The following is a 72,089-nucleotide window of genomic DNA, read 5'->3' as shown; positions in this document are numbered from 1 at the left end:
CGGTTTGGATGTACCGTGCCCTATTCAGTGTCCCCTCGACGATCACCAGTGGTGTACGGCCAGTGTAGGAGATCGCTCCCCACACCATGATGCCGGGTGTTGGCCCTGTGTGCCTCGGTCGTATGCAGTCCTGATTGCGGCGCTCACCTGCACGGCGCCAAACACGCATACGACCATCATTGGCACCAAGGCAGAAGCGACTCTCATCGCTGAAGACGACACGTCTCCATTCGTCCCTCCATTCACGCCTGTCGCGACACCACTGGAGGCGGGCTGCACGATGTTGGGGCGTGAGCGGAAGACGGCCTAACGGTGTGCGGGACCGTAGCCCAGCTTCATGGAGACGGTTGCGAATGGTCCTCGCCGATACCCCAGGAGCAACAGTGTCCCTAATTTGCTGGGAAGTGGCGGTGCGGTCCCCTACGGCACTGCGTAGGATCCTACGGTCTTGGCGTGCATCCGTGCGTCGCTGCGGTCCGGTCCCAGGTCGACGGGCACGTGCACCTTCCGCCGACCACTGGCGACAACATCGATGTGCTGTGGAGACCTCACGCCCCACGTGTTGAGCAATTCGGCGGTACGTCCACCCGGCATCCCGCATGCCCACTATACGCCCTCGCTCAAAGTCCGTCAACTGCACATACGGTTCACGTCCACGCTGTCGCGGCATGCTACCAGTGTTAAAGACTGCGATGGAGCTCCGTATGCCACGGCAAACTGGCTGACACTGACGGCGGCGGTGCACAAATGCTGCGCAGCTAGCGCCATTCGACGGCCAACACAGCGGTTCCTGGTGTGTCCGCTGTGCCGTGCGTGTGATCATTGCTTGTACAGCCCTCTCGCAGTGTCCGGAGCAAGTATGGTGGGTCTGACACACCGGTGTCAATGTGTTCTTTTTTCCATTTCCAGGAGTGTAGTTTATTACAATATTTCGGACTATTAATGGCATTAAAACCATAAGTCACTGAAACTGCCTTACCATAAAAGGCAAAAGATATATGAAAGTGTACTGTACATAAGTATGAATAAACATTACACCATAATAACTGAAGTTACAGTTTTATGAGATTCAATGACATTATACTGCATACAGGAACCTTTTAATAAGAAAAGGCCATAAGTAAAGGTTAACAGTGTCTGAAATATGTGGCGCTTAGCTAAGAAACAACGCCTGTGAATGATAATAAGGACAATTGCCTCATACAGGTTAGCGGTTAGATATACAGTAAGTGATCAGCAATTAATACATAAGAAAACCAGTAAGCTGTATGTCATAGCCAGCTATTGACGTAGATAGAAGACATATAAAGTAATGGAATGGCTCTGAGCACTATGGGACTTAACATCTATGGTCATCAGTCCCCTAGAACTTAGAACTACTTAAACCTAACTAACCTAAGGACATCACGCAACACCCAGTCATCACGAGGCAGAGAAAATCCCTGACCCCGCCGGGAATCGAACCCGGGAACCCGATATAAAGTAATGGATTTATCGGACAATAGGTGCGTGCAACGCTACAAAACGTTATGAAGACAGTATAGCCAGTGGAACAGCCTTAAACTTATAGAAAATAACAACGATTACGTTAAATGCGTGGGTAAACATAAGGATAAGAGAGCAATGGCATCGGACGACATAGAAAGTTCCGCATCATCATGGTAGACGAAGTAAAGCCTGAAATCATTCGAAGAAGTTCTTATTTTTCAACTGCAATCGATCATTAAGCAAGTTGTCTTTATCGTAAAGGAGGTGTTTGAAAATTTGCATTTCTTTGAGTGTATCTAGCCTGCATCCTTTAGCTTCTTGGTTCAAGAGCTCTGTGTTCTTAAGTGGGTTACGGGCATGGGCCATTTGGATTAGATGTTCTGCAAATGTCGAGCCACGGGTGCCATCTCCACTTTTTGTCGGTAAATGCTCTTTGTATCTAATGTCACTGAAACTCATGTAACTGTAACTTCAGTTATTATGGTTTAACGTTTATTCATACTTATGTACAGTACACTTTTATATCTCTTTTGCCTTTTATGGTAGGGCAATTTCAGTGACTTATGGTTTTAATGAAATTAATACTCCGAACTATTGCAATAAACTATCCCACGGCCCACCTGTCTGGCCTGTTGGTGTCACCTATCGGTGAAACATTAGTAGAAGTGACGCAGTCTTATGACTATGTACTGTAGCACCAACACTTTAAGTCTGACAAGGCCAATATCTGGCATGTTTTAATTTTATATTGTGACATTCTGAAGAAGGCTACATTCTTATAGCCGAAATCTAGCTAAAGTTTATTTGCTTATGAAACTGGAGGCTGAAATGTAGTATAATTTCTATTTGTATTAGGGAATGTTGTGGGAGTTTTTATCAAACACCAGTTTGACAAGTCAGCACTGAACGATCTTGATTTTTATTCGTGTTAGGGACTAAGTATTTCTGCATGCCAGTTTGAACACCCATTAAAAAACCTGCTGTAACAAATTTTTGCCATAATTATTCCACCGCCGTATACAAATTTCCTGAGCAAAACACTCGCATCACAAACTTTATTACCAGGACAAATAAGTGAAAGAGCGACAAAGATAAAACTATCATTTAATGTGTATTCTCTTTTGGGGATAGTACTTAAATTACGAAAAGTTTAATGGAAGAGTTAAATCTTTTTGCACATGTAAAACAAACACATGGAAACCGAATTGATAATTTTTCTATTTTCATTAAGTAAATTAATTGTGGGGTCAGGTATCGCAACTCTCCTTTTGAATTCCTTCCACTTGCTATTTCTTCAGAAACATCTATAACTGAAATCTTCGATAGGATTACCGTCTGGTTAGATAAAGTACAAAATATGTTTATGGGAATCTGTCTCCATTTTTACAATAAAGGCGAGATGTAGGACCCTACGGGGAAGAGACAATTGTCAATGCAGACAGTAGCCGGATTACTGGACCGGCCAGACTGTGGAGGTCCTTATCACAGTGTCAGCCTTGTGGTTAACGTGACTGCTGACAAGCTGCACCAGCTTGTCTGACAAACTGCCAGAAAGTCAACACTCTATACAAAAACCCGCAAGTCACACAACTGTCAAAACTGTCGTGCCAGATCAATCACTTAGAAGCCCTTACACGTCCTCAGTACAGTTCCGATCCATCCCCAAGCCATTTTCGGGTTTCTGGAGCTCTGAAGAAAGACATTCGCCCCCCTTTGATTTGTTTTAGACGAAGGGGTGCACGCTTCGGTATAATCATGGTTCCGTGTGCAACCGCAAAATTTTTTCATGAAGGCACTGATTGTCTTGTCTCTTAGTGAGACAAAAGTATTAACAGTTACGGCGATTACTTTTGTATTAACAAACAGTTTGTAAGTAGGCTGTTTAGTTTTTTATATTGGTAACACCACGTAGCGCTCTGTATGAAAATCACTGGCTGTGCTGCGTGCAGTCTGTGGCTGGTTTGCATTGTTGTTGGCCAATCTAGTGTTGGGCAGCTGGATGTGAACAGCGCATAGCGTTGCGCAGTTGGAGGTGAGCCGCCAGCAGTGGTGGATGTGAGGAGTGAGATGACGGAGTTTTGAAATTTGTAATACTGGATATCATGAACTGCTATATACATTATGACTTTTGAACACTATTGAGGTAAATACATTATTTGTTCTCTATTAAAATCTTTCATTTGCTAACTATGCCTATCAGTAGTTAGTGCCTTCCGTAGTTTGAATCTTTTATTTAGCTGGCAGTAGTGGCGCTCGCTGTGTTGCAGTAGTTCGAGTAACGAAGATTTTTGGTGAGGTAAGTGATTTGTGAAACGTATAGGTTAACGTTAGTCAGGGCCATTCTTTTGTAGGGATTTTTGAAAGTCAGATTGCGTTGCGCTAAAAATATTGTGTGTCAGTTTAAGCACAGTCATGTATAATTTTTCTAAGGGGACGTTTCAAGTTTACTTATTTTTTCCCATCTGTCTCGTATTCATTTGGTTGTCCCTTATGCGATGTGGCGCGCTCAAAATGTTCACAACTAATCTAATAATCACATATTTTATGATTGTTTCTATTTGTTATAGGCATTCACTTCTACACATGTAAGAAGCACTGTCATTCATTGTACCAAATGGAGTCTTTCTGCTTTTCCCTACCATCGTCCATCGACGATACTTCCGTGTAAACAAGAGCATCGCCAGGGAAAAACCTTTCAGTGCTGCTCATCATTTCTGATTAACCATTTACGTCAATTTATGCTGAAAACGTTAGAGGTCCTGTTACATTTCCTTGGTGCACATCCGATGCTCGTTTAGTTTGTGTGCAACATTCACCATCCCGTAAACCTTGATGGGTTGTATTAGTCAGTTATTCATCGAATCAGTCACATATTTGCAAAGATACCCTGTCTCAGCGTACCCCGTTCTCACACGGGGCGTTTTTGTCATCGCGAAGTACGCCAGACGTGATGCCCGTCGTGTTTGCGGCACGCTCTGGAATGACCTGCTACATCTCAGGGAACACAACGTGCTCCTCATCGTGGTTTGCGACCTAGTGCTCTTCAGCTGCGATCTGCGGCGCAAATCACAGTTTCTTTACAAAAACGGACGCACGTAAAACAGCTGCGTTAACTCTGTAAGCAATGTTCGAAAGAAGAGCGCAGAAAATCTTGAAGAAGAATCTGGACTTGCCGATGCCTTGAACAGTGAGTAATGCTGTACAACGATCTACATACGTACCAGTAGACGTTACTCGTTTATTCAACTGAATCTTTATCACATTTCCGGCTTTAAATTGAGTATGGTTAAAATATAGTTTCTAATGTCAGTTTGCAGTCTGAAGTAACGTAGATCATCACAAAGGTCTCAACATCGAGATCCGTTTAATAATTTCATCTGAATGGAACTGTTCAGCATCATTAAGAAAGATACTAACCAAGAAGATAAAAACATAACCCAGTCCATAAAACTGAGAGATAGGTATATATACATTACAGAAAGTTTCGTAAGAGCAGAAACTTCCAATGTGAAACTTGTGTCTACTTTCTGAAGTAGATGGGCAGTTACGTTAAGATTTCAGGCCACTGGGGGAAATTCTAGTCGTTGGCTTTCGAAACAAGAATTGCAGCAAATACATTATTTATAATAAATAACATTGACTTTTTCAAGTAATAATTCTATTAAATTAGTAAGAAAGACCCATAATCTTTTAGAAAACAAAAGGAGATAAAGATTTGAAATGATGTGGATGCGAACCTCGTACTTTTCTAATCACAGGACACGACGCTATCAACAAATCTATGGCTTGAACACGGCAGCCAGGCCTCCGTATATGATATACACCAGAGATGTCAATTATGCGAAATACACGTATTTGGAATGCAAATGCAAAAAGCAAAATACCTATTTTCATTTTACATTTGAAATGTTTTATTTGAAATACGTAAGGTATAGATATTTTTGTATTTGCACAATGCAAAATCCTCTCCTGAATTTTTTAATTTCATACTTCGTATTTTTCATTGATTTAATGTGCAATTTGTTTAAACAAAAATACTTCTACGACGGATACAGATATGGCGCAATATGCGCCAAAGGTATACATTTCAAGTGAATTTTACCATGATCTAAATTATTAGAAAAGGCAGTAAGACTTGAATACACATTGTATGTTTACCATTATTTAATGTAAAATATACTGAAATCATTTGATAACGCCAGAGGAATTGAATGAAGGAGGGAGGAAGGTCACACACATTACATTTGGTAGCTTCAAGAGACATGTATAAAGCCAGATGTCAAAGTAATTCATACAAAAAAGTTTATGATTCAGCCATTTTAAAATGTGAAGCACTTTGCAATCTATGTTCTGGGTCTCCTAACGCTTGTGACACCCGTGAAGGATCAGCTGGAAAACCTCCTACTTATCGATATCCAACACGACGGAATGCATTCTATAATTCTATTCAAGAGCTACTCACAGTCAAGGATACTCTAAATCAAACTTTGTTGTTGTTGTTGTGGTCTTCAGTCCTGAGACTGGTATGATGCAGCTCTCCATGCTACTCTATCCTGTGCAAGCTTCTTCATCTCCCAGTATCTACTGCAACCTACATCCTTCTGAATCTGCTTAGTGTATTCATCTCTTGGTCTCCCTCTACGATTTTTACCCTCCACACTGCCCTCCAATGCTAAATTTGTGATCCCTTGATGCCTCAAAACATGTCCTACCAACCGATCCCTTCTTCTAGTCAAGTTGTGCCACAAACTTCTCTTCTCCCCAATCCTATTCAATACCTCCTCATTAGTTACGTGATCTACCCACCTTATCTTCAGCATTCTTCTGTAGCACCACATTTCGAAAGCTTCTATTCTCTTCTTGTCCAAACTAGTTATCGTCCATGTTTCACTTCCATACATGGCTACACTCCATACAAATACTTTCAGAAACGACTTCCTGACACTTAAATCTATACTCGATGTTAACAAATTCCTCTTCTTGAGAAACGCTTTCCTTGCCATTGCCAGTCTACATTTTATATCCTCTCTACTTCGACCATCATCGGTTATTTTACTCCCTAAATAGCAAAACTCCTTTACTACTTTAAGTGTCTCATTTCCTAATCTAATTCCCTCAGCATCACCCGACTTAATTTGACTACATTCCATTATCCTCGTTTTGCTTTTGTTGATGTTCATCTTATATCCTCCTTTCAAGGCACTGTCCATTCCGTTCAACTGCTCTTCCAAGTCCTTTGCTGTCTCTGACAGAATTACAATGTCATCGGCGAACCTCAAAGTTTTTACTTCTTCTCCATGAATTTTAATACCTACTCCGAATTTTTCTTTTGTTTCCTTTACTGCTTGCTCAATATACAGATTGAATAACATCGGGGAGAGGCTACAACCCTGTCTTACTCCTTTCCCAACCACTGCTTCCCTTTCATGCCCCTCGACTCTTATAACTGCCATCTGGTTTCTGTACAAACTGTAAATAGCCTTTCGTTCCCTGTATTTTACCCCTGCCACCTTCAGAATTTGAAACAGAGTATTCCAGTTAACATTGTCAAAAGCTTTCTCTAAGTCTACAAATGCTAGAAACGTAGGTTTGCCTTTTCTTAACCTTTCTTCTAAGATAAGTCGTAAGGTCAGTATTGCCTCACGTGTTCCAACATTTCTACGGAATCCAAACTGATCTTCCCCGAGGTCGGCTTCTACCAGTTTTTCCATTCGTCTGTAAAGAATTCGCGTTAGTATTTTGCAGCTGTGACTTATTAAACTGATAGTTCGGTAATTTTCACATCTGTCAACACCTGCTTTCTTTGGGATTGGAATTATTATATTCTTCTTGAAGTCTGAGGGTATTTCGCCTGTCTCATACATCGTGCTCACCAGATGGTAGAGTTTTGTCATGACTGGCTCTCCCGAGGCCATCAGTAGTTCAAATGGAATGTTGTCTACTCCCGGGGCCTTGTTTCGGCTCAGGTCTTTCAGTGCTCTGTCAAACTCTTCACGCAGTATCTTATCTCCCATTTCGTCTTCATCTACATCCTCTTCCATTTCCATAATATTGTCCTCAAGTACATCGCCCTTGTATAAACCCTCTATATACTCCTTCCACCTTTCTGCCTTCCCTTCTTTGCTTAGAACTGGGTTGCCATCTGAGCTCTTGATATTCATACAAGTGGTTCTCTTCTCTCCAAAGGTCTCTTTAATTTTCCTGTAGGCAGTATCTATCTTACCCCTAGTGAGACAAGCCTCTACATCCTTACATTTGTCCTCTAGCCATCCCTGCTTAGCCATTTTGCACTTCCTGTCGATATCATTTTTGAGACGTCTGTATTCCTTTTTGCCTGCTTCATTTACTGCATTTTTGTATTTTCTCCTTTCATCAATTAAATTCAATATTTCTTCTGTTACCCAAGGATTTCTGTTAGCCCTCGTCTTTTTACCTACTTGATCCTCTGCTGCCTTCACTACTTCATCCCTCAGTGCTACCCATTCTTCTTCTACTGTATTTCTTTCCCCCATTCCTGTCAATTGTTCCCTTATGCTCTCCCTGAAACTCTCTACAACCTCTGGTTCTTTCAGTTTATCCAGGTCCCATCTCCTTAAATTCCCACCTTTTTGCAGTTTCTTCAGTTTCAATCTGCAGTTCATAACCAATAGATTGTGGTCAGAATCCACATCTGCCCCAGGAAATGTCTTACAATTTAAAACCTGGTTCCTAAATCTCTGTCTTACCATTATATAATCTATCTGATACCTACTAGTATCTCCAGGATTCTTCCAGGTATACAACCTTCTTTTATGATTCTTGAACCAAGTGTTGGCTATGATTAAGTTATGCTCTGTGCAAAATTCTACAAGGCGGCTTCCTCTTTCATTCCTTCCCCCCAATCCATATTCACCTACTATGTTTCCTTCTCTCCCTTTTCCTACTGACGAATTCCAGTCACCCCTGACTATTAAATTTTCGTCTCCTTTCACTACCTGAATAATTTCTTTTATCTCGTCATACATTTCATCTATTTCTTCATCATCTGCAGAGGTAGTTGGCATATAAACTTGTACTACTGTAGTAGGCATGGGCTTTGTGTCTATCTTGGCCACAATAATGCGTTCACTATGCTGTTTGTAGTAGCTAACCCGCACTCCTATTTTTTTATTCATTATCAAACCTACTCCTGCATTACCCCTATTTGATTTTGTATTTATAACCCTGTAATCACCCGACCAAAAGTCTTGTTCCTCCTGCCACCGAACTTCACTAATTCCCACTATATCTAACTTTAACCTATCCATTTCCCTTTTTAAATTTTCTAACCTACCTGCCCGATTAAGGGATCTGACATTCCACGCTCCGATCCGTAGAACGCCAGTTTTCTTTCTCCTGATAATGACGTCCTCCTGAGTAGTCCCCGCCCGGAGATCCGAATGGGGGACTATTTTACCTCCGGAATATTTTACCCAAGAGGACGCCATCATCATTTAATCATACAGTAGAGCTGCATGTCCTCGGGAAAAATTACGGCTGTAGTTTCCCCTTGCTTTCAGCCGTTCGCAGTACCAGCACAGCAAGGCCGTTTTGGTTAATGTTACAAGGCCAGATCAGTCAATCATCCAGACTGTTGCCCCTGCAACTACTGAAAAGGCTGCTGCCCCTCTTCAGGAACCACATGTTTGTCTGGCCTCTCAACAGATACCCCTCCGTTGTGGTTGCACCTACGGTACGGCCATCTGTATCGCTGAGGCACGCAAGCCTCCCCACCAGCGGCAAGGTCCATGGTTCATGGGGGGGAAAAAAAAAATCAAACTTTACGGAAACTGAAATTTACAGTTTTTAAAGAAATTGAAAGACAATATCTTAATGAATACATAAGCTGTCCAAAACCTATTGCTGACGGCATCAGAAGCTTAGAAAAGGAAAAAAAATGGCTCTGAGCACTATGGGACTTAACATCTGAGGTCATCAGTCCCCTAGAACTTAGAACTACTTAAACCTAACTAACCTAAGGACATCACACACATCCATGCCCGAGGCAGGATTCGAACCTGCGACCGTAGCAGTCGCGCGGGTCCGGACTGCAGCGCCTAAACCGCGTGGCCACCGCGGTCGGCAGAAAAGGAAAAAGATACCTACTATGGATGTCTTCCTTTTGGACTAATGAGAATGCAAAGAATACTAAGCAACATACAAAAGGATAAACGCATGTACTGTGGTGTGCTGATTGAAATTATTAGTCTTAATAGGTGTTTTAAGAGCTTCTATAAATTAAAGGAACCAAAAGCACACATCGTATCCTTTTTGTAGACTGAAATGGGTACCGAAGGTTAGTATTGGATACGTTAAAGACCTGTTTATTTCAGAAGTTGGAAGATGAAACGAAAAGAAAGAGATGGAAAGAACTTGCAACATTCTGATAAAAAGGAGGTTGAATTTTACTATATGTTTGTTGAGAACTTTGATTCTTCTGTAGCCAGTGATAGTCCCAACTCTACAATAGATTTGGAAATTCTGCAATATTTAAAATATTATGACAATAGTTTAGATTCCTTGCGCAGATATCCAACGGTAAAAAATTTTTCCTTGACTATAATAACTGTTTACCATGTTCTGCTCCTGTTAAACGACTATTTTTCTTTGGTGCAATAATAATGAGGGCACATAGGTGGAACATGAAAGATGAAGTATTTGAAAAATTATATGTGATAAAATCAATGAAACAAAACGAATGTAAAATGTACACCAATTCGAGGTATTTTATTTGAATAAAGGTATTTTGAATTCAAATATTTTGAATAAACTATTTTGCACATCTCTGGTATACACTGCCTAAAAACTGTATCTACAAATCTCGTCACTTGACATTTAAGAATTACCAATTGTAACAGAATGTCGCACTTCTGATGTAACATCATTGTGCAGCAGCACTGGAATTGAATACTTTCATAGCATAAGTTAAAACACTAAAAACATCAAATACACGAAACCATCTACCAATATGTAGTTTCCTGTCATTTTATTATAACAAATCGTAGCAAAAGTGACGCGCTATCGAGAGATCTTCAATGTGCTGATGCTTTGAAACATTTTATATTCAAACCACGTTCTCTAAGATAAAGAAAACACGCAAAATAATTTAACTCAATAAAATATGGCGGCTCTTGAGCTCTGCTTGTGACGTAAAACGATGTCGCATCTCACTGGCTATGTTCCTTTCCACGAGGCAAAAATCTGACATGTCAGATTTTTTATTTCACGCTACGCAGTGTAGTGGAACGTGAAATTCAATCTTGTTACTTCACTAGCTTCTCGTCCATGTGTGCTTTCGCGTCTCGTAAGAGGACGGCTTTGGCGCCTTCGGATTACGAAGAAAAACATAGGATACAGCCATCAGAACAGAACTGGATACAGGGTGGTCACAAACAGGCTGAGAAGTGTGTAAGGGTGTTGCACGATAGGTCGTGCTGAAAAATAATTGTTAAGAAAAAAAATCGATACGTTGCACCGCTTCCTAGTTAATAACATTGAAGTTAGTCAATAACGCCGCAGCGAGCGCGAATTCAAGCAGCCTCCAGGAGACGATATCACCAAAGTTGTTCTTCGTCTAGTTTCCTAAAACCGAACAAGTGAGCGGTACGAAAAACGGACGTGGGGCGGTAGTAATAATTGAGCCCAAGCCAAAAGCTGAGCAGTATCGCACGCTATCATCTACGCTATGAGAACAACTGACACTAATTGTAGGCTATCTATCGACCGCTTGTACACTATGTGATCAAAAGTATCCGGACACCTGGCTGAAAATGACTTACAAGTTCGCGGAGCCCTCCACCGGAAATGCTGGAATTCAATATGGTGTTGGCCCATCCTTAGCCTTGACGACAGCTTCCACTCTCGCAGGCATATATGCTATCAGTTGCAGGAAGGTTTCTTGGGGAATGTAAGCCAATTCTTCATGGAGTGCTGCACTTTGGAAAGGTATCGATGTCAGTCGGTGAGGCCTGGCATGATGTCGGCGTTCCGGTTAGGAGTCTGAGTAGGCCAGTCCATGACAAGGATGTTATTGTCGTGTAAGCACTCCGCCACACGCCGTGCATTATGAACAGGTGCTTGACTGTGTTGAAAGATGCAATGGCCATCCCCGAATAGCTCTTCAGCATTGGCAAGCAAGAACGTGCTTATAACATCAATGTAAGCCTGTGCTGTGATAGCGCCGCGCAAAACAACAAGGGGTGCAAGCCCCGTCCATGAAAAACAAGACCACACCATAACACCACCGCCTCCGAATTTTACTGTTGGCACTACACACAGTGACGGATGACGTTCACCGGGCATTCGCCATACCCGCACCCTGCCACTGGATCGCCACATTGTGTACCGTGATTCGTCACTCCACACAACGTTTTTCCACTGTTCAATCGTCCAATGTTTAGGCTCCTTACCTCAAACGAGGCGTCGTTTGTCATTTACCGGCGTGGTGTGTGGCTTTGAGTAGCCGCTCGACCATGAAATCCAAGTTATCTCACTTCCCGCTTAACTGTTATAGTACTTGCAGTGGATCCTGATGCAGTTTGGAATTCCTGTGTGATGGTCTGGATAGATGTCTGTCTATTACACATTACGACCCTCCTCAACTGTCGGCGGTCTCTGTTAGCCAACAGACGAGGTCGGCCTGTATGCTTTTGTGCTGCACGTGTCCCTTCACGTTTCCACTTCACTATCACATGACAAACAGTGGACCTAGGGATGTTTAGGAGTGTGGAAATCTCGCGTACAGACGTATGACACAAGTGACACCCAATCACCTGACCACGTTCGAAGTCCGTGAGTTCCGCAAGGCCCTTTCTGCTCTCTCACGATGTCTAATGACTACTGAGGTCGCTGATATGGAGTACCTGGCAGTAATCGGCAACATAATGCACCTAATGTTTTTGTGGGTGGCCGGATACTTTTGATCACATAGTTTATTCGCGCGCGCAACGGCCTGATTGGCTAACTTCAGTGCTAATTAACTCGGAAATGGCACAACGTACCAACGTACCCTGCAACATCCTTACAAGCCATTGAAACTCTTTCTGACCACCCCGTATATCGCTATCGTATATCTCCTTACTAATCCTTACACCTATTCCGCGCTCTTACGTCATTGGCATTGTGCGTAAAAAAAGCCGGACAGGCTGGACTTGTATATATTTGGCCGGACACGACCGTAAAAAGCCGAACACGTCAGACTGAAGCCGGACACCTGCCAACACTATGCCAGAGTGACTTTCGATAAGTATGAGATGGGAAAGGAGCTAATTCCCCAGTGTATTCTATGTAAAATTTACCTTAAATAACGTCAAGGGCTGGTGCCTTGCTCGCTTTCATGAGTCTTAATGGTTTGTCAGTAGTAAAGGTATTTACGATCCTCTGCTATCTGTACAATTTTTAACCTAAAAGTTTGGAAAACTTTCCACATTCCTGAAATTACAAGGATATTTTTATTTTCCTGTAGACTAAGACTGATTTCCACTGGTGTGTGCCGAAATGATGAAGACTTACATTCGTCCGCGCTGGCTGAAATTCGTGTGATCTGTGAGACGCCCCCCGTGAGTCAGACGGTAATCCGCGCCAGTAGTTTTTTGTGCTGCCTCTCCAGACGGCCATTGATAGCCGGACCGGTCCGTGACCTGGGGCCCCCTGTTCTGCTGTCTGTTGCCTTCCGGTGGACGAGTCACTGCGGTGGAACGTACAGTCTAGCATTCCTACACGGGATGAAATCGGTATATATGTGGAATTTTAACTTCTGGAGTACTCCCAGGGAGAGTACTATGGCCGTTACACACACATATTACCTGTAGCTAACACTGGAATGTCTGTGAGTGTGTTCGCGGATTATAACGCTATATATGAAAACGTTGCTACTCTATAAAATTGTAACAAACAATATACACTCCTGGAAATTGAAATAAGAACACCGTGAATTCATTGTCCCAGGAAGGGGAAACTTTATTGACACATTCCTGGGGTCAGATACATCACATGAGCACACTGACAGAACCACAGGCACATAGACACAGGCAACAGAGCATGCACAATGTCGGCACTAGTACAGTGTATATCCACCTTTCGCAGCAATGCAGGCTGCTATTCTCCCATGGAGACGATCGTAGAGATGCTGGATGTAGTCCTGTGGAACGGCTTGCCATGCCATTTCCACCTGGCGCCTCAGTTGGACCAGCGTTCGTGCTGGACGTGCAGACCGCGTGAGACGACGCTTCATCCAGTCCCAAACATGCTCAATGGGAGACAGATCCGGAGATCTTGCTGGCCAGGGTAGTTGACTTACACCTTCTAGAGCACGTTGGGTGGCACGGGATACATGCGGACGTGCATTGTCCTGTTGGAACAGCAAGTTCCCTTGCCGGTCTAGGAATGGTAGAACGATGGGTTCGATGACGGTTTGGATGTACCGTGCACTATTCAGTGTCCCCTCGACGATCACCAGTGGTGTACGGCCAGTGTAGGAGATCGCTCCCCACACCATGATGCCGGTTGTTGGCCCTGTGTGCCTCGGTCGTATGCAGTCCTGATTGTGGCGCTCACCTGCACGGCGCCAAACACGCATACGACCATCATTGGCACCAAGGCAGAAGCGACTCTCATCGCTGAAGACGACACGTCTCCATTCGTCCCTCCATTCACGCCTGTCGCGACACCACTGGAGGCGGGCTGCACGATGTTGGGGCGTGAGCGGAAGACGGCCTAACGGTGTGCGGGACCGTAGCCCAGCTTCATGGAGACGGTTGCGAATGGTCCTCGCCGATACCCCAGGAGCAACAGTGTCCCTAATTTGCTGGGAAGTGGCGGTGCGGTCCCCTACGGCACTGCGTAGGATCCAACGGTCTTGGCGTGCATCCGTGCGTCGCTGCGGTCCGGTCCCACGTCGACGGGCACGTGCACCTTCCGCCGACCACTGGCGACAACATCGATGTACTGTGGAGACCTCACGCCCCACGTGTTGAGCAATTCGGCGGTACGTCCACCCGGCCTCCCGCATGCCCACTATACGCCCTCGCTCAAAGTCCGTCAACTGCACATACGGTTCACGTCCACGCTGTCGCGGCATGCTACCAGTGTTAAAGACTGCGATGGAGCTCCGTATGCCACGGCAAATTGGCTGACACTGACGGCGGCGGTGCACAAATGCTGCGCAGCTAGCGCCATTCGACGGCCAACACCGCGGTTCCTGGTGTGTCCGCTGTGCCGTGCGTGTGATCATTGCTTGTACAGCCCTCTCGCAGTGTCCGGAGCAAGTATGGTGGGTCTGACACACCGGTGTCAATGTGTTCTTTTTTCCATTTCCAGGAGTGTATAAAGAAGGCCTGCAGAAGATCGACACTTGGTTTACGAATAGGCAGTTGACCCTCGAATAAGTGTAATATACGGTGTACAAGTAAACGCAAAGATTCGTCACACGTTTTAGCGATCAATGATTGGAAACGTCACTCACTCTCGGATACCTAACACTATATGTCTACAGCGACCGAAAGCGGAACGGAACGGCCAAAGGAAACGAGTTATACGGAAACACATGGATTCCTGAAACTCATTAGAAGAGTCTTGTAGAGCGCTTGTGGAGCAGAAGTCTGGCTGTAACACCGCACCGCTTTACTCGCCACGGTCCTATTGGTGGCGGTGAAGCAATATGACCTTGTGTTTCTCTGACCTGACACCACCAGCTACAGCGGGATCTACAGTAAAAACGGATTAAGAAACAAAGTGCAACTGTGCGTTTTTCACACTTTGAAAATTACTGCAAGAGGTTAAAAATGCGATGTGACAGAAAAGAATTCCTTGGACTAACTGGCGATCGAAATATACATGGTTGGTTCAAATGGCTCTGAGCACTATGGGACTCAACTGCTGTGGCCATAAGTCCCCTAGAACTTAGAACTACTTCAACCTAACTAACCTAAGGACAGCACACAACACCCAGCCATCACGAGGCAGAGAAAATCCCTGACCCCGCCGGGAATCGAACCTGGGAACCCGGGCGTGGGAAGCGAGAACGCTACCTCACGACCACGAGATGCGGGCGAAATATACATGTGTTATAGTTCTTGTGTTCTTAGCTCCAAATATTAGCGTGATGCCGCTCTGCACGGTAGTGTTCTGTGTGGAAGCCTCCTCTTCTCTGCTTAACTATTACACTCCTAATCACGTCGTGAGTTAGGGATAAATGGCCATGCAGGGTGTTCCGAAATTATTCTTTCAAATAAATACAGGAGATAGAGAACATGAAAAGAAACATATTTAGTTATAGTACGTATGAGCCCTGACGGTAGTTTCTGGTGATAGGGATTATTTAAACAGGAAGTAATATAACATGCTAATTACAGCAATGGGATTCACAAGAACTGCTCGAATGCGCGAACATTGGCCTGTATGCACACAGTACATCGTCGATCAAGTGACTGTCGCGTCCGTTCGAAGATTCGCGGCATGTTCGCAATGGTACCAAAAGCGACAGACATTCTAGCGACGAGTCTTCTGCTGTTTCCACAACGGTTCCACACGCCAACTGATTCATATGAACCCAGAGGAAGATACAAGACCACATGGCCGATCCATCAATTTCCGAAGGTGGATTTGAGACGATTCCTCACTGCAGTGGCGCCCCATGGTGCTGGAAGTACATCGTTTGTCTACTATTCACAGGTATATCCTCCATCAGTTCTGGCAACACATATTCCATGAAGATGCGATATCTCAGTCCGTCGAGGCGGAATGAAAGAATTTATGGTCCAATCAAGACACTAACACCGAATTTCTTTTGATCAGCACGAGGTCGAGTTGCTCTTGGAGTCACATGTGCCCAAACATGAGAAATGTGGATATTGACACAGCCTTCACGAGTATACAAAGTCTCGTCGGTGTACAGGGCCTAGGCAAGAAATACGAGGTGCAGGGTAGCCTGTTGTAAAGGTTATGTCTGACCCCCAAGGATAAGTGTAATACATCGTGTAGATGGAGTGTCTTCAACATGACGCAGAAACTTGTCTTCCATTTCGGGAATACATACGGTTCGATTCGGACCTGCATCATGCATACATGCACGGGAAGTGCCTGTTTCATGTAATTGGTGTTCTGGAACCCGTCGTTTGGGGCCGGACGGAGTGGCCGAGCGGTTAAAGGCGCTACAGTCTGGAACCACACGACCGCTACGGTCGCAGGTTCGAATCCTGCCTCGGGCATGGATGTGTGTGATGTCCTTAGGTTAGTTAGGTTTAAGTAGTTCTAAGTTCTAGGGGACTTATGACCACAGCAGTTGAGTCCCATAGTGCTCAGAGCCATTTGGACCATTTCAACCCGTCGTTTGGGAAAGTGCTCTCGACACTCTGCAGCTATTCCGTTTCCTTATACCAGATGCGTGTTAGCCACTTAAGCATATGTAAACCACTACGTGATAACTGTTGTCACACGGCGGTAATGACTGCGACTGAATCGATGTGTTTACAAGGAAGTCGCCGTTGTTGTCACAAGGCGGTGATGCTTGCGAATGAATGGGTGTTCAAATAGTTCAAATGGCTCTGAGCACTATGGGATTTAACTTCTGAGGTCATCAGTTCCCTAGAACTAACCTAAGAACATCACACACATCCATGCCCGAGGCAGGATTCGAACCTGCGACCGTAGCGGTCGCGCGGTTCCACACTGTAGTGCCTAGAACCGCTCGGCCACTCGCGCCGGCAATGAATGGGTGTGTTTCCAAGCAAATGCGAGAGCCGACCATCCGTACACATTCCCAGTCAGCCACGCAGACACCTTACGTCAGCACCACTAACAAATCTTTCCGCGACATTACAAGTTGACTTCAGAGATCACATGCTCATTATCGAAATAAATTTATTGTAATGTTCTATAGTTCCTGTATTAAATTGAACGAATCGTTTCGGAACACCCTGTATACCTCAGTTGGCAGCCCACTCTTTCGTTCAGTATATCATGTTAGGCTTACTTGATGCGAAATCCATGAACTTAACAGTATTTTAAGATGTGTCGGGCGAGTGCTTTATGAGCTGTCTCCAATTCCTCCCTCAATCTTAACAAGAAACATAATAATACTTGGGCTCGTTACATGATAAAATTTCCTGTAGATTCATACCTGTTAAAGGAGGTGTGCCATGCGTCGTTCTCGCATTTGGGTGCAACACTGCATTGGTCTATGCAGTGAGTTTTGAATGCTTTCAAACACCCCCGGATTATCTCGTATATCTTGTGAAGACTAGACATTTCACTGGTTCAGTTCTTCAACGTTATCAACGGGACTGCTACACACTTCATTTCTGAGATGACGCCAGACAGAAGAATTCAGAGTATTGAGGTCACACAACAGTGGAGGCCAAGGTACAGTCCCTGGTCCACTTATCCATGTTGGACCACACTGGAGCGTCAGATGTCTCACAACAGCAGCAAAATGTGCCGGTGCCCGATCATCCATGTACAATACTTTCAAAGTATGGATAGTGGTTAAAACTAAGCTCAGTTAAAGTATTTGAATCGAAAAAAGTTCACGTTTCAAATACACCGGTGGCAGTTTACTCTGTGACCTATGATGCAGTGAAAGGCGTCCATGTTGACACGCTTGCCGCTAATTTCGCGCAGTGTTTCGGTCATCTATCCACTGTATCTTCACTCTGTAACATAGAGGAGAGCGATCGGGATGACTGCTGACGCCAAAGACACCGGCATATACTCATATATTTGTCTGTCACGGGGAAGATCTCTGGGAAGTGCTAGATTCCTTGTAGCAGCCGTGCGCGAGATATAGCCAACGATCGTTCACGGATTTGTTCCTTTCTCCGAGGATCATGTTTCACAATTAGAATAGTTCATAAAGATTAGCAACGGCAATCAGCTGGTGAGGCAGGTGTATGACGTGCAATAGTTCCTTCTTTCGTTAACGAATACCTTACATAAATACTAGTGTGTGTCACATGACGTTGTTTTAAATCGGATTGTGCAGCTCCTCGAATAAATTTATTTTATACATGAATAGTTGAGTTTCCACGATGCTTTCTCTAGATATCCCTTCGCTACGCATCCGTCCGGTCATTTAGCTTATCTTCGTGTGTGTGTGTGTGTGTGTGTGTGTGTGTGTGTGAGAGAGAGAGAGAGAGAGAGAGAGAGAGAGAGAGAGAGAGAGAGAGAGAGAGAGAGAGAGTGAATAGTCACACAAATCCGAAGGCTGTAAATTTAACAGGGATTATAATTACAAATAACCTAAATTGGAACGATCACATAGATAATATTGTGGGCAGAGCAAACCAAAGACTGCGATTCATTGGCAGAACACTTAGAAGGTGCAACAGGTCTACTAAAGAGATAGCTTACACCACGCTTGTCCGCTCTATTCTGAAGTATTACTGTGTGGTGTGGGATCCACATCAGGTAGGACAGACGGATGACATCGAAAAAGTACAAAGAAGGGCAGCTCGTTTTGTATTACCGCGAAATAGGGTAGATAGTGTCACAGACATGATACGTGAATTGAAGTTGCAATCATTAAAACATAGGCGTTTTTGGTTGCGACGGGATATTCTCATGAAATTTCAATCACCAGTTTTCTCCTCCGATTGCGAAAACATTCTGTTGACACCCACCTAAATAGGGAGAAATGATCATCACGATAAAATAAGAGAAACCAGGGCTCGGACAGAAAAATTTAAGTGCTCGTTTTTCCCGCGTGCCGTTCCAGAGTGGAACTGTAGAGACACAGCTTGAAGGTGGTTCATTGAACCGTCTGCCAGGCTCTTTATTGTGAATAGCAGAGTAATCACGTAGATGTAGATGTACACATGTAACTACTCTTCCTGGTGTCGGTAGTGCTCCAGCAATGAAGATGGGAAGTGAATGTATTTCAGAATAATAGTCACAGTCAAAAGAGCATTTGCCCACACAGAAAAAAAAGTTGTTTTAGAATCGTTTTCACAAAACATTCAGTCAAGTAATAGGTAACATTTCTGCACACGAAGAGATCAGAGTGGAGTAGTTCCATTCAGCAGTCGCTATCAGCATTGCAGTTCTAACAGAAGAAACATACCTGTGCTTGCTTAGAGTCCAGCACTACCGAAAAGACCTTCGGCATCACAGAGCAAAGATACAGAGTGTTCGGAAATTCCCATTACAATATTACGAACTTCTAGGACTTGTAGAGGGGAGAGAGTACATAAAATTTTGAGTAGGAACTTATGCCCGGAAAGGTAACGTTTTCGCTCTACGATGGTTTTATTTCAGATGTGTAACGCGCCCACGTCTGCTGATGGAAAGAGTTTCTTATCGTGGTAAGCAGTATGGTAGACAGGATGACGTGTGCAATTCCTGTAACAACGTTGGTGGTCGTCACAGCGAGCTGCTGTTGTAATGTTCTGTACGTACAGTATGCCGGGTTGTTTTTGTTTTGGAATAATGTTAACACGTAATGTTTAAGTGTTAATACAAACAAATGTGTCTAAATGATAAACGGATGTTTCGCTATGTTTCCTTACGAATTGTTAGCTAATTATTGTACTGTGTCACGCCTAATTCAGTTCCTGAAGCAGAAGTGGCGGAGTTAAACATCTGAATTGAAACCGTCGGGGTTCCTCCTCAAAATGTTATGTACTCACTCCCCTGTACAAGTGCTAGAAATTTGTAACGGGAATTTCCAAACACCCTGTATATGCTCGAGTCTTCGACGCCATTATCTGTACTGAATACTATCCTCCGTGCTACAGAGTTACGATTGTGTGGTCAGGCAATGGAAGATGGGCGCAAACAACGCGGTTTCCTGTAGATAATCGGTCTGCGGTGAGTGGGGGGAGGGGGGCACAGCTCCCACGGTGGGGCAGCGACAGTATTCCGGCGGCTGTCAACCCGGAAGAGGTTTCCGGAAGCGCGAGGTGTAGCCGTTGGGCCGGGCCGGGCCGCGGACAGATGGCCGTGCTTTATGAGTGGACCGGTCCGCGCCGCCAAAAAACCGGCCGTCCGCTTTGTGCGCTGTCTGGCCACATGGCCGGCAGACCGGCTTTCTCGAACGGGGCAGCTGCTTCACAGGTGCTGCTCCCGCCGCGCGGCGCATTGTGTAAGAACCGTACAGCCGACACCAATCTGGCGGCGCAACCCGAGGTGTCGAGCGCTCGCCAAACGCCATCCTCACAGGCCACTTCTCTTCCTCTTCTTCCTTTCTGTGTGTCAAGCTGAAATTCCTCATCTCGGTTGAGCAGGTTTTCTGCTAATCGTACTTCCGCAACTTAATCTCAATGTCATGAGGGCAATGGCCAGTATTTTGATATTACGTAATCCGGAAATACGAAGTTCAGCCGCTGCAGATTCATTGGGTTATAGAAGGCGGATGTGTCTCTGGTGTTCGACCCACCGTTCTTTCTACAATGTTTACTTTTTCTCCTATGTAATTTCTACCACAATCACAGCTACACTACTGGCCATTAAAATTGCTAAACCACGAAGATGACGTGCTACAGACGCAAAATTTAACCGACAGGAAGAAGGTGCTGTAATATGCATATAATTAGCTTTTCAGAGCATTCACACACGGTTGGCGCCGGTGGCGACACCTACAACGTGCTGACATCAGGAAAGTTTCCAACCGATTTCTCATACACAAACAGCAGTTGACCGGCGTTGCCTGGTAAAACGTTGTTGTGATGCCTCGTGTAAGGAGGAGAAATACGTAGCATCACGTTTCCGACTTTGATAAAGGTCGGATTGTAGCATATCGCGACTGCGGCTTATCGTATCGCGACATTGCTGCTGGCGTTGGTCGAGATCCAATGACTGTTAGCAGAATATCGAATCGGTGGGTTCAGGAAGGTAATACGGAACGCCGTGCTGGATCCCAACGGCCTCGTATCACTAGCACTCGAGATGACCGGCATCATATCCGCATTTCTGTAAAGGATCGTGCAGCCACGTCTCGATCCCTGTGTCAACAGATGGAGACGTTTGCAAGACAACAACCATCTGCACGAACAGTTCGACGACGTTTGCATCAGCATGGACTATCAGCTCGGAGACCACGGCTGCGATTACCCTTGACGCTGCATAACAAACAGGAGCGCCTGCGATGGTGTACTCGACGACGAACCCGGGTGCACGAATGGCAAAACGTCATTTTTTGGTATGAATCCAGGTTCTGTTTACAGCATGATGATGGTCACATCCGTGTTTGGCGACATCGTGGTGATCGCACATTGGAAGCGTGTATTTGTCTCCGCCATACTGGCGTAGCACGCGGTTTAATGGTATGGGGTGTCATTGGTTACACGTCTCGGTCACCTCTTCTTCGCATTGACGGCACTTTGAACAGTGGACGCTACATTTCAGATGTGTTACGACCCGTGGCTCTACCCTTCATTCGATCCCTGCGAAACCCTACATTTCAGCAGGATAAGGCACGACCGCATGTTGCAGGTCCTGTACGGGCCTTTCTGGACACAGAAAATGTTCGACTGCTGCCCTGGTCAGCACATTCTCCAGATCTCTCACCAATTGAAAACGTCTGGTCAATGGTGGGCGAGCAACTGGCTTGTCACAATACGCCAGTCAGTACTCATGTTGAACTGTGGTATCGTGTTGAAGCTGCATGGGCAGCTGTACTTACCTGTACACGCCATCCTAGCTCTGTTTGACTCAATGCCGAGGCGTATCAAGGCCTTTATAACGGTCAGAGGTGGTTGTTCTGGGTACTGATTTCTCAGGATCTATGAACCCAAATTGCGTGAAAATGTAATCACACGTCAGTTCTAGTGTAATATATTTGTCCAATGAATACCCGTTTATCATCTGCATTCCTTCTTGGTGTAGCAATTTTAATGGCTAGTAGCGTAATTTCCTCAATAACCGCCTTTCGTTAAAACAGATAATCGAACACCAGTGCCACAGCAAAAGATGACGTAACATTCACATGGTGCAAGGAATAACATCTTCCCTTCAATGTGGATAAAAGTCGGTAGTCACGCTACGTCAGTGAAGGTTCAAATGGCTCTGAGCACTATGGGACTTAACATCTTAGGTCATCAGTCCCCTAGAACTTAGAACTACTTAAACCTAACTAACCTAAGGACATCACACACATCCATGCCCGAGGCAGGAGTCGAACCTGCGACCGTAGCAGTCCAGTGGTTCCGGACTGCAGCGCCTAGAAGCGCACGGCCACCTACGTCAGTGAAGCCTTCTGTCTGCATTCACACAGTTTGCAAGACACTTCGTCAACAGAACTTCACAACGTAAGCTTTATTCAACCATATTCTGCAGCGCTGTTCTTGTTCATACTGTTCTCTCGAAAATAAAAAGCATAGATTTCACTTTCATTCTGCACCAAGCAGCTAATCGTTTATACTTGACTGCCAACCCTCGCAATCTGCCACTGTTGTAGCAGCACATCCCGCAACCTTACCCTTACATGCTCTCCACATCCTATCCCAATGATACCACGTCACTAGGCTGACCGCCAAACCACCCAGAGATCTATCCATCCTTTCAAATTTAACACAATTTTCCTTTTCCTCTTCGCATCAGTGCTTTCTTCTCCTCCCTCCCTTTCCAAAAGCAAAGTTTGGGGTTCTCCTACATGTAGAGGCCCAGGGTGGGTGGTCTCTCCAGCGAGGTGAGGCGGTTGGTTATCGTGAGGTTGTTGTCTGCTAGCGGCTCAAGAAATCATCATTAACAGTCACGCATTGTATCAGAAAATAAGCCACAGCACTTACAGCGTCATTCCATAGAAGAAAAGCCCCCTCTCTCTGGTGTTGCAGCAGGCGGCCAATAGCTGGGCTGGAATGCTGACGAGGACGGCCACAGTAGCACGTGCACCGTCCCGACACGAATCTGCAGCTCAGGGCAGGGCGCTGTTGCAGACGCGAAAGCCCGTCGTGATTCTTCAAAAGGAAGACTGTCCCCAATAGTGGTGGTTAACCTTGCGACCACGGCATACAGCACCAGCTTTCCTGCACAAGTACAGGCGGACGGGCGGCTGCACTTCCCGATCACGAATGGCTGCCCTCACAGACAGGAGTCTAGCTGCGGCCAAAGTGAGTTCAAAAGTGGCCCACCAGCTGGAAACGCCAAGTCCACAAGAGCTCACACAGAACCAAAATTCGGCTCGTAAGTAGTGGAGGCCAAGGCTTGTGGTGTCAACTTGTAAAACCATGTTGCCCCCTCACCTGCTGTGGACCTCCCCTCATGGTAGGTGCTACCACAATGTGATCCCTTTGGCTGAAAATGGGTATTTACGCAGATCCGGCACCTACTTGTTGTGCAAAGGTAGCGTTTCCGACCATGTACACCACAACAAGGCAGCGGCCTGAACGCATGGCAACTGGCATGCCATACTACTTCTCTCCTCTGGTAGATCCAATCCCTGGATCTTAGCTCAGGGTTATTCTGCAAAGGCTCAGCATACATTTCCATACGATAATAGTGCGCAACGCATTTTTGTTAAGTCCAGTCAGTTTCAACCATAGGTTTCGTTGACTGTGTTAAGCCTACAACATTATCCCAAAGGCTTTTTCTTGCAAATGATATGAAATTTCCGTAAATGATTATTTATCAACTAATAGGGTAATGCTATCCAACTCTTCTCTTCCTTTGGATATTTCCTAACAGTAAATCGGCTTAACAGGTTGCTGCAATATTACACAAAACAGAATACAAGTGTTACACTGATTCATATTAATCCACTCACTACTGGCACCTCCTCAAATTGCTGCGAATTATTTACATCCATTACTAATTATTACACAAAAGTCATTTGGGCATTATTTCATTAATCCTAGCGGTGTACTTTGATACAAGAAAAGAATCTACAGCGTCATTCACTGACTAACATTAATTATGGAAGCACTTAACCCTATCACTATTTTCAGTAAGTGTAGAACAAACTAAAACTAATACTGGTAGACCATTTGTTTCTTAAAAATTGTCGTAAAACATTGCTTTTCACTTGCCCATATCCTGCGCTCGACAGGAAGTCCAGTCTACTGGTATCAGGCTTTCTGGAGGGAGGGAGGGAGGGGGGGGGCGGTCACATGGTTGGGTGGCTCTCCACCTAGTATACATGAAGGCTGTATACAACAGAGTGAGAGGTATTAAGATGGTGGACATCATGATGCTCCTTTCCCGACTGCTCGATGTTGGTTAACCCAGTACTTCTCTATACACAATATAAGACAAGCATCCCATAATCTTCTAAACACTTCCCTCAACCGATGTGTATGTTTCTTCATATTCTTCGAAAACATAATTATATTTTTGGGGTACACAACTGTTGAATAGTGATTGGTGCCGACATTTTGGGTACAACGACAATGGCTAGTGCTCTCCGATGTCATCACTCAGTTGTTGGTCAATGAACTCCTCCATAACTGGCTGTAAACACCTATGTATATGGTATGGTTCACCACTGAAATTTTATAACATGTTATGTTCACTGCTGGCAATAGATCCTAAGGATTAAATATATTCGCTACGGTCGCAGGTTCGAATCCTGCCTCGGGCATGGATGTGTGTGATGTCCTTAGGTTAGTTAGGTTTAATTAGTTCTAAGTTCTAGGCGACTGATTACCTCAGAAGTTAAGTCCCATAGTGCTCAGAGCCATTTGAACCAAGCCATTAAATAGATTCTCAACTTTCCAAAACATCTTCGTCCAGAATGTCGAAACTTGCTACCAACAATACTCTGATTAACCTCACACTCACTCAAAGAGTAGCTTCTTGGTGCCTTCTCGCATTATTATCACTCGAAGACACACGAACCTTGCGATAGTAATTCACTGGTGACAGTTTCTCTCAGTTGGAACGTCGTCCCCAAGAACTACATCGTACATCGCCAAAGGTCAATTTTGGCATCTCACTTGAACGGCCCAAGGATTCTGCAGGAACTTTCATTTACATGAGGCTCCACTTTCATCCCAACCTGAAACATTAATGCTGCTTAATATAACCCAGTGACTTCTCATCACTACCTCCCACTCCACGCAAACTATGGTACACTGGGTTTAACTGTTTCCTACCTGTGAGGTCCAGAATTTTCACTGACATTGGCACCCCTGTGTACAATTACAAATGTATGCTTGTTACGCTTTACGACCTCTACAATTCCCTGCTTCTGCATACGTTTCTGCAGCACTGAAATTTACACTAAGGCGACAGAAGTCATCGGATAGCGACATGTACAAGTACAGATGGCGGTAGTATCGCGTACAGGAGGTATAAAAGGGCAGCGCACTGGCGAAGCTGTCATTTGTACTCAGTCGATTCATCTGAAGAGGTTTCAGGCGTGATTATGGCCATGCGAAAGGAATTAACTCACAATGCGGAATGACAGTTGAAGCCAGACGCACAGGACATTCCTTTTGGGAAATGGTTAGGGAATTCAATATTCCGAGATCCACGATGTCAAGAGTGTGCCGAGAACACCAAATTTCAGACATCGCCTCTCACCACCGAGAACGCAGTGGCCGACAGCCTTCACTTAACGGCAGCAGACGACCGACGCGAGTGCCTTTGCTAATAGCACGACATCGCCTTCATCGCCTCCCCTGGGCTCGTGATCATATCGGTTGGACACTAGGCGACTGGAAAACCTTGATCTGGCCAGATGAGTCCAGATTTCAGGTAGAAAGAGCTGATCATAGGTTTCGAATGTGGCGCGGACCTCGAGAAGCCATGGACTTATGTTGTCAGCAAGACACTGTGTAACCTGGTGGTTGCTTCATAATGGTGTGGGTTGTGTTTACATGGCATGGACTGTGTTCTGTGGATGTTAAGCTACTGGGAGGCCATTTTCAGCCATTCATGGGCTTCATGTTGCCAAACAAAGGTACAATTTTTATAGATGACAATGCGCCATGTCAACGGGCCAAAATTGTTCCCGATTGGTTCGGAGAACATTTTGGACAACTCGAGCGAATGATTTTGCCAGCCAGATCTCCCGACGTAAATTCCATCGAACATGTATGGGACATAATCGAGAGGTTAGATCGTGCACAAAATCCTGCACCGGCAACCTTTTCGCAATTGTGGATGGCTATAGAGGCAACATGGCTGAATATTTCTATAGGGGACTTCCAGCGACTTGTTGAGTCCATTTCACGTCTAGTTGCTGCACTACGCCGGGCAAAAGGAGGTTCGACAAGACATTATGTGGTATCCCGTGACTTTCGTCACTCACTGTAATGGGAAAGCCGTCTCCTGGACTTCGGGTACCCCATTTGCGTTTAACACCTCAACGTTCTTCCCCCGTCCATTCTGACCCTCGTTTCTACAATCACACGCAGAACCCACCCTCTCCACCCAAGAGCAGAAAACAACAAAACAGTTAGTCCATTCACCCCACTCTAACCCTCAATGTTAACTGCTGTGGCTGCTACGTGATGCTGGGTCTGGCTACCGATGTCCGTCTCGCAGATTCTTCTGAGATGAAAATGTAAAGGCCCAACATGGGTTGCCTCTTCAGTGGCAGTGTTGAGTTGGGGCATGTGTTGTCAGGATGGTGTACAGCGGTTGCTCAAGAAAACGTCATTAGCACTCACACAGTTTGTTATCAGACAAGCTACAGCACTCGTGCTATTGTTCCGTAGTAGCAACAACCCCTCAGTGCATGCTGACAGTGCGAGATTGCTGGTGCTGATGGAACAGCCGGCCAGCGGCCGGCTGGTAGTTGGGCTCCAGTGTTGACGCGGAATTCCTTGGGCAACGCATCCATTGGCCCATCGCGAATACGGAGCTCAGGGCATGACTCGCATACAGGCGTGGAAACCCACCATGATTCCTGTAGAAGAGGAGGGCTCCCATTGGTGCTGTCCACGACTGAGTGGAGGTGCACAGCATCAGTTTGCCCTCAGATGTCCAGAGGGAAGGGCGGCTGCACTGCCCAATCACGAATGGCTGCCCTCCAAGGCAGAAGTCCAGCTGCAGCAAAAGTGAGCCATAAAGCGACTCGCCAGGTGGAAGGCGCCAAGTGTAAGAGAGTCGACTTAAAACCAGAGGTCGGCTCGTTGGCAGTGGAGTGCAAGTGTTATGGTAGTCGAGTGCAAAAGCATGTCACCCCATCGCCTGGCGTGAACCTCTGCTCGCAGTAAAAGCTGCCAGACTGTGATCCCTTTGGCTAAAAATGATTGTTATTTATACCAGTTGCCACCTGTTTGCTGTGCCGAGAAACTGCTTCCAACTACGTACACTAAAACAAGCGGCAGTCAGAAGATGTGGCAATCGGCCTGCCGTTACCATGATTGGCCCACCTTTCAGATCAGTCGCCGGTGCTGTAAGAACTGGCCACTGGCCGGCAATACAGAGACAGGCTATCAGTATAGCTACATCTGATGCAATGGTGCTTTTGCTCGCTCTGCACCTACTGACGTTTGCGGCCCGCTTCTGACAGATGCGGCAGCGCTGCTATTTCGCTCCGTAGCGCCGATACATAGAGGCGGCGCTACAGCTCCATCGTTTTCCATACCTCATGCTTTTCAAACACTCTCCCACAAAACACCCATCACTTACCACACACTTCCTTTTCGAACCAACAACTCCTCTCTTATCATTCACTAGCAGTCACAAACTGTACATGACCATCATCAACGATATCGCAAATCGCTAGAGAAAAATACATTTTAATTATTTATTCGTCAAAAAGTCGCCTGTTCTCTTTAAACACCTCAAAATATGACAACATATTTCAATTTAGAAGTCACAGCATATGTTATTCAGCATCTTTTTAATATTTTTAAATCTAGCTGCCTGAAGTTCAGATAAAAGCGTTATGATTGAGAGATCGTCCACCACAATAAAGACAACAATCGTTTCATTGTTCCTGTTACAAATAACAGCCTTCTGTGCCTGTCAATTCGTTTTTGCTTCCAATATTTTGTTTACAAAAAATGGTTCAAATGGCTCTGAGCACTATGGGACTTAAATTCTGAGGTCATCAGTCCCCTAGAACTTAGAACTACTTAAACCTAACTAACCTAAGGACACCACACACATCCATGCCCGAGGCAGGATTCGAACCTGCGACCGTAGCGGTCGCGCAATTCCAGACTGTAGCGCCTAGAACCGCTCGGCCACTCCGGCCGGCATGATGACGTTTACTGATAAACTTCATGTATATTGTCATCACACCAGATGCAACGGTTCTATATAGACTTGTATTAGTTTTTACAAACACTGGGGATGCTACTTCTAGCAAGGTATCAGCCTCTTGTTTTGACATGACTCTAGAGTAGTAACTAGAGATGGGCAAACTCGTTCATCCTTGGGAACTAGTTCACTGGTGATCGTTCTTTTTTGGGAACCGTTCATTTTTACTCGTTCACCGTTCATTTGTGCTTGGTATATGGTTCTTATGAAAAACTGAAAACTAGTAGTGTAGGTGGCTGAAGGATGGAGGGCACCAAGAGGGGGCACTTGTCTCCCCCCCTGGAGTACAGAGTTTTTATTCATTACAGATTTCTTACACACTTTTAGAAGTAATTTCTGTGATTCTGCAGAACCTCTCGTTTCCCGGGAACTATAAGTAGACCGCCGCGACCGAAGTGAACTACGAACCGATCGTTCCTTGGAATTCGTTCCTCGGTCCTTTCGTTCATCTTGGTGAACCGTTCCTTTGCACCCGTTCGTTCGCGAACTACCCATCTCTAGTAGTAACCAGAGGCTACATATTAGGACGGCCAGCGAGTCTTTCTCTGATGAGTCCACTGGTGATGTCTGACTGCAGAAAGTAGATACACTTGCTTGAGTCTAGGTTGAGCGCGTACATTTAACGGAAGTGAAAGCTGAATCTCTGATTTCCATTTAAACATGGAACACTGTGCAAAGAAAAATGTTCTGACTGTTACGGAGCTAGGTTTTTCCTTAACGCATAGATCACAGGTTGTGCTTAACGCAGAAACCCCACATACTGATATACAATCGCTTCGTTTACGCGCCTTACCCTAACTGTACGCACCAACGGGCGTCGTTGTGAAACTGGAGGAAGCAGACGCGTCAACCTCAGCACGTCTTGTTCGTGGCAGGTTCAGCAGATTGGTTAGGCAGAGTGCAGTGCAGTGCAGACGTGGCCGCTGAGTGCAAGCTGCCGCAGATGTCCACTCGAGAGTGTTCGCCTCTCACAGCGCACCCGGTCACTTCCAACGCAGCTGCCATGTTCGGCAGGAGACCGGGATGAACCCACAGCCTTTTTCTCTGGCCTCGACAACCACACGATGGCACAGCGTTCGAACCACTGAACTTGCTTTTGGCTAGATAACGACTAAAATCCCATTTACCCCTTCCCAACTGAAATCTTTTGCGCTCTCTCTCCCAGTTTTTCATGAGGCTGCTATCTCCTTCTCCTTATGATTCCCCACATGAGCTACCCACCCATTTCTAATGACACAGACCTCGACTAGCATTAAACTGTAGCTCTATTTCATCTTACGTGCTATAAGATTCCCTTGCTTCGAACCCAGATTTACAGGCGATTTTAAAAGCCTTGCCGACTTGTAAGAAAATGAAACACTTCTGTCATCCGACTTTTTGCCTGAACTACGTCGAGCATTGCTGATTAATTATGACTCATAAGAAATATGTCCTTCAGCTTCACGAATGCTGCCACCAACGGTGAAATTCCTGGCCCACATACAGCTAGAGCCATTTCCAGTACCACAGCTTGGTCCAGCGTGGAGGTGACAGGCCATCTTTCTATAATCCTTGTTTTGGTTGGAGTTAAAGACCAGTCAATTTCTTATAACTGCCGATGTTTTCTGGCATCTATTAGAAATAATCTTTTGAAAAGTCCAGGCAGCGAACTGCATTTTGCCATGAAATGCTATTAGCTAAGGTCAAAGAAAATACCTGCATTCTGCCCATGAGGTTCATTAGCTGGCGTGGTTGTTAAAACAATTTGTTGGAGCAGCTAGTAATTCGCGAAATCAAAGGGCCAGTGGGTAACCCTTGGGGGTGTAGGAAGCGAATCGTGGGCCCCCTGAGACGGTGATGTTTCCAAAATGATGAGTGTATCAAGTCGAGAGTCAGTGATCCTAGTGATTAATGATGTTATTTTGAAAGAAAGCCTTGGAAGATGAAGCTGGACCGGATGTTTCCTGTGCAATGGTGGCGTACCTCGTACAGAAGGTGCTCGACTGTTGTCCTAGCAAACATGCTCTCCAGATTTCTCACCCATCAAAAACAGCCGGTCAAGGGTTTTCGAGAGACTGGTGTTTCACCACTCGTCGGCCACTACGTCTGATGAGTTCTGCCATATAGTTGAAGTAGAATGGGATGACGCATCCGTATTTATCGTTCGAGCTCAGCTTGCCTCGATACTCACTCAGGTGAAGGGCATTGTCGCGGCCAACCTTTGGGTATTACATATTGCACCTGGTATACTCGCACATCTCTTCTTCCTATTGTACTATATAGCATAGCAAGTGAAATTTCGCTATTTATTTTCCTTTTAGTATTGTAGTTTTAAGGGACAGTAGCGTAGATTCTTTTTTCTTTTCTTCTTCTTCTTCGTCTTCGTCTTCGTCTTCGTCTTCGTCTTCGTCTTCTTCTTCTTCTTCTTCTTCTTCTTGAGTCAGCAGTCTTCTGACTGGACTAATACGGCCCGCAACGAATTCCTCTCCCGTGCCAACATTTTCATCTCAGAGCAACACTTGCAGCCTACTTCCTCAATTATTTACTGTACGTATTCCAATCTCTGCCTTCCCTTTTCACAGTACATTTAGCGAAACCTAAAGGTTGAAGCCAAATGAGAGTTGGGACCAGTCTCCTCCATCGTGTTAACCACTGTGCCACCACACAGCTCATTTCTAGTGAAGCATGACTTTAGAAAACGCGGTGCACGTAGACCTTTGCTATTCAAAGAGTAAAGTAGCCTAACCCACACAAAACCTGTTATAGCTGAGGAGGACATCTGGGTCCAGACTGCATAAATCGGGATTGTCGTCGGAACTATAGCGGGGATCAGATGTTCAAATGGTTCAAATGGCTCTGAGTACTATGGGACTCAACTGCTGAGGTCATTAGTCCCCTAGGACTTAGAACTAGTTAAACCGAACTAACCTAAGGACATCACAAACATCCATGCCCGAGGCAGGATTCGATCCTGCGACCGTAGCGGCCTTGCGGTTCCAGACTGCAGCGCCTTTAACCGCACGGCCAGGGGATCAGATGTCTTGCGCTCACTTTCTGACAATTACGTATTCTAGGAAGTGCGTGAAAGAACACACTGAAACCTTCATTTCGTCTCCTCCTCGGTTCTCCCGTGCATTTCTACATTATTACATCTGTCTAAAAAAGGGTTCAAGAATCATAAAAGAAGGTTGTATACATGGAAGAATCCTGGAGATACTAAAAGGTATCAGATAGATTATATAATGGTAAGACAGAGATTTAGGAACCAGGTTTTAAATTGTAAGACATTTCCAGGGGCAGATGTGGACTCTGACCACAATCTATTGGTTATGAACTGTAGATTAAAACTGAAGAAATTGCAAAAAGGTAGGATTTTAAGGAGATGGGACCGATAAACTGACTAAACCATAGGTTGTACAGAGTTTCAGGGAGAGCATAAGGGAACAATTGACAGGAATGGGGGAAAGAAATACAGTAGAAGACGAATGGGTAGCTCTGAGGGATGAAGTAGTGAAGGCAGCAGAGGATCAAGTAGGTAAAAAGACGAGGGCTAGTAAAAATCCTTGGGTAACAGAAGAAATATTGAATTTAATTGATGAAAGGAGAAAATATAAAAATGCAGTAAATGAAGCAGGCTAAAAGGAATACAAACGTCTCAAAAATGAGATCGACAGGAAGTGCAAAATGGCTAAGTAGGTATGACTAGAGAACAAATGTAAGGATGTGGAGGCTTATCTCACTAGGGGTAAGATAGATACAGCCTACAGGAAAATTAAAGAGACCTTTGGAGAAAAGAGAGCCACTTGTAAGAATATCTAGAGCTCAGATGGAAACCCAGTTCTAAGCAAAGAGGGGAAAGCAGAAAGGTGGAAGGAGTATATAGAGGGTCTATACAAGGGCAATGTACTTGAGGACAATGTTATGGAAATGGAAGAGGATGTAGATGTAGATGAAATGGGAGATACGATACTGCGTGAAGAGTTTGACAGAGCACTGAAAGACCTGAGTCGAAACAAGGCCCCGGGAGTAGACAACATTCCATTAGAACTACTGACGGCCTTGGGAGAGCCAGTCCTGACAAAACTCTTCCATCTGGCGAGCAAGATGTACGAGACAGGCGAAATACCCTCAGACTTCAAGAAGAATAAAATAATTCCAATCCCAAAGAAAGCAGGTGTTGACAGATGTGAAAATTACCGAACTATCAGTTTAATAAGTCACAGCTGCAAAATACTAACACGTATTATTTACAGACGAATGGAAAAACTGATAGAAGCCGACCTCGGGGAAGATCAGTTTGGATTCCGTAGAAATGTTGGAACACGTGAGGCAATACTGACCTTACGACTTATCTTAGAAGAAAGATTAAGGAAAGGCAAACCTACGTTTCTAGCATCTGTAGACTTAGAGAAAGCTTTTGACAATATTGACTGGAATACTCTCTTTCAAATTCTGAACGTGACAGGAGTAAAATACAGGGAGCGAAAGGCTATTTACAATTTGTACAGAAAAGCAGATGGCAGTTATAAGAGTCGAGGGGCATGAAAGGGAAGCAGTGGTTGGGAAAGGAGTAAGACAGGGTTGTAGCCTGATGTTATTCGATCTGTATATTGAGCAAGAAGTAAAGGAAACAAAAGAAAAATTCGGAATAGGTATTAAAATTCATGGAGAAGAAGTAAAAACGTTGAGGTTCGCCGATGACATTGTAATTCTGTCAGAGGCAGCAAAGGACTTGGAAGAGCAGTTGAATGGAATGGACACTGTCTTGAAAGGAGGATATAAGATGAACATCAACAAAAGCAAAACGAGGATAATGCAATGTAGTCGGGTGATGCTGAGGGAATTAGATTAGGAAATGAGACACTTAAAGTAGTAAATGAGTTTTGCTTTTTGGGGAGCAAAATAACTGATGATTGTCGAAGTAGAGAGGATATAAAATGTAGGCTGGCAATGGCAAAGAAAGCGTTTCTGAAGAAGAGAAATTTGTTAACATCGAGTATAGATTTAAGTGTCAGGAAGTCGTTTCTGAAAGTATTTGTATGGAGTGTAGCCATGTATGGAAGTGAAACATGGACAATAAATTGTTTGGACAAGAAGAGAATAGAAGCTTTCGAAATGTGGTGCTACAGAAAAATGTTGAAGATTAGGTGGGTAGATCACGTAACTAATGAGGAGATATTGAATAGGATTGGGGAGAAGAGAAGTTTGCGGCACAACTTGACTAGAAGAAGGGATCGGCTGGTAGGACATGTCCTGAGGCATCAAGGGATCACAAATTTAGCATTGGAGGGCAGCGTGGAGGGTAAAAATCGTAGAGGGAGACCAAGAGATGAATACACTAAGCAGATTCAGAAGGATGTAGGTTGCAGTAGGTACTGGGAGATGAAGGAGCTTGCACAGGATAGATTAGCATGGAGAGCTGCATCAAACCAGTCTCAAGACTGAAGACCACAACAACAACATAAAAAAGGGTTGGCAGCTAGTCTGTGAACGGCGAGACAACATTAAAATTGTCACCGTTCCTATACCACAAATATAAATCCAATAGTAATAACGTAACTCCTTTCGAAAAGACTCTCAGCATCGCCACTAGACTGGGAAACGTACATCAGAACAGTCACTATTCTGCCTCCAGTTGGTTTTTATTAACTCCCACATGCATAAACAAACTGGATAGCAGTTAAATGCAAAAAAATAAAATAATATAAACACACATAGAACATACATTACTTCAGGTTTGCACAGGAACACATGGAATATTTTGTCTTCTATTAGACTTTGCCAAGTTCACCTGGATCATTAAACACAAGCCCCGCTAGCTAAAAGCTGCACGCTCTACTGTGCGTTAACTTCCTGACTGAGCACGTGGGGCCGGCCGGAGTAGCCGAGCGGTTCTAGGCGCTTCAGTCTGGAACAACGCGACCGCTACGGTCGCAGGTTCGAATCCTGCCTCGCGCTTGGATGTGTGTGATGTCGTTAGGTTAGTTAGGTTTAAATAGTTCTAAGTTCTAGGGGACTGATGACCTCAGATGTTAAGTCCCATAGTGCTTAGAGCCATTTGAGCCATTTTTTTGAGCACGTGGGCGCTGACTAAACTGCAACACGCGTCTGAGAAGCCGAAGAAATCGGTAGCTTAAGCAGCACTCCAGACCTCGAAGACGGCACGCCGCCAATGGCCTTACCGTGTCAGAAATGTGCTTTTATTCAGATTACCGCCTGCACAACCCCCAAGTTAACGGCTCCCCATAGTATTACGCCATGTGCAGGGCACTCATGACGTTGACGAATGCAGTCTGGCAATGTTTTTTCTCTTCGGTGCCTACACAAACGGTTCCACCGTGATGTTGTGCGTAAAACCGGGACTCGTCTGAAATGACGAGTTGGTGCCATCCCTGTGTCCCATGTTGTTACTGTCGGCGCGTCTCCCCAGTACAATCCAGGACACGGCCGACGAGATATACGGACGCTGTGGCATACGTCACAGCACGTGATGCTACGGATCGTAAGCTAGATATACATGTGAGAGTTTTTCACTCCCAGAGAGCTTTTGCGATTAGTACGTGCCTGTAAACAGCGCGGAGAGTCAGCTATCAGATATCAGATAGTTACGCACTGCGAGTTTCGACTTCTCGCTTAGACGGCCACCTCGATCTCTCGAGAGTTGCTGGCCGTGGCTAACAGATAAGAAAAACTATACCGACATTGCCGGGAGAGCTGAGAGTACTCATACAGTGCTGAACGACCATATTGCGACCCAGATTTGTGCCGTATTTCATAGCTTGGTAAAATATTTTGCCGATACACATGCACATATAAAATAAGAGTACCCACGCAACTGCGTGTTGTGAGGCATAATATGTGGCTGTGGCATGTTTCTGAGGGAAGAAATCGGCCGTTTCACCTCCTAAACGAACAAAATGAGCAGTTAGAATATTTCGAAACTTCTAGACTTAAAAAGTGCTACACAGAAAATAACATATAAAAACATAGAATGAAATTTTCACTCTACAGCGGAGTGTGGGCTGAAATGAAACTTCCTGGCAGATTCAAACTGTGTGCCGGACCGAGACTACCCAAGCACGACTAACGCCCCGTCCTCACGGCTTTAATTCCACCAGTACCTCGTCTTCTACCTTCCAAACTTCACAGAAGCTCTCCTGTGAAGTTCCGAGTTCGAGTCTCGGACCTGTACACAGTTTTAATCTGCCAGGAAGTTTCATATAAAAACATCGCTGGCATATTATGTAAAACTAACAAACGAAAAGAAAACAGTGTTACTGGAGTGACTCGATATGAAAAAATGAATGAAAGTCTAGCGCACTACTACGCCACATCAGTAGAGCAATGAGCCGCTCTACAAACGTACCAGCATTTCGAGACAGTCAGACCATTGTCGCGGTGGATACGCACTGTGGGTGAATGTCAGCACGTGTCAGAAAAAAGAGTAATGAAGAAAGTTGCCAGGAAGTGAACCAAGTCCGAGGTTGTGCATTTCATTAGTTTTTACGAGAAAAGGCCAGAGCTATGGACTGTACAGTTACTGGACTACAGGAACTGAGATAAGAAGCAAAGTTTGTTGGCTCAAATCGCTGCACTATCTTCCACCTCCACAGAAGAAATTTACCACAACATCGACAACGCAAGGAATCAAGAAAAGGAGTTTTGTAACACAGATTAAATAACGTAGAGAAACAAGTGAAGTTATGTTTGAAAGTAATCGTTTTGGAACTCGGAAAATTGCCATGTAACTTCAAGTAATACAGCTGTATCCGTAATTTTATATGACAGTGTATTTATTGGGTATTAAAGAACAGACCTTTAGGAATTTACGAGTGGATCATTAAGTCGAGTCCCATTTCCAGTTATGAAGTGTATGTCTTCCATCTCCGTCGCTATAATTGTTATAAAATTTAGAAATTTTTCGGGATTTTCCTTCACAGTCTCTACAACGAGGTTCTTGCCTGCTCCAAAATCTTCCCGTCACCTAATCCACTCCCTTACCCGACACGATCACGGTCGTTTACGGTTTTTCTTTGCCACTGAAAGTATTAAACGTGCAGCTGCAGCCCGACGTTCTTCCATCGCAACCTCTTCCTTCACGCACAGAACTACTACAGAATCTCGCGGAGAGTCATCTATTAGGTCTCACAGACACTCTCACCTTGCTGTGTGTTAACACTTTCCATATCTGCTCACGGAAGACACTCAGGCACTTAAGGGAAGTACTCGCAAGTAACTATCAGACAGTAATTCTAAATGAAAATTCGCACCTGGTGTAAGCTATTCTTCGAGTACTATCTGAGAGTACAAAACTGTCAAAGGGCAAAACCCTTACGTGCATCGCAGCCCTTACGAGTTGCAGCGGCCGTCTCCATCAGGGAGACCACTTTAATACTTCGCAGCTGAGCGTTTAAATAGACTCACGCTCTCGATAACATATAACAATGTTAAGGATTTTCTAGGGTACCCTTTCATTGACAAACAGGTTTCCCGTCTATGCCCGGACATAGCCGAGCGTTCGCGATAACACTGACAGAAAAAAAAAGTCGCAACACCAAGGAGGAGTTGTGCGACATAAACGAAAGTTGGTAAGCGTGTTTCTACATCTGAAAGATGATGTCTGTTCAAATTTCGCGCCATTCGCATAAGAGTGCCACTAGTAGCGCCAGTTTGAGGATGTAAATCAGGTTTGCCTTAAATACGCGGTGTAATGGTCGTGAGCATTAGGCACCTTTGAGATTGAACGTGATGAGCTGATGTTAGTCAAGAACGCCTTTAAGGGGACAAAGACGCCCTTATCAACAGCTCACTGAATCCGAACGACGTCGTACGATAGGGCTACGAGAAGCTGGCTATTTCTTCTGCGATACTGCAGAAAGACTTGCCAGGAATGTAGACACTGTACATGATTACTGGCAGCGTCAGTCACTGTAATGTAGACCAGTCTGCGGACGGCCACGTCAAACTACCGAGAGGGAAGACCATCGTGTCTGGCGTATGGCTCTGGCGCATCGTACTGCGCCTGCTGCAGCAGTCGGCACCACAACGACACAACGAACTGTTATAAATCGGTTACTTCAAGGACAACTCTGAGCCAGAAGCCCTGTAGCGCGCATTCCACTGAATCCAAACCACCGCTATTTGCGACTTCAGTGGTATCCAGCGAGAGCTGATTCGAGTGCAGGGTGGAGGTCTGTTGTATTTGCTGATAAAAGTTGGTTCTGCCTCGATGCCAGTGATCGCGGTGTGTTCGTTAGGAGGAGGCCAGTTGACGGCCTTCAACCGGCCTGTCTCCGAGCTGGACGCAACAGACCTGCATGTGGAGTTATGGTTGGTTGTTTGTTTGTTTAAAGGCGGGAGAAGGTGTAACACCATAGCTCTAATGCTGTACTGATTCATTTTGCTTTTGTTTCATTTAATGTTACATTGCTGTGCTTCTGTAAATGTGTTTGTTTGAATCGATAACACAAAACTGTTTACTCCTTTCTTTGTAAAAACTTTGATGTCCTGGGTTGATTCTATGCAATGTAGTGTATCTGTCATTTTAATTCTTTGTCCTATTTGGAGGGAACAAAACTTACTATATATAATTGTAACTTTGTGTGAATAATTTTTTGTAGAAATGTCAGTGTGTGCAAATGTTCTGTTTTATTTAAAATATTTGGTTGCTGTTATGTAAACTGCTGATCCTCACTTAGGGTTCTTAGTTAATTTGTATGTAAAAGTTGTTGTGGTTCCCCTCGGGAACGGAACTGTGTAGCGCGCGCAAATTGTGGTTGGGCTAGGTAGAAAAGGTGGAACAAGAGTCAGTCGGGGACGAGCTACGAGTCGGGGACGAGCTACCAAACTGTGCAATGCCATGCAAATGTTGCATGTTGTCCTGGTTCCAAGAGAGGCTTTTTTCTGCTACTTTCCAATGCCTCGGATGGATGGATAAATAGCTGGAACGATTCTGGAATTGGTATTCATCCTTGTCACCAAGACGGGCCAAAGTCCAGCAATTCTGTCTGCAAATCCGCCTACCAACATGCAGTTGCCACTACATCGCGCAATCACTGTATCGGAATGCTATAATAATGTACAGTGAAGGATCAGCTCATTGGATGTTTTAGTGTGCACAAATATAAGGTAACTTATAACTGAATTTATGTACCTACCTTGATTTTTTCCGTATTATAACACCTCTCAGGTTCCTCTCCGTTTAAACTAAAGTGATTACCGAGTGTCCCTACTGAAAGAACATTAGAGACCAGTGTTTTTGCTAATTAATGCCTCTTGAACATAGGAAAAAGAAAGTTACAGTTAATGTGGCAAGAGAGTGAGTTAAAGTTAATGATGCATGCTGAAAATAATTTTCCTAGTAAAACTGTTTATTAATGTTGTTGCCAACTTCAAAATTAAAAGTTCTTAAGATTGAGGCTTATAAAGTTTTGCTTAGTGAATGATCATATTACTGCCTGTTGTAAATCGCAGAAGGTGAGTCAGTATTTAACATATATGTTAATTTTGTGTCTCACCGTAGTAAAAGTGGAAAACTGCAGTCGTGAAACGTTATATACTCATGTTTGCTAAGTGTTTGTCTCTCTTGTGTATTGGAAGTGCATATTAATAATATAACAGGATCCACAGTTTGTCTACTGTGTTAATGCTAGGTAACAAGTAATGGGAAGATCACTAATTATGAAAACCATAATTTCTTTATTCAAATGATAGTGAGAAGTAACCTGTTAGTGGATTCCAATTAACTTTCATTTTAAATAGTAAAGTATTTAACTGAGAGAGACTTAACCTATATCGAATTAACGATTCTGCAGTGAATAATAATAATAACGTTACAAAGACCATACAGTTTGTATAAGCCCTGAAAGTAATAGTGTGTTTCGGTATCTGCTATAATTTTGCAAATAGTTTGTGCTGCTCTAACTGTTAGTTTCAATCTTACCGTAAACATATGTATGTGTCAGAGTTCACTGCACTCGCGTGTGACAAAGTATAGGTTGTGTTTATCCATTAAAGTTACTAATAAATATTTTATTGAACGAGAATGTTAATCATTCTCTTGCCTAGTTAGGCTGGCGACCGTTTTCTTTATCAGTTAAACAGTGCAGATAGGCAAAATTTTGTTTGTTACTGTTCAAATATTTACGTAATTCTGACTTTCATTTCCGATAAGCCACCTCCGTTAGGTACAACACGGTCAACACAACAAAATTCCTCTCAGAGGGTAACACTGCTCAGTTGCTTTATACCATAATTGCTTTAACAAGATAGTTTTATTTCACGACCTGCCTACAACTTTAAGGTTGTGATACAGCAGTAGCAAACAGGAGTGTTATACGTGGCCTTTCCGTGACAGGACTAATTGTTCTGTTGGGGCATCGTACGTACTAAGCCAAACTTGGTATTTGATTGAATGAGCTACGTAAATGCATGTTGCAGTGTTATAAAGAGACCAAACTACGACGTCAACAGTCCCTGGTTCCTAATAAAACAGTGCCACAAGTCTGAGAATAAAACGAACGAAACATATAACACAAAACAGAAAGAAAGGAAAAGCAAAAAAGAATGAAGGGAAGGCAACGAACACTAAACAGAACAAAAGAGGACAAGAAAACAGAGACGCTAGAAACAGAAGAGAGTAAAACATGCAAACAGATTACAGTGGCTGGCCAACCACGAGAATAAAAAGGGAAAGCCAGCCACTCTGCAACACATTAAAACCTCCACCCCAACAGCACTAGGGTGGAAGACACAGAAGGACAAAGGATATGCGCTAAAACTTACATAGAAACTCTCACGGATAAAACGTAAAACTAAAGCTGCTGTAGAGGCATTGTCGCCCAATACCGAAGCCAGGGTGCTGGGAAAGTTAAAAGTCTGCCGCAGAGTGGCTAAAAGTGGGCAGTCCAGCAAGAGGTGGCCGACTGTCATTTGGGAGCCACAGCGACACTGAGATGGGTCCTCGCGACGGAGTAGGTATCCATGCGTTAGCCACGTATGGCCAATGCGGAGCCGCCAGAGGACAACTGATTCCCTGCGAGAGGCCCGCATGGAACACTTCCACACATTCATAGTCTCCTTAATGACACGCAGTTTGTTATGCGTGCTGTTATGCCATTCCGTCTCCCAAAGCTGGAAAACCCTGCGGTGTAAGACAGAACGCAGGTCAGCTTCGCAGGCGCCTATCCCCAGAAGCGGTTTCCGCGTCGCCTGTTTGGCCAGCCTGTTGGCAAGTTCGCTGCCGGGGATTCCGACGTGTCCTGGGGTCCACACAACACCACGGAGCGGCGGGACTGTTCCAGGACATAGATGGACTCTTTAATGGACGCTACCAGAGGGTGGCGAGGATAGCACTGGTCGATAGCTTGTAGGCTGCTCAGTGAGTCAGTACACATGACAAATGACTCGCCAGGGCATGAGCGGATGTACTCAATAGCAGGGGATATAGCCGCCAGCTCTGCAGTGAAAACACTGCAGGCAACTGGCAAGGACTGCTGCTTAAAATGTCCTCCACGAACATATGCGAAGCATACGTGACCATCAGCCATTGACCCGTCGGTGTAAACCACTTCAGAGCCGCGGAACACGTCAAGAATCGAGAGGAAGTGACAGCGGAGGCGGCGGGGTTAACAGAATCCTTAGGGCCATGCAAAAGGTCCAGACGAAGCTGCGACCGAGGTGTACACCATGGAGGCGTATGTGAACGTGCCGCAAGCAGAGGTGGTAAAGGGAAGGACTCCAGTTCGGAGAGAAGGGAACGCACGCGAACCGCAATCGTTGGCCCCGATCTGGGCCGCCGATGCGAGAGATGGACTGCCACGGGCGGGAAAAGCAGACGGTTATTCGTATGCGCAGGGGAACTATGAATGTGTTCTGCGTAACTGGCGAGCAGTTGCGCATGTCTGATCTGTAGTGGAGGGGCAATAGCCTCCACCAGTACGCTGGTCACTGGACTCGTCCTAAAAGCTCCTGTCACCAATCGAACCCCACAGTGATGCACAGGGTCGAGTAAATGCGATGCTGAAGGCGCTGCCGAACCATAAACCACACTCCCATAGTCAATTCTGGATTGGACAAGGGTTTTGTAGAGCTGCAGCAGCGTGCAGCGATCTGCACCCCAATTGGTGTTGCTCAGGCAACGGAGGACATTGAGGTGCTGCCAGCACCTCTGCTTAAGCTGACGAAGATGAGGGAGCCAAGTAAATCGAGTGTCGAAAACCAGTCCTAGGAATTTATGTGTCCACTACAGAGAGTGGATCGTTATTAAGGTAAAGTGTGGGTTCCGGATGAACTGTACGACGCCGACAGAAGTGCATGACATACGACTTTGTGGCTGAAAACTGGAAGCCGTGGGCTAGAGCCCATGACTGCCCCTTGTGGATGGCTCCCTGGAGGCGCGGCTCAGCAATAACAGTACTGGAGCACCAGTACGAAATGCAGAAGTCGTCTGCATACAGAGAATGTCAGACGGAGGGCCCAACTGCTGCTGTTAGACCGCTAATGGTCACTAAAAATAGAGAGATACTCAATACAGAGGCCTGCGGGACTCCATTCTCCTGGGTATGGATGGAACTATGGGAGTCACCACTTGGACACGGAAACTACGGTGCGACAGGAAGTTTTGGGGTCCCGGGTTCGATTCCCGGCGGGGTCAGGGATTTTCACCTGCCTCGAGATGACTGGGTGTTTGTGTTGTCCTCATCATTTCATCATCATCCAGGAAAGTGGCGAAATTGGACTGAGCAAAGATTGGGTAATTGTACGGGCGCTGATAACCACGCAGTTGAGCGCCCCACAAACCAAACATCATCATCATCATCATCATCATCAGGAAGTTTTGGATAAAAGTCGAGAGTGGTCCCCGGAGACCCCACTCATACAATGTGGCAAGGATATGATGTGGAGTTACGACATGGGGTGTGATTTCGTATGACGGCGGGTGCATCTCGTGATTATCCCACGCAACCTGACTACAAATTTGTACGTGATTCGACCTGCTGAGCTGCATTACGGGGGGTGTTTTCCAACGGGATAACACTCGCCGACAAACCGCTCTTTAACTCACCTTACTCTACTGAGTGTCGACATGTTGCCTTGGCCTGCTCGATCATCAGATCTGTCTCCAATCGAGCACGTATGGGACATCATCGGACGACTACTCCAGCGTCATCCACAAACATCATGAACCGCCCTGTACTGATCGAACAAGTGCAACAGGCTTTGAACTCCAACCAAAAACTGACATACGGCACCTGTACAATACGGTGCATGCACATTTGCATGCTTGCATTCAACGTTCTGGCGATTACACCAGTTATTAATGTACGAGCATTTAACATTTGCAATTGCCTATCTCGCACTTACGAGTACATTAACCCGTGTTCTTGCAGTGGTAATCACTTACATATGTTACCTAGACAGATGTATCCCCGGAATTTCACTACTCTACATTAATTACTTTTTGGTGCTGCGATTTTTTTTCCGTCACCGTCAGTATATGTCGGGAAAGATAACTATTGTGGCGCACAACTTCGTTGCGGGGTCCGAATTTCCCGTAGGTCGCCATCTTGCACGGTCGAGCGAACATTGTGCCTTTCATTTCGGGTGATAGTGAAGTGGAACCATTCCTATCTTGCATGGCGTTGATTATGGCCCGCCTGAAACCATTAGTTCCCTATTCACAGCAGCAATATCGCAGATGCAGTCTCGATGGGACTCGACGCTGCCGCTGTTGGATTCCGACTCGTGGTGGTAGACGTTTCTGTTTCATACACCAGGCATAACACAACATTCTCCGAAACAAACAACATTCAAAGGCGATTTCTCAATGAGAAACGCGCTGTTCAAATGGCTCTGAGCACTATGGGACTTAACTTCTGAGGTCATCAGTCCCCTAGAACTTAGAACTACTTAAACCTAACTAATCTAAGGACATCACACACATCCACGCCCGAGGCAGGATTCGAACCTGCGACCGTAGCGGTCGCGTGGTTTGCCGGCCGCGGTGGCCGTGCGGTTCTGGAGCTGCAGTCCGGAACCGCGGGACTGCTACGGTCGCGGGTTCGAATCCTGCCTCGGGCATGGGTGTGTGTGAAATCCTTAGGTTAGTTAGGTTTAAGTAGTTCTAAGTTCTAGGTGACTTATGACCTAAGATGTTGAGTCCCATAGTGCTCAGAGCCATTTTTTTTGGTCGCGTGGTTTCAGACTGTAGCGCCTAGAACCGCACGGCCACCCCGGCCAGCAGAAACGCGCTGTGTAATCTTTCTATACCTACAGAATGCTGATGGCGTTTCTTCTACGTACTTCGTGCTAAACACTTGCATCTCCAAGAGTGCACTGCACTTCATACCTACTTTACGATTGTCGTCTTCATGGTGTTGTAGTTTTAATGTGCAGTAGTTTGGTAACGGGAATACCGGGATGATTCCTGTAAACAGGACACTGGCGATTCCCTGTACCCTGTACGAGCTTCTGCTATGTCGCTGATAACCTTGTCGTCGACGGGACGTCCAGTGCGAATCTACTCTCCTTGCACTAGCAACGTTTCCTCTAATTCTCTGACTCTGAAGTTCGATGGTTCCCCGTGTTCCACGTCGCATATACGAAATAGTTTACTTTTCGATAAAAAATGAAATGATCGTACGGCATTGTCCCCATCCGGGGAAGTTTGGCCGCCGAGTGCGAGTCTCCTTTCAGTCGACGCCACATTGGGCGACTGACGATGAAGATAACACGACACCCAGTCAACGAGCGGAGAAAATCTCCAAGGTGGCCGGGAATCGAACCCGAGGTCGCTGCAAGGGAGGCACTCAGTTAAGCAGGCGGACTACGTTCCGACTTTGTTTACATACTCGTCAATCTGATACTGTAAACTCTGTTCTCTTTCTGTTATAACATTCCTTCGATTTCGGTACGAAATCTTCCGTGAACACCAGCAGAGTCAGAAGCGGCAGTAAGAAGTGATCATCTGTTGCCTTGTTTGGCATACCCTTTACACAGGCTAGGGAAACAACGAGAACGCGAAGTAGGGTTGCCGTCAAGTGGATTTTAATCTCAGTTTTTCTTTGTTAGTACACGTCTGCCTCGGTAAAATTGCTGAAGATAGCATTGGCACTGATTTTTAAGAATGTATATAACTATTAGCAATCTTCTCGAGACTGTTAAGAAAAGAGAGGAAATTGTTGGATGACCTAGTAGTGATGGCGGGCGCAATTAAAAAGGCGAGGCTTTGCCCTCGGCGGGGCGCCGCTTGCTGGACACAAACGTATCGATCGCGTCTCTCCTGCACCTTAACACACTCTGCACTCTCTTCCATCTTTCCGTCGTCGGAAACATAATTTCCCTTACTGGAATTTATAATAGTTACAACTCGTTATCATTATTGCTTTTTCTCTTTTTTTTCTGTGTCCACTGAAAGACGGGATACAGCTGTTCCAGTGAAGAGCAAAATATCTACATTTATTGGGTATAGTAAATGAATCCAGCCATTTGCAGTGAGCTAGATGAAGAAAAAGGAAAAAGAACCTAGCGTAAAAGTCTACTTGGACCAAAAGTTTGTACCCCAAACTTTCTCCGTAAGCTCCTTTCGCAGAAACGCAGAAAAAAGAAAAGAATTATGTCTTCCACGCTGCTAAGTACTTGGTCATCACAGTGGAACCTTGACTAGGTCGCGACCGACCGAGGTGCTGCAGTGGTAAAACAGCGCACGGCGTTTTAAATACCCGCCCGGCCATACACGTATAATTACTCCGTGGTCTTTTCTACGTTTGTTGTGGCGAATAGAAGTGCGGTTCCTTTGGAAAGGACACGGCCGATTTCCTTCCTCAATCCTTCATAGCAATCTACCTTTAGTAACCTCATCGTCATCTTCCTTAGCTTTTTCTATGTAGTGATTCACAGCCGTTGCAAATTTCATAACAGAAGCCATTGTCCTCTGCATAAGCTGTTCGTTTATTCGGAAGTAAATTCTTTATTTCACTGTTTAATAATTAACTAATTTCACCCCTTTGGACATTCTTAAGCTGCATCGCAATGAAAATTGTTACGCTTACGGCATGTTACGCCTCACGGCGTTTTAATATAAAAGGTAATTCCCAGAGGAAGAAATCAGCAAACTGTTAAAAGTTGAATAAATAGTTTATTTCACAAATAAAAGAACAGCCTATGCAGGAGTATGACCATTTTTAATAACCTTATCTTCATTCCTTCCTCCAATGACGTTAATGGGAGCCATTCTCTCTCGTTGACAGTAACGTAATGTAATCACTGTTTTCTCTAGACTAAAAGCGCTCCAGGTGAGTATGAAATCTCGACTTTCAAGGATTGTATCCATCCTCATCGTGAACAGTAAAATTCACAGAGGTTGAGCTGTTATAATGGAATGATGTGGAGGCCTGTACGGGGCAATAAAAAATATTCGCGAGTGCCGTTGCAGTCACTGACGAAAGGTGATTCACATGAAATAAGCAATAGGTATGTTTTAAGCTCGATCCCAAACAGGCGATTCCAGCGGCGTGTTGGTACAGTTTCAATTTCCACATCCTCGTGCTGAGATCTGCAGTCACTTTTGCTAGCAGCGAGTGCCAACAAACAGGCACGAGAACCTGTTGGACGCACTTCGCCATTTCGAGCGCCCAACGTCTTCCTCAGCAGCTAGGTCAATGCACTTGCGTTCGGGAACTGTAGGAATCGAATCCTAATCTCACTTAAGTCATCCAGTGCTTTCCTAAATCATCTAGTTCCAGTATATTTCATTCAAGACAATCCTGGTCGCACCCTTTCTGTCACAGCTGGTTCTTAACTCCTCCACCTGCATAAAATTGTCAAAAAACAACCGGAGAGATGCAAATACGAAAGCCATTTGTGTTACAGTGTCCTGTAAATTGTGGCACGAGAGATAACAACGGTGTAGGGGTGGGTCTTCGCTATCCATTCTGACTCCTTGACAACCATACATAACGAAGACGTGTCTGGAGACTCCTCGGACAGCAATGGGACACAATTGTATGTCTATCTCGGATCTTTCTGTTGCGATTATTAAATCTGGCTAGCGGCATATAATGGTACTGGAAAATGTTCGGTGGTTTCGATCTAATAACGGGACCGCTGCCAACTCGCCATTACAGATTTCGTCCAAATTTATCGTTTATGCAAGGATAGCCCAGAAATGAAATCGATATAAGTGGGAGCTCCAGATGGTCGATCGTTTAGAAAAAAAATAGAGCTTTTAGCGCAGGTCGGGCAAGGCATGGGCCATTTATGTTAGCGTAGTTCCTAGGCAGCAGTTGGTGCAGCGGAAAGTGTACGGAACTGTAATCCTAGGAAGGGCCGAGGGTCCAGTCCGTATGTGAAAACATTGTCATTTATTATTTTAAATTATAACATTACTGACACTGCAAATAAACCGAAATAATGCTCAAAATATGCTTTTTATTGCTATTTTGTAAAAGGCATGAAAAGAAAGGCAAAAGAAAATTTGGGATTGCAAATATACTACTGGCCATTAAAATTGCTACACCACGAAGATGACGTGCTACAGACGCGAAATTTAACCGACAGGAAGAAGATGCTGTGATATGCAAATGATTAGCTTTTCAGAGTATTCGCCGGCCAGAGTGGCCGTGCGGTTATAGGCGCTACAGTCTGGAACCACGTGACCGCTACGGTCGCAGGTTCGAATCCTGCCTCGGGCATGGATGTGTGTGATGTCCTTAGGTTAGTTAGGTTTAAGTAGTTCTAAGTTCTAGGGGACTGATGACCACAGTAGTTAAGTCCCATAGTGCTCAGGGCCATTTGAACCATTTGAAGCAGAGCATTCCCACTAGGTTGGAGCCGGTGGCGACACCTACAACGTGCTCGCATGAGGAAAGTTTCCAACCGATTTCTCATAAACAAACAGCAGTTGACCGGCGTTGCCTGGTGAAACGTTGTTGTGATGCCTAGTGTAAGGAGGAGAAATGCGTGCCATCACGTTTCCGACTTCGATAAAGGTCGGATTGTAGCCTATCGCGATTGCGGTTTATCGTAGCGCGACATTGCTGCTGGCGTTGGTCTCGATCCCTGAGTCAACAACTGCACGAACAGTTCGACGACGTTTACAGCAGCATGGACTATCAGCTCGGAGACCATGGCAGCGGTTACCCTTGACCCTGCATCACAGACAGGAGCGCCTGCGATGGTGTACTCAACGACTAACCTGTTTGCACGAATGGCAAAACGTCATTTTTTCGGATTAATCTGGTTCTGTTTACAGCATCATGATGGTCGGATACGTGTTTGGCGACATCGCGGTGAACGCACATTGGAAGCGTGTATTCGTCATCGCCATATTGGCGTATCACCCGGCGTGATGGTATGGGGTGCCATTGGTTAGACGTCTCGGTCACCTCTTGTTCGCATTGATGGCACTTTGAACAGTGGACGTTACATTTCAGATGTGTTACGACTCGTGGCTCTACCCTTCATTCGATCCCTGCGAAACCCTACATTTCAGCAGGATTATGCACGATCGCATGATGCAGGTCCTGTACGGGCCTTTCTGGATACAGAAAATGTTCGACTGCTGCCCTGGCCAGCATATTCTCCATATCTCTCACCAATCGAAAACGTATGGTCAATGGTGGCCGAACAACTGGCTCGTCACAATACGCCAGTCACTACTCTTGATGAACTGTGGTATCGTGTTAAGGCTGCATGGGCAGCTGTACCTGTAAACGCCATCCAAGCTCTGTTTGACTCAATGCCCAGGCGTATCAAGGCCGTTATTACGGCCAGAGGTGGTTGTTCTGGGTACTGATTTCTCAGGATCTATGCACCCTAATTGCGTGAAAGTGTAATCACACGTGAGTTCTAGTATAATATATTTGTCCAATGAATACACGTTTATCATCTGCATTTCTTCTTGGTGTAGCAATTTTAATGTCCAGTAGTGTAAGTTTCCAGGAAGGAACTGTAAGCATATACGAGAACATATATAACAGGCGATCAAAAATTTTTCGTTTACGGGCGTTACTACACCGTCTATTCAACGTAGCGCGACTCCGATGTGAGTGTATAAGCACCAATATGCTGGCAAGCGATTAGTGTGTCATTCCTGTCTTTCTGGGGTGCTTGCCGTAAACGCGGAAACGTGAACTACGGCGACGTTGTTAGCAAGTGCTTCCAAACAGGACCAATGTGCTGTTATCCTTTTCTTGGCTGCCGAAGGGCAAGCATCAGTAGACATCCGTGGGAAAATGAAGAATGTGTATGGGGCAGCATGACTCCAAATCTCCACCGTTGTGGAATGGTGCGCCAAGTTCCATGCTGGAACGCAAGTCACCGTATCGCAAATGTCTAACGCAGGAGTTACTCATCTCAAATGGGAGACACTCGGGAACCCTCCCTATAGGTCTGATCTCTCCCCATGCGATTATCACGCCTTCCTTCCCTGAAAAAAGTCCTGGAAGGGTCGACGACGATGTGCAGCAGACAGCCACGGACTTCTTCACGCAGCAGAAGCTGGTAATTTACACGTACTGGAGTGATATTCATCGTAAAAACAGGGGATGCAGGAATTTCCTCGGCACCTTGCACTCGCTGTAAACGCCGCATTTTTACAATTACTTGGTTGTTTTGAAGTTAATATTGTAGTGTTGGTACACGGTTTTTGCCAAAAGTAATAAAACGTACACTCATGTTCAGAAAAGGAACAGAATACCTTTAAGGATGAGCGATAGATCGTACATATTCACAAGACATGTACATTAGTACGTTCTGCAGAAATGATTAGCATATGAACCATGTCGGCTGGCAGGTTCAAGATCAGCATTGATATCGCGGGCAACGCCGCCTACCGGTAAAATGTGCTTGCGGCTCTCGTTCCCGCTGTAAACTGAAGATAATGCATTAGTGTGACTTCAGTAAACGTGCAGAATCAGTGAGTTTGAAAGAGGGCACGTTATTGGTATGAGAGATTGTGCTGCATCCATCCGGGAAATTACTGCTCTTGTTGGACGAAGTGTTTTGGTAGTGCATCGGCTGTGTGCAGAATGGTTCACGGAAGGTCGTAGAATACGACAAGATAGATAAGGTCGCAGCACCCAGACCATTCCCGAGAAGATCGACACCTCATCCGTACGGCATTCCAGGACCGATCTGCGTCGTCCTCGATTCTGGCGCAACAGTGGAACACATCGTACACTATCAATGGTGACAGTCTGTCGCCGTTTATTACGGCACGGGTTACATGCGCGTCGTCCACTTCTCCGCCTACCTTTGAAGGATGTCCACGAAGCCGGCCGCGGTGGTCTCGCGGTTCTAGGCTCTCAGTCCGGAACCGCGCGACTGCTACTGTCGCAGGTTCGAACCCTGCCTCGGGCATGGATGTGTGTGATGTCCTTAGGTTAGTTAGGTTTAAGTAGTTCTGAGTTCTAGGGGACTGATGACCACAGATGTTAAGTCCCATAGTGCTCAGAGCCATTTGAACCATTTGAATGTTCACAAACATGCTAGACGGCAATGGTGTATGGAACGACGTCATTGGGGACAGGAATGACATCAGACAGTGTTTTCGAATGAATCCAGGTTCTGTTTGTTTGAAAATGATGGCCACGTTTTGGTTCGCTGCAGGCAGGGGGAGCGACATTTAGCATCAACTCAAGAACTTGTGCTACGGGTGCTATTGGGTGCAACCTCAAATCTCAGCTGGTGCGTGTCCAGGGCGTTGTGATCAGTGTGACCTACGTGAATGACAGCCTCCGACCAGTGGCTATACCCTTCCTGCATAATATCCCAGACGCCATTGTTCAGCAAGACAATGCACGAACACATTGTGCTTCTTGGTGTCACCGGATGTCAGCCTTATGTCCTGTCCCTCAGATGACCAGACTTGGGGATATGGTGAAACGACAGGTGCAGCTCTGTGGCCCAATGTCAGTCACCAAAGACGAACTTTGGAATGAGTGTGAATGCAGGATTCAACGTAGCGCCACTCCGATAAGCACCGATATGTAGGCAGATGATTAGTGTGGCATTCGTGTCTTTCTGACGTGCTTGCGGTAAACGCGGAAATGTGACCTATGGTGACGTTGTTACCAAATGCTTCCAAAAAGGACCAACGTGCTGTTATTCTTTTCTTGGTTGTCGAAGGGCAAACACCAGTAGACTGCCATCGGAGAATGAAGAATCCATTCTCACCTTACACGCGTCGGTGCAATCGCGCATGGAACAAAATGTCAGGGCCCTTGGTGGACTCTGTGTCTACTAGGTAACAGGACACATGTTGAATCGAGGTGAAATGCTAATCATTTCGGCAGAACATACTAATGTTCATGTCCTGTGAATATGAAAGTCCTATCTCTAGTCGTTCAAGTTGTCCTGTTTTTTTCTGATCATGAGTGTAGTAAGAAAGCCGCCGTGAACTATTGCATCAGCAGCCGCAATGTGGCGATATGTGGGTCAGAAAAACATGCACGTAAGGACGTTAAGAGATGAGGCTAGCTGCGTTCGTCACAAAACTTCACAGTGCTAATAACCGTAACAGGCGGGACAATGGGACCACACCAGGGACGTCTCTTAGTATGGGTGACATAACTAGGTGCCAGATTTTATGCAAACAATAAATATGCCTGAATTTTGAGATAGAGGCACTTTATTTCGCCCGAATCCAGAGCAATACCACGGCGAGAAGAACGCGCATCGCCAGCAACAGCCTTGGATTCTAGACCGGGATATGCCTGTCGTTGCAAGCACTGATTTCCTCACAGGACGCAGTGCCTCAGCGCCAGCCACCATTAGACAACTGACAGAGGGCAGTGGGTCGAATCCCGTGCACAGCGGTCTCCTCGCACAGCCGCGGGGTAGCCGCCTGGTGTCAGGCGCCTTGCCGCGGTTCGTGCTGTTCCCCTCGTCGAAGGTTCGAGTCCTCCCTCGGGCATGGGTGTGTGTGTTGTCCTTAGCGTAAGTTAGATTAAGTAGTGTGTAAGCGTAGGGACGATGACCTCAGCAGTTTGGTCCCGTAAGACCTTACCACAAATTTCCAGAAAATTTACAGCCGCGGTGAATGTCATGGCCGTGGCCTACAGAAGCCGCCGGCCACCACAGGCCTACCGTCAGCAATGCGTGGAGCCTACACAGCATCCTCTCACCACGGCAGAAGCTCTGTCTACGTTAGAGCCGGCCAGGGTCAACAAAGTGAGGCCTGTTTTGCCTCTCTCAGCCACGAAAGAGCATGTACCGAAGTTGAGTAAAGCATTCTTTACTGCCAGCAGTGTTTCCATTGGGCCCTTCAGTGGAAACACCACTTACCGCATATGGAAACAAACTTGGTTTACATTCATAGAAGTTTCTGTCTCAGACAGTTCGGCAAGAAACAAGCTTAACACATCAGTTCGCCAAATATTGGTGAAGGTAGCTGGCGATAACAATGGAATGTATTTTGATGCTGTCTTTTCGAAATGTGATTTCTTTTACTCTCTCGATGGGACAGGAGTAGTTTTGAAGCCTTTTGATCAAATTCTTTACCTGACAATAAAAAAAAGGAGAAATATTTCTGTAGTAAGACTCGACCTCACAACCTCATGATTACAGTTCCTCTCTCTTCCTGCTGCGCCAACCGCTGACCGGAAATTACGCTAACACTAAAGGCCCATGCCTGGACCGGGACCAAATATTTCACTTTTTCTAAACGCTCGGCAGTCTGGAGTTCCATTTCTATCACTTTCATTTCTGACCATGCCCTACACAAACCATAAATTAGGTCGAAATCGGCACGCTCGCGTTGCAAGTCCACTGGTTGTAACCATTACTACCGGAATGTATCGTGCAGAAGTGAAATATGCTCTGCTGATACTACTTTGTCACTGGCCCTTTATCTTTCGAACACTAAAACGCCACCGTTCTTGAACCGAAGGTGGTAAGTAAGAGATCTGACGAAGTGAGATGGAACAGTATCGAGTGGACCGTCCAGAACTTAATGTCGACTTAACTTAGGAGATTTCCACCCATACCACGCCGCCACAGAACTGTTATCCATACTATGTAAGGAAATACCTGTAGGATGAGTGGAAAGCTCTCCCGGCAGGATAATGGTTGCGACAGTGGAGAAGGGAAGAGCAGCGTCATACTGACAACATAGTAGGTCCAAATAAACTGTATCCATCAGGTAAACTGGCGCAGAAAACTGAACGCCAAACTGCAATCGTAACGTCATGCTACCACTACTGACGAAACTTTTCTGGTACATAGTAACATGTGTTTTGTGAGGTCACATATTCACCTGGCTTTCATGCGTTCAAACCACCCTTCCATCCATCCTATACGAAGAACGATCGTAAATGTCTAACATGGGGATTGATATTGCTTACATCAGTCGACTTTTCTCTGCTTGATGGCTCTATCTCGTTGAGGATACAGCTAAGACTGCTCAGTGTGTTCACTACGACGAGGTACGTTTCGCTGGAAGATAGCAGTACATTTTGCTCTGATATTTAAAAGTTCTATTAATCATTTTTCACAGGACATTTGCATTACATTTTGCGGCATTTTAAGTGTTTCGCAGTTTTGCACAAGCCACCTAACATACATTTCGATTCTACGTACTATTTCCGCTGGGACTGGAGATACGTGTGCTAGATACCATATTTTGGGCAGCGACACGTTGTTTGTGCACTATATTTCATGCATTTTTTTTCTCGTTGCAGTCACCCTCGTGTAGCCCCGAGCCCTAGCCTCCGATTTTGGTATGTTTACTGTTGCATTAGAGGCTTTGCAGTAGCTGCCAGCTAGCTCCTGGATCTTTAAAACATTGCGCAAAAAAAGTATTACTTTTTCGAAACCCTGTAATTGTTCCTGCTGTGACACATGCTTTCGAAATTTGTCTCAAAGGTGCCTAAAAACTTCCTTGTAATGATGCAAAAGCGCAGCGCCCTGTGGTGTCAATCTCGGACTAGCTAGGAGACGCTTCAAGCAGAAAGGTGTAGACGCATTCGATAAAAAGGCCACAAGGTGTGGGGTGGGTTAACGATGTCACATTGGCACTTCACCTCAGTTCTGCCCAACGCCGTCGTGAACATGTGATACGATGGGAAGGTCGTCACATCCACTCTTACCTTATTTCACCCCTTCTCGTGACACCTTTGCGATGGAGATCAGAACCACGACACCCAGCATTACAACCACGCAGTTTTCTTATGAGTGGCCGAGGAAAAGATTTTCGACACACCGCAGCTCAGAATCGACACGAAAAGGCTTCAGGAGATGGCATAAAAGGCGTCAATGAAACCACCTCTTGCCTTGGAGCGTTCCCACACATTTCGCGTTCGAAAACGACAGTTCACTGTGCGATAAGCAACAGGATGACGTTCTTGACAACACTCGACACTGTTGAACCACCGCCCCCCCCCGCCCTCCTCCCGCTCACGCATACGATTCAATCCCTCTCTAAGAACATCATTAGGATGCAAGCTCACTAAATGCGATCTGACCCCTTTGGAGTGTGAATTGTTGCTCCGGTATACAGAGTGGAACCACCAGCGACCGTTTAAAACGATTCGACCCACCTAACAGCCACCAGTTCGGCAGTACCCTGTCACAGACTTCGACACCCACTGAACTGAGAGGTGCTCCGCTGCTGCCATCTTCTGGGCGCAGCCAACCCCGCCTAAGTGGTGTCAAAGCGGTGAGTGTGGCTGTTCTCATCTCCGTCGCAAAGGCGTGAAAAGAAGGGGTGACATGTGGTTAAGGGGAGCTGTGACAACCTTCCCACGCCCACGATGGCGTTGGGAAGAACTGTGCTGAAATTTGATGCCAATTTGACATCATTAACCTACCTTATATCTCACATGAACGAATGTATCGACACTTTGCTGTTTGAAGCACCGCCGACTCAGAGGACGCCACGATTTGCGCAACTACAGAAAGAGGTTGTAAGGAATTTTGAATAAAATTTCAAACGTACGCGTCGAAATGTGACATAATTAAGAATAAGTTCACGCTGTTACTTTTTCTTCTTGATATGGCAGCCCAGTAGTTTCTGCGTGAATAGCTGCAAGTAAGGACTCTAATGCACGAGCCAACAATAACGTGGACAACAGACAGTCCTGTCTGACTGAGTGGTTGATCTTGATCGGTTCGCTTATGGTTCCATTAATATGAATTCTTGACCGGGCGTCATGTATTACTGGTTGCATTACGTTCCAAAATTATTTACATAAATCTATTACCTTCAGCGTCTTATTTAGGTACTGAAGGTTCACAGGATCAAATGCTTTGTGAAAATCAAGCGACAGAATTGCAAATCTAACATTAGCAGCTTGCAAACATCTATCGACCTCTGACGTTTGTTTGGGTATAAAAGATAGGTCGTCTTTCGCAACACAAGTCTGATACTTGCCGACAGCTTTATTTGTTAAGGTTTTCAATTTCGGATAAATATCTTAAAGTCACGATTAAGAACAGTCAAAGGTCCAAATTTTTCAAAGTTTTCCTTTCCAGTCTCTTTACGAATGATGAGTACCAACCCTCACCGAATTTTACCTGGAACATAACTCGTTTGTAGCACCTCGTTAAGTTTTCTAGTAGTAAATTTTACAGCAGTTCCCAATATTCCGTATCAGATTCTATGAGCAGGGCAACAGGGTCTCGTACTTTGTTCTTGGGTTTCTTTTTAATGATGTCGAGCACCTCTTTCTCTGTGATTTGTTCCACGAATGTTGCATTTTTCTCTTCACTGACATCTTCTTCAAGTAAGTTTATCAATTTTTCGTCTTCGGAAATACATCTCGTGGGGGAAAAGAAGTGATCGGGTAGTTATCATGTCGGGAGTCTTGCGTGTGAGAAAAGCCAATATCTGACGCTCCAAATACCAAACGTCCTCTGCCGACCCGCATTCGAAACGATGTCAATCACTTGGCATGTGGCACACAAGGGTGAGTCGGCGAGGTGGATGTGATGTAGGCGGACTGGCACAACTGTTTCCCATTAACAGTTACGTACCATGCAGATTGTACGTCAATACCAAGCATTCACTGCCTGCCACACAGCACGCCACTTTGTAGTGGGATGTTTGCTTTCAATCACATTCGACGTCCTGTTCACTTGCATGGCAGCATATATCGCCCTCGTCATCAGCAACCGTGTGGCTAGTAATGCGGTATGGATGTAGCTTAATTCAAGGAAGAACTGGCTAATGTAGAAGAAAGGCGCTGGAATGTCCGATATCATCACAGTGCGAGTGAGGTTGATCGTAAGGCCTCTAGTAAGATACTTGTGAGGCACGTCGGGCTTCGTCGCCACAGTTGCAGGTGACAGCTGACGAACAGGGCCTTCGCTCTGTTCTCAACATGAAAAAGGCCTAAACCCCCTCTGCTCCTCGGGAGGGTTAGGGACTCGTAACGAATCTTAAATAACATGCCCGTATTAACAAAGGATCCCAAAACCACCAACATACGGTGAGCCAGAGTAGGTGGTATCGGGAGTATCTGTGCAAAATGGGGGAAACATGACGCCAAATAGACGTTAGCACATTGCGGCCGTTGCTGGAGGTCTGGATGTCTAAGACGGTGGTCACTTATTCCTGCCCTCATCTGCTTCAATAAACGCCTGTAGTTAAGGGCTGTTGAATGCTTCATGTCAGATGTGAAATCAATGCCAAGACAGCGGATTGTGTCACTGATTCGTAGCGGTGCGACGCTCTCGTCGGATAGACTACTGCCTATAGAGTGGGCGTGCGATTTGTGGAGATTGAGATTGCTCCCCGATGCCCCGCCGTAGGTCGCCACCCACGCCAGTGCTGCACGAACATCGTCATTACTGCGAAGAAGGACTACCAGATCATCTGCATAGGCAGGCAGCAAAAAGTGTGTCCACCAAGGGACATCCCAGTCAGGCGTTGTCGGAAGCCGCAGAGGAGTGGTTCCAGGACGGGGGGTACAATATCGCCGAAAGAGGGCAGCCTCGTCGCACCGATCGCTGGATCTGTATCGGCGGCGTGAGACGGCCGTTATATAACCTCTTGGACGTCGCGCCGCGTAGGAGACGCAACTATGATGTCCGGATAACCCATGTGTCACAGTACCTCCACCAAAAATGTGTGGTCGACTCTGTCAAAGGCCTGGCTAAGGTCGAGTGAGGCCACAACTCCTGGCAGTTGGCGAGCTTTGGTTAGCGCGATCATATCTCGATATCGGCACAGTGCAGTGCGAATATTATGGTCACATCCTAACGGTACCTGGTCCGGCGACACAACACATTGTACCCATCGCTTCAGGCGTTCCGCCAGAAGCCGGGTGAAAATCTTCATGTCACTGTTGAGTAAGGTCAAGGGGCGATAATCACTGATCCTGGATCCGCCTCGTGCTTTGTGTATGGGAGCAATTAGTCCTTCTAGGAACACCCCAGAGATCTGCGTCGTGGGAGACATAAGATCGCGACAAATATCAGTCTATGCTGGTGCCAGCAATTGTTGATATGTCCGACAAAATTCCTGAGGAAGGTCATCAGGTCCCGGGTACTAATGAGCAGCCCCCGCCTGTACTGCTTCAATGATTTCCTCTTCAATTACATCTGCAGTCAAATCCACTGCCGATGTCGGAGAGATTGTGCCATAGGTGAGTTGAGAAACTTCGGCGATCACCTCTTGGGTGATGTCGGTGTTCCGAGTACAGCCTAGTGTAGTGAGCATGAAGGGCGTTTCCTATATCGCGCTGGGTATCAAGGCGTCGTCCGGTTTGGGTCGTGATAGCTTGGATCAGTGTCCTGCGTCGGCGCCGTCGTTCTGCAATGGCGTGGTACGAGGTGCATTCAAGTTCTAAGGCCTCCGATTTTTTTTTCTCCGGACTGGAAAGAGATAGAAACATGCGCATTGTTTTAAAATGAGGCCGCGTTCATTGTCAATACGTCCCAGAGATGGCAGCACCGTACGGCAGATGGAATTTTACCGCCAGCGGCGAGAATGAGAACTGTTTTAAATATTTAAAATGGCGACGTTTTCCTTACTTGAACAGCGTGCAATCATTCGTTTTCTGAATTTGCGTAGTGTGAAACCAATTGAAATTCATCGACAGTTAAAGGAGACATGTGGTGATGGAGTTATGGATGTGTCGAAAGTGCGTTCGTGGGTGCGACAGTTTAATGAAGGCAGAACATCGTGTGACAACAAACCGAAACAACCTCGGGCTCGCACAAGCCGGTCTGACGACACGATCGAGAAAGTGGAGAGAATTGTTTTCGGGGATCGCCGAATGACTGTTGAACAGATCGCCTCCAGAGTTGGCATTTCTGTGGGTTCTGTGCACACAATTCTGCATGACGACCTGAAAATGCGAAAAGTGTCATCCAGGTGGGTGCCACGAATGCTGACGGACGACCACATGGCTGCCCGTGTGGCATGTTGCCGAGCAATGTTGACGCGCAACGACAGCACGAATGGGACTTTCTTTTCGTCGGTTGTGACAATGGATGAGACGTGGATGCCATTTTTCAATCCAGAAACAAAGCGCCAGTCAGCTCAATGGAAGCACACAGATTCACCGCCCCCAAAAAAATTTCGGGTAACCGCCAGTGCTGAAAAAATGATGGTGTCCATGTTCTGGGACAGCGAGGGCGTAATCCTTACCCATTGCGTTCCAAAGGGCACTACGGTAACAGGTGCATCCTACGAAAACGTTTTGAAGAACAAATTCCTTCCTGCACTGCAACAAAAACGTCCGGGAAGGGCTGCGCGTGTGCTGTTTCACCAAGACAACGCACCCGCACATCGAGCTAACGTTACGCAACAGTTTCTTCGTGATAACAACTTTGAAGTGATTCCTCATGCTCCCTACTCACCTGACCTGGCTCCTAGTGACTTTTGGCTTTTTCCAACAATGAAAGACACTCTCCGTGGCCGCACATTCACCAGCCGTGCTGCTATTGCCTCAGCGATTTTCCAGTGGTCAAAACAGACTCCTAAAGAAGCCTTTGCCGCTGCCATGGAATCATGGCGTCAGCGTTGTGAAAAATGTGTACGTCTGCAGGGCGATTACGTCGAGAAGTAACGCCAGTTTCATCGATTTCGGGTGAGTAGTTAATTAGAAAAGAAATCGGAGGCCTTAGAACTTGAATGGACCTCGTACATTGACGGTTCCTCCTGGGCCACTCTGTCTTGAGTGCGCGCCCTGACGATCGCCCCCTCAAGGTGGCAACGTGTTAATGTGATCATCTCTGCCTTGTCACGGCTCACCGTCACCTGTCTTGCAGGTGAGTACGACATTGTTGTATATTGCGTTAAGATGCTGTGGTAAAAGTCCATGGTATGTCTCTTCCATGCTGCTACATCTCGTCCGTAGCCTATCAAGGTCTTCTGGAGGACTGGTTTGGCGCAGAGTAACCACCACCGGTAGGTGCCACGCTAGCGACTGCAGGAATCCCACATGTTCTGTATAAGGCGTCGACATTCCTAAGAGGCTAGGTGGGCGACGTTCAACTTCCAAGGACCACGGCTGTGCCATACCTTCTGGCGGCCGAGGGTAATGGAGCAGATGTACGCCTCGTGGTCAGAAAACGCTGTGGGCCAAACTTCGGCAGCTCTCGTCCCCACAGGTATGGAGCGCGAGATGTCAATCCGGTCGATGCGGTTGGAGGAATGGCTGGTGTAGTGCGTAAATCCGATCACCATAAACATGTTCCCACGAGTCCACCAATTGAAGATTACTTATAATTATCGCAAGTTCTGTGCAGGGAGAATGATGTGGTAACTGATCCTTAGGTACTTGGATACAGCTAAAGTCCCCTCCGAATATCATGGCGTCCTGACGACCCATAAAGAGAGGCGTGATTGTAGGAGTGAAAAAGGTGGCGTTCGCGACGCCGACCAGATCCTGACGGAGCATAGCTGTTAATAAGTTTGACTCCTTGGATAGTAAGAGCCATGCCTCTGGCGTCAGGGAGATACTCGACGTCTTCTGCAGGTATACCTTCGCGGAGGAGGATCGCCACACCACTGCCATTGGCCGACGCATGTGAGACCCGAGTCTTGTAGCACATAGGGTTCCTTGAAGTCTGCGACATAAACCTCTTGAAGGAGCGCAATGCCGATGTCTGCTGCATTATCAGATCCTGTAGCATCGCTAGGTTATGTCGGGTATGTATGTTGTTGATATTAATCGTTGCTACACTGTATGTTTGGTCAGCCAGGTCGGCAACTGGGTTGTTTAGGAGGCCAGGAGTGGGCGTCAGGGGCGGCCCCACAGAGGCTGACGATACAGCTGTAGTCACAGTGGTTGGTCGGTGCTGGGTACAGCCGAGGGAGCATCTCTGCCCTCGGCATCCTCCGGGTGCTGTGGCTCATCCTCGACATCATCCGCCCAAGAATCAGATGCACCAATTGGTAACTGTTGATGCCAGCCGGAGTGGCCGAGCGGTTCTAGGCGCTACAGTCCGGAACCGCGTGACCGCTACGTCACAGGTTCGAATCTTGCCTCAGGCATGGATGTGTGTGACGTCCTTAGGTTAGTTAGATTTAAGTAGTTCTAAGTTCTAGGGGACTTATGACCTCAGAAGTTAAGTCCCATAGTGCTCAGAACCATTTGAACTGTTGATTAGTGCTGTCAGTAGAGCGCTCGCGCACATGTTCAGTAGCAGAAGTGGTATTGTCAGTCCGAGGCTCAGAAACTGTATTCGCCGTAGCATCGTGACGGGAAGGGTGAGTTGTGGTGGTAGAGTCCTGGGGGTCGTCCGACGCCGGATCTACGTCCGGGTCACACATCCGAAGCAGGCAATCATCGGATGGCGTATGGCCCCGTTTCTTGCTTTTTCGAGAGGACCGTTGTTTTCGAACATATTGTTCTGTGTCAGAGTGCGGGTGGCAATCTTCTGACGCGGAAGGCAGAAGTCGGGAAAATTTCTGGTTCGACTTCCATCCTCTCTTTAGGCTCGTCTCGGTGGCACAATTGATCACCGTCTTGAGGTAATTCTGCCGATGACGTCGTGGAGGGGGATATGTTGTCCGCCACACTGTCATCGATCAATGACTGCAATATGGTGTTTCGATCCTGGGCAGGAACAGCTGTTCCGTTGGCAGCCGTTGCATACGTCACGGGGAATGAAGTAGGTGTCACCGGGGATGGAACTTCAACAACCGTTGTCTGAGTCAGTCGGCGTTGAACACAGGCGGATCGGACATGTCCTTCCTGGCTACAGCCGGCGCAAGTACGCGGTTGTTCGTCGTACATGACAATGGCTCTGCAGCCAAATAGGATGGCACACGCTTCGTCAGCGCAATCTTAATTTGTCGCACTCCGTTTAAGACGGGGTATGTCTCAAACGTTTGCCATTTTTCAGCCAGGTGGCTTAGCTCGTTGCCGTACGGTTTGAAAGCTGTCATCACAACATCTGGTGGGACTTCGAATGGCAGCTCGAAGACCCTCAGAGTGCGAAGGCCTAATCCAGCGTGGTCGGTAGTTACAGTTCCTAAGTGGCCATCAGGATGCTGAAATTTAAGTCCATGAGTGTGTCGGCACACAACATCAGTGCACGCCTCTTCATTGATCAGTTTTATGTATACGACACTTGGTGTTATAGAAAAGTGGATCCCAATGATGTCTTGAGGTGCAATATAAAGTTCTTCCCTGATGAAACGTTCAATGTCAAGTGCTCGAGGTCTGGCGTAGTCCGCTTGAAATGTGATCTTAATTGTGGACTTGCGGTACGAGTTCGCCACGGCACTACCGAGACACGGTCGCGTGACACTCGCCGCAGCGGAAGGTAAACAGGATGCAGCCAAACAGGCGGGACACAGGCACGACGCCCTTGCCCCACCGCCGCTAACAGCGGACTGACCATTCAGCTACCGGGGCGGACAAACACCGAGGTCATCGGTCCCATCGAATTAGAGCATGACGGTGAAGGAAGTCGGTTGTGCCCATTCAAAGGAACCATCTCAGAATTTGCCTCAAGCGATTTACAGAAATGAAGGAAAACCTGAATCAGGATTTCCACGCGCGGGTTATAAATACTCTGGCGATGAAGATTTATTTTATAGTGGTAAGCATTGTGATGTGAAAAACAGAGACGAAATTTCGGTTCCAGTCAATTTAGACAGTATGTTTCGGGATACGTAAATGCGATCTAAACTGCTTGCTGATTTGCCTGTTACGCATATCTACCGGAGGTGCTGTCATGACATACTTCCTGGGAATCCCTCGTATCTAGATTGTTAATGAGACAGGCATGTTCTTCGCTACGGTTGCAGTTCGTGGTCTGATCTTTCGGCAACAAAACGCAATTAAAATCTCATGCTATAAAAAGGTCATCATGAGCGGACCCTAGTAAGCTGAGCATTTTAGTTTTGTTTTGAGGATGGCACGTATATAATAATGATGCGAGTTCCCGCTGTCACACAAGATATACCGCGACCATTGTCATCTATTTTAACTTGCGTCGCTTCAATGCGTTCTCTGATCATTATAGCAGTTCCAGTGTCGTAGTCGTTGCTGGAATTTTGTATTGGTTCATACCCATTTTTTTTATCTACCTGTCCTGCAATCACTTCTTGCGTATAAATGTCCCTGTGCACATTTTATTCTACGCTTGCTTTGCGTTCTGCATATATTTAGCGCTACTATACAATACGTTTGTCGGCAAAGGTTGTGGTTACATGGTGACATGACAGTAGTATGATTCGCGAATGAAAGCAGGTTCTATGCGGTTTTCTCGGTTATTCATGGGCCATATCATCCGATTGTGTGATAGCTATACTGCTACTGAACCACTATCCAACTTGTAAAAAAAAAAAAGCTACTCTGTTCTCATAACTTGGTAACACTCATTCCGTGAATTGGACTAATAATGTTTTGTCTCCACACCATCCGCCCAGCTGAAAGGTTGTTGACTGGAAACGTTTTCGTCTGAGACACTTCCGGAATTGCCATTTGCCGCGGACTTAATCTCCCTTTGGGATTGATTATGCTTTCTTTTTTTTTTTGGGGGGGGGGGGGTTTCCTTCGATTTTATGTTGTTCGGGTTGAGGCCACCCTGTCATTTTCCGCCATTCCTAGAAAAGCTTTAAATACGCTACTTTTCCTCCGGAGGATCGCCCCGATAGCTGAGTGGTCAGCGCGGCAGTCTGCCACCCCACGGGGCCCGGGTTCGATTCCCGGCTGGGTCGGAGACTTTCTACGCTCAGGGACTGGGTGTTGTGTTGTCCTCATTATCATTTCATCATCATCAGTGTAAGGCAACGGGAAACCACCACTGGAATCACTTCCCTAGGTGCTCATGCGGTGGACCTCTCTGACGAAGCTTCCCCCATGACAAGACCTGCCGTAAGGCAGAACGCAAAGTTAAGTTTCTCCCGGAGGCGCTTCTCCCTTGTGGATAAGCTTTCAGGATCCTGAACACTTCTGTCTGATTCGCGAGGAGTTCCTAAGCGGTTTGATCAGCATGCATTTGTGTCACTTTATTCGCAGTTTCGTTATTTTCTGTCGGTCTCGCAGGTGAATGTGGATCTACATAAATTTACGTTGATGTTGTTTGATTATCGGTGTTTAGAGGAACATTGTCATCTCTGTCCATTACTCTACTGGCCGGCCGCGGTGGTCTAGCGGTTCTAGGCGCTCAATCCGGAACCGCGGGACTGCTACGGTCGCAGGTTCGAATCCTGCCTCGGGCATGGATGTTTGTGATGTTCTTAGGTTACTTAGGTTTAAGTAGTTCTAAGTTCTAGGGGACTGATGACCACAGATGTTAAGTCCCATAGTGCTCAGAGCCATTTGAACCATTTTTGAACCATTACTCTACTCTTTCAGGACTTTCGTGCTGACTTTTGTCACTGTCTGGCGCTGCGCTAACAGTAGTTGTCCCAGTTTTGTTCGAGGTGGACGCATCCAAGGGTCTACAATCGTTTATTGTTCGTTCTTTGGGTATCATTTTACAAACAGATCCTTCCGCAGTTACTTTAGGTGCAGATTCGCAGATACAGTGGTTCCTGCACTGGCGCTTCCGGGAAGGAGCTGTACGAACTTTTTACGGGGACCATTACTACACAGGTGATCGCGCAATCCCCAAACACAACAGGCCGGCGGCTAGCCGCTATAGGCTGCAAAATTCCCTGTGCCCTTCTACAATCAAAAAAGATGGCACATTCTTTCGCAAATCGATCCTAACAGTTCTTGCGCCAGAACTGGTGCAGAATCTATATGCGGTGGACAACTTATCATTTGTCACACTCAGGAAGTTCCCACAGCCGCGCAATGCTCGATGAATTTCATCATTTGAAGATTGAAAAGGAAGGTTATGTATTTTAATATTCCTGAAACCACATCTAGCGTACTGTATAACTACATCATTGATGGTTCTGCCATCATATCTACATCTTCTATTGGGTTCGTTTTTTGACGTCTGCATCTACATCCATACTCCGCAAGCCACCTGACGGTGTGTGGCGGAGGGTACCTTGAGTACCTCTATCGGTTCTCCCTTCTATTCCAGTCTCGTATTGTTCGTGGAAAGAAGGATTGTCGGTATGCCTCTGTGTGGGCTCTAATCTCTCTGATTTTATCCTCATGGTCTCTTCACGAGATATACGTAGGAGTGAGCAATATACTGCTTGACTCCTCGGTGAAGGTTTGTTCTCGAAACTTAAACAAAAGCCCGTACCGAGGTACTGAGCGTCTCTCTTGCAGAGTTTTCCACTGGAGTTTATCTATCATCTCCGTAACGCTTTCGCGATTACTAAATGATCCTGTAACGAAGCGCGCTGCTCTCCGTTGGATCTTCTCTACCTCTTCTATCAAACCTATCTGGTACGGATCACACACCGGTGAGCAGTATTCAAGCAGTGGGCGAACAAGTGTACTGTAACCTGCTTCTTTTGTAATCGGACTGCATTTTCTTAGGATTCCTCCAATGAATCTCAGTCTGGCATCTGCTTCACCGACATTTAATTTTTTATGGTCATTCCATTTTAAATCACTACTAATGCCTACTTCCAGATAATTTATGAAATTAAGTGCTTCCAGTTGCTGACCTGCTATATTGTAGCTTAATGATAAAGCTTTCTTTCTACGTACTCGCAGCACATTACACTTGTCTATATTCAGATTCAATTGCCGTTCCCTGCACCATACGTCAATTCGTTGCAGATTCTCCTGCATTTCAGTACAATTTTCCATTGTTACAACCTCTCGATATACTACAGCGACATCCGCAAAAAGCCTCAGTGAACTTCCGATGTTATCCACAAGGTCATTTATATATATTGTGAATAGCAACGGTCCTACGACTCTCCCCTGCGGCACACCTGAAATCACTCTTACTTCGGAAGACTTCTCTCCATTGAGAATGACATATTGCGTTCTGTTGTCTAGGAACTCTTCAATCCAATCACACAACTGGTCTGATAGTCCATATGCTCTTACTTTGTTCATTAAACGACTGTGGGGAACTGTATCAAACACCTCGCGGAAGTCAAGAAACACGAATAGCGCGAGCTGGGTTTCACACGATCGTCTTTTTCGAAACCCATGCTGATTTCTACAGAGCAGATTTCTAGTCTCCAGAAAAGTCATTATACTCGAACATAATACGTGTTCCAAAATTCTGCACCTGATCGACGTTAGAGATATAGGTCTACAGTTCTGCACATCTGTTCGACGTCCCTTCTTGAAAACGGGGATGACCTGTGCCCTTTTCCAATCTTTTGGAACGTTAAGCTCTTCTAGAGACCTACGGCATACCGCTGCAAGAAGGGGGCAAGTTCCTTCGCACACTCTGTGTAAAATCGAAGTAGTAACCCATCACGTTCAGCGGCCTTTCCTCCTTTGAGCGATTTTAATTGTTTTTCTATCCCTCTGTTATCTATTGCGATATCTATCATTTTGTCATCTGTGCGACAATCTAAAGAAGGAACTACAGTGCAGTCTTCCTCTGTGAAACAGCTTTGGGAGAAGACATTTAGTATTTCAGCCTTTAGTCTGCCATCCTCAGTTTCAGTGCCATTTTGGTCACCGAGTGTCTGAACATTTTGTTTTGATCCACCTGCCACTTTGACATAAGACCAAAAGTTCTTAGGATTTTCTGCCAAGTCAGTACATAGAATTCGTTGAACGCCTCTCGCATAGCCTTCCTCACACTACATTTCGGTTCGTGCAATTTTTGTGTGTCTGCAAGGCTTTGGCTATGTTTATGTTTGCTGTGAAGTTCCCTTTGCTTCCGTAGCAGTTTTCTAATTCGTTTTTTGTACCACGGGGGCTCTTTTCCATCTCTTACGATCTTGCTTGGCACATACTCATCTAACGCATACATTACGATGGTTTTGAACTTTGTCCACTGATCCTCAACACTATCTATACTTGAGATAAAACTTTTGTGTTGAGCCGTCAAGTACTCTGAAATCTGCTTTTTGTCACTTTTACTAAACAAAAAAATCTTCCTACGTTTTTTAATATTTCTATTTACGGCTGAAATCACCGAAGTTGTAACCGGTTTATGATCCCTGATTCCCTGTTCTGCGTTAACTGTTTCAAATAGTTCGGGTCTGTTTGTCACCAGAAGGTCTAATATGTTATCGCCACGAATCGGTTCTCTGTTTACTGCTCAAGGTAGTTTTCAGACAATGCACTTAAAAAAATTTCACTGGACTCTTTGTCCCTGCCACCCGTTATAAACGTCTGAGTCTCCCAGTCTATATCTGGTAAATTAAAAGCTCCACCCAAAACTATAACATGGTCGGGAAATCTACTCAAAATATTTTCCAAATTTTCCTTCAGGTGTTCTGCCACAATAGCTGCTGAGCCAGGGGGCCTAGAGAGACATCCAACTAGCATGCTTGAGCATGTTTTAACCGTGCGTGACCTTCACCCAAATTATTTCACATTTTGGATCTCCGTCAATTTCCTTCGATACTATTGCACTTTTTATCGCTGTAAACACGCCCATCCCTTCACTGTCCAGCCTGTCTCTGCAGTATACATCCCAACCTGAGTTTAGAATTTCATTACTGTTTGCATCTGGTTTCATGGTCATGGCAGAAGGCACCCTTGAAAAGACGCACATGTGGCAGGAATACAGTGACGCAATAACTTTGACAGGTGAGTATACCGTGTTCAAAGATTAACAGCTCAGTATACTCGTGGAACATTATATCTACGAGCACCGTAACACCTGGGCCACCAAATCAATCATGCTCGACAATGCTGGACGTATCCTCATATGGCGAGAGCTGGGACCACATAACGCACCTAGAAATATTTTCGAACATGATCGTTATGGTGATTCAGTTCTTACAGTGTGCGGAGGCACCAAGTTGCATGGGCGTACTCACCTCCAAATCGCTCAACATGGTACATTCACCGGTCAACATTATTGTTACACTTTACTCATTCCCCACGTGAGCCTTTTCAGGATTGCATTCGGCCCTTTCTTGATTTTTATGTTTGTCATTTCACGACCTCATCGAACATCGCAGGAGAAATTGGAAATATGTGGTAAGTTCCTATGGGACCAAACTGCTGAGGTCATCGGTCCCTAGGCTTACGCACTACTTAATCTAACTTAACCTAACTTACGCTAAGGACAACACACACACCCATACCCGAGGGAGGACTCGAACCTCCGAGTTTCAGCGCATGCATTGCCCTCTGTGGCGATCACAGACCATACTACGAACCACGTCCACCCTCAAATCAAATGGCTCTGAGCGCTATGGTACTTAACATCGGAGGTGATCAGTCCCCTAGAACTTAGAACTACTTAAACCTAACTAACCTAAGGATATCACACACATTCATGCCCCAGGCAGGAATCGAACCTGTGACCGTAGCGGCCGCGCGGTTCCGGACTGAAGCGCCTAGAACCGCTCGACCACTTCGGCCGGCCGCCCCTCCTCCTTTAATGACCAGGAGACCATCATAAATCGCGGTGACTTCAGTGTAATTATTGTCTTTGAATAAAAGTGTCATATCTGTTGGTCTCATTGTGTACTCCTCTGAGATACCTTCTATACGGAACTGTAGCAGTTCTTTTTATATACGGTCCAAGTATCATCGAGATATGTTACTTGGGAGTCACACATGATGCGAAAGTTAATCTCGTCCTTAAGTTCTGCACACGCTTCTTGGCTTTCCGACTATCGTTCTTTCCACGCACACATCGCGAAGTGGAACAAGACGAGGAGGAACTACTGTTGGCACCAGTTGTGCCCTCCGCCACAATCTGTAAGGTGGTGCCAAGAAATATAGATCCAGGTGCAGGTCCCACTGGGACAGCGAAGGAAATAAACCGTGGCACTCTAGAAGGACCTATCCCGAAGTCGTCTTCACTGATCCTGAGAAAGTCCGCAGCTCGTGGTCGTGCGGTAGCGTTCTCGCTTCCCACGCCCGGGTTCCCGGGTTCGATTCCCGGCGGGGTCAGGGATTTTCTCTGTCTCGTGATGACTGGGTGTTGTGTGATGTCCTTAGGTTAGTTAGGTTTAAGTAGTTCTAAGTTCTAGGGGAGTGATGACCTCAGCAGCTAAGTCCCATAATGCTCAGAACCATTTGAGCCATACCTTTACAAATTGTTACGTCCAGGTATTTGTGTGAGTTGACTAATTCTACGTGTAATTCAAGGATACTGTAGTCATAGGAAGTGCATAATTTTATTTTTTCAACATTTAAACCAAGTTCCTAGTCTTTTAACCACTCTTAAATCTTATCCAAATATGCCTGAACATCTTTGCAGCTATTTTCAGATAGTACTTCATTATAGACAATTGTATCATGTACAAAAAACCTAAGATTGCTAATAATATCTTCTGCCAGTTCATTAATATACACTGCGGAACACAATTAAAGAGTAACTTTGTCGAAACCCCTAACCGTCTCCCATTGCAACGCACGAGTTCGAAAGTTGGGCCAAGGTGCCTACAAGCTTCTTCTGCAACTGTGCAAAAGCGTGGCACCCTTCAGACAGCAAGGTATCGACACAGGTATAAAATCAACAACAGAGCTCTGAAGATGGTGTGACGTGTAAGGTGGACCAATGAAGTCACTTTGATATCAAATTTTATCACAATTCAGTCGAATGCCAGCGTGGAGTCACACGACGGGAAGGCTGCCACACCCATTCTTACACATATTTGACCCCTTCTTTCGACGCTACTACGATGGACGTCAGAAACGCGAAATCCGACGTAGAAATCACGCAGTTTTCTTACGCGTGGCCGAAGAAAACATTCAGACAAACCGCGGCTCAGTACCGACACGAATAGGCCTCTGGCGGTGGCAAACAGGGCGCCAACGAAGCCACCACTTCCCTTGCGCCGTCGATTCACACACATTTCGCTGTCGAAAACATCAGATCATAGTGCAACAGGACGGCGTTCTTCACAAACTTACACACTGCTGATGCTCTCCGAACGATTAAAATCTTCTCTGAGGACATCGTGGTCCTGCAACCCCACTGAACGTGATGGCACGCCTTTGGGATGTAACGCCACAGCAATTTTTGCTCTCCTGTACAGGGTGGAAGGAGTAGGATTCGTTTGAAATCATTCGACGGAATCTGAACATGATCCGAAGTAGCAAAGGGTATTTATACTTTTTCATCAGTCCTGTTTCGCGCCTTCCTATGGCGTGATGCCGGGGGTGGGGGGGGGGGGGGGGTTGGGGAGGGGGGCTGGGACACACGTCTGAAATTCACACGATTCGATTTGACGCCACATCGGCGACTTGAGCGTCGAACACGGGTAAGACCCCGCTATTCGGCTATACCCTCATTGCACCCGCGCATGTTTTTTGGGTTCTTCTTACAAATGTTCCTGTACAGTGACGGGCAGTCACTGATTCCTAGGCACCGGCGTGACACACATCCCTTGCGGCACCCCTTGGATGTCGCAGGCGGCCGGCAGGCGCTAGTTCAGCAACTAAGCGCCACCCACCTCAGAGGTGTCTAAAGGGATGCCTGTCAGTAAACGGCTGTCTCTGTGCAGGTAGATTTTTATAATGCCCATCTAAGATGCACAAGTGGCACTGAAGGTATTATTACCGAACTGGGTGGTGGTGGTGGTTAGTGTTTAACGTCCCGTCGACAACGAGGTCATTAGAGACGGAGCGCAAGCTCGGGTTAGGGAAGGATTGGGAAGGAAATCGGCCGTGCCCTTGCAAAGGAACCATCGCGGCATTTGCCTGAAACGATTTAGGGAAATCACGGAAAACCTATATCAGGATGGCCGGAGAGGGGATTGAACCGTCGTCCTCCGAACTGGGGATCGTAGATGGTCGTTTTCCCTTTTTATCTACGCTTATGTTAGTGTCGCCACCCTCCCCCCCCCCCCCCCCCCACACTCCCTCCACCCTGATCGCACCGCAGGAAGGAGCGAAACAGGACGGCTACAAACGTATAAACATCTTACGCTGGCTCAGATCAGGTTCAAATTTCGCCGCATGGTTTTGAACGGTACCTACTGGTTCCACCCTGTACGCACGGCAAAAATTGCATCACGCTACAATCCGAAACGTGACGATCATGTCAGTGAGGTCACAGGACCACGATATCCTTAGAGAAGGGCTGAATCGTCCGGAGGTGCCAGCAGCGTCCGAGGTTGTCAAGAACGACTTCCTGTTGCTATTCGCACTGTGATCTGTCGTTTTCGACGGCGAAACGTGTGTGACTCGACGCCCCAAGGGAATGCGTGATATTATGACACCTTTTATGCGAAGCCCTGAGGCCAGTTCGTGTCACCCTGAGGGTGACGTGGCAGGGCGCCACGCTTTTGCAACATTACCGAGAGACGTCGTAGTCACCATTCAGACAAATTCAAACTTCTGCGTTACCATGGGAGACAATTTTGGGATTTCCGAAAAGTGGTCCTTTAATTGTGTTTTGCTGTTATAACAACAAGGACAGTCGGCCGCGGTGGCCGTGCGGTTCTAGGCGCTTCAGTCCGGAACCGCGAGATTGCTACGGTGTGTGATGTCCGTATGTTAGTTAGCTTTAAGTAGTTCTAAGTTTCAGGGGACTGATGACCTCAGATGTCAAGTCCCATAGTGCTCAGAGCCATTTGAACCCGACCGGTAATTGAACTCAGGGACCGATGTTAGCAGTGAGTCTGCAGTCCCTCTTTCTGCAAATGTGCAATCTAAAACGTACTCGAGAGTTTCGAACTCGGGACAGTCAAATGATCACTGACCCAAATGACCAATTCGCGGCGAGGTTGGTGTCTGAATGCGCGCAGGCGCGTGACGTGCGCCTCCGAGTAGTCGATATTGACGAGAAGGTCGCTCGTGTAAAACGGGCGTAAAAGTGTGTGACGTAGTTGGCGGGGCCACGGAAGTGTCCGCGGCTGCTACACAAATAACAGGAGCGCCGCGAGGGGGAAGCAGGAAGCGGTGTGTGGGGGGGGGGGGGCAGCGGGACGCGCGCTAGCCTTCTGGCCGGGTGGCCGCGGCCAGCTGATGCACCGTTACCCGTTACACGGCCGACGCCCAAAAAAACCCGTCTGACCAGTTGCCGGCCCAGCCGCGCCGCGAGCTGTCAACACGGGGCCACGCAGCTTTACCACTTTCCCAGTCGACAAATATGTGCGCAGTTTTTACTACTTACGGAATTACAGCTGTCTGAAGGAAGCGGGGTTCGAATTCAACGGCCCGTCGGCTTAGTGGTCACTTTAGATGGAGCACTCGCTCAACGGCAGAACGTCGGTCCTAGTATTTATGAAGGAAAAGTGCCGTGAACAAAACACGAGTTTACCGAGCCTCGGACCACATTTGCGACTGGGTTCAGGAATTCCTAGCAGACAGAACTCGACACATTATTGCTAACTGTACGAGATCGACAGATGTAGAAGTAGTTTTGAGCGTACGCTGTGGTTCAAATGGCTCTGAGCACTGTGCGACTTAACTTCTGAGGTCATCAGTCGCCTAGAACTTAGAACTACTTAAACCTAACTAACCTAAGGACATCACACACATCCATGCCCGGAGGCGGCCGCGGTGGCCGTGCGGTTCTAGGCGCTCCAGTCCGGAGCCGCGCTGCTGCTACGGTCGCAGGTTCAAATCCTGCCTCGGGCATGGGTGTGTGTGATGTCCTTAGGTTAGGTAGGTTTACGTAGTACTAAGTTCTAGGGGACTGATGACCACAGCAGTTGAGTCCCATAGTGCTCAGAGCCATTTGAACCATTTTTTGAACCATCCATGCCCGAGGCAGGATTCGAACCTGCGACGTAGCGGTCACTCGGTTCCAGACTGTAGCGCCTAGAACCGCACGGCCACTCCGGCAGGCCGTACGCTGTGGGAGTGTCATAGGGCCGTCGTGTTGGTACCCTCAGTTTGAATACTCTCACAAGAGCTGCACGCCCCTGGGAAAAGTGAAGGACGATCCAAAGGTTTCCGTTCGAAGGCCGTACAGTCCAGAATCGGTATGTCAATCAGACAACATCGCCGTGAGCATTGAGGTAATCGTCGGTCGGAGTGGCCGTGCGGTTCTAGGCGCTACAATCTGGAACCGAGCGACCGCTACGGTCGCAG

Source organism: Schistocerca cancellata, chromosome 4 (genome assembly GCF_023864275.1).
Source record: "Schistocerca cancellata isolate TAMUIC-IGC-003103 chromosome 4, iqSchCanc2.1, whole genome shotgun sequence".
Taxonomy (NCBI): domain Eukaryota; kingdom Metazoa; phylum Arthropoda; class Insecta; order Orthoptera; family Acrididae; genus Schistocerca; species Schistocerca cancellata.
The sequence above is the reverse complement of the archived record's forward strand: the minus strand, read 5'-3'. Positions refer to the sequence as shown.